We start from the raw sequence: 72,089 nt of genomic DNA on the forward strand, positions 1-72,089 counted from the left end.
CGGGTATACCATATGGCTGCCGGTTCTAACCCTGGCAGCATCACTTCCCATCCAGCTCCCTGCTTGTGGCCTTGGAAAGCAGTTGAGGACGGCCCAAAGCCTTGAGACCCTGAACCTGCATGCAGGACTCACAGGAAGCTCCTGGCTCCCGGCTTCAGATTGCCTCAGCTGCAGCCGTTGTGGACGCTTAGGGAGTAAATCATCGCATGGAAGAAGTTTCCTCCCTTCTCCCCTCCTCTGTGTATATCTGCCTTTCCAATAAAAATAAATAAATCTTTTTTTTTAAAAAAAAAGGAATATTCCCATAATCAATTGAACACTCGGTGAATTGTAACTTGTGACCATTGCCATAGATCTTTCTAGACTTGAACAGGAACATGAAGCAGAGAGGGTAGGAGAGGCCAGAAGGTGGACTTACGAGAGGTGACAGCGGCTCTGCTGTTGGAAGGCTCAAGCTGCAACAGAGTCCGCTTCTGACCTGAGGTGAAGCCCCGCCCCTTACTCCCCCTCCCTCCAGAATCCTACCTGACTGCCCTTCTGCCCTTTGTGATTCTGATTGGCTGCGCATTGTGACATCATGCGTAGTCAAGGCCTCTGCCAGCGGTCCAATCACACGCGCCCAGGAAGCGCTGTGGAAGCAGGCAGGAGGTTCTTGTCTGGCGTCGCGTTGCTGGTTCTGGTCCCCAGAAGGCCCAGGTGGCTAAGCCTGTGCTGCCCTGTGAGCTCCCTCCCCGCAGGAGCCTCTGCAGGACCCCCGACTCCTCGGGCTGAGCGGTGAGTGTGCGAACATCTCCTCAGGTCCCTGAGTGGTGAGTGTGCGAGCATCTCCTCAGGTCCCTGAGTGGTGAGTGTGCGAGCATCTCCTCAGGTCCCTGAGTGGTGAGTGTGAGCATCTCCTGAGGCCCCTGAGTGGTGAGTGTGAGCATCTCCTCAGGCCCCTGAGTGGTGAGTGTGTGAGCATCTCCTGAGGCCCCTGAGTGGTGAGTGTGAGCATCTCCTCAGGCCCCTGACCGGCAGGGGACAGAAGGGGGACCTTGGGGGTCCTCACTCTGCAGTGCTGACCTTGAACACTGGGACTCACAGTTGAACACATGGTGCAGTGAGGAGGGGGGAGTGGCCAGAGACAGTTCAACCTTCATGTTGGGCCTGATTTTCTTTCTTTTTCTTTCTAAATGAAATTTCTAATTTATTTGGCTCTGATTTTCTTGAGAAACAGCGTCTCAAGCACAGAGCGCGCTCCTCGGTATACCTTCTCCTAAGCGTCTGTGGCAGTTTTTCTGTTGTTGATAGTGGATGAGCAAAGACTCCATTTAAAAGTCTTGTTTAACTCACGGTTTTGCTCATGGTTGAGGGGCAGCATCTGGTGATGGCATTCTGCTTGGCAGAGGCCTCGTGGGGTACAGCGACCTTGTAGACAAGCAAAGGGAGTGCAGCAGGGACTAACAAAAGGGGCTTCCATGGAAGAACTCGAGCAGTAAACCATTAAGACACCAGTTGCCTGAACTGATTTAACCTAATGGCTTTTATATGGTGCCGCCTATCCCCGCTGCTTAAATTCTCTTAATTGCGATTAGATATCCCTGTGAATTTTAGAACGATAAATCAGGTTCAACAGATTCCTCATCCAGAACTCTTCCCACAGTACCAAGGGCTGTCATCTGCCCTGAAAAATCACAACACTGGCCACTATTTTCCCCCATATACAATTAATTCAACTTCAGTTTTCTTCTTTAGCTCTTTAAAAAGGACTGTTTTCTGTGAACAGTAGGTATGGGAGAAAAGCAGTGAATGCCCACCTGACATAACACAGGAAGAAATCACTGCCTTGTGTAGGTGTATGTTAAAGTGGTTAAGATAACATAGGGACTGCGGTGTCTATCAGAATGTCTAGGTTTCAGTTGTGATCAAATGCAGTGTGCACTAGTGGCCAAGCTAGGAGGCAGCCGACTGTGGCTTGGGTTTTGAGTACCTGTGTAAAAAACCTGATGTACTTTCAGTCTTGTGACTTCAGCCTTGCCCAGCCTTGTCTGCTGCAGGCATGCGGGAAGTGAGACAGTGGATGAAAAGGGCTGCCTTTCTATCTCTGCGCAATAAATATACAAAACTAAATGAAACTTTAAAAGTCTTAGTATATCTTCTTTCTCCTAATTTAAGTGCAGACATTTTATCAGAATGTCCTCAATTTGTGATCCCCCTTGGAAAACTGACATGGTTCTGAATATACTCTTCCCATTTTGTTTTGCTGAGTTCCAAAATTCTTTGCAACAAACAAAAATGACCAATTTATCCTGGCCCACTCATTCCCCTTGGAACACAGGAGAACATTGAGGGTTGCCATTCAGAGTGGCAGCTGATGCCCAAAACCTGGAGGTCATCTGTTCTGTTTCCTCTATTTTATTTAGCTAATCCCATGAAGCATTAATATTTCTTTACCCATCCACAGTTCCATTTCTTGGTGAGATATTAGTATCGACTCATTAAAAGCTGCTATTTAAGGAGCAATGCAGAAAGGATTGGTGCACTGTGAGTTCTCTCAGCCTTGCCTGCCTAGGGAGAAAAACCTTTGCAAAGGCCTAAGTGAATGTAAGAATGTATTCAGGGAACACAGCAGTATCATCTTGCATTCATAAGTTGGTTAAGCCAGAGGAGAGTTTGTGTCAACCACAAATCTTGGTGGTGATAAAATTCTGGTGACCCAGCATATAAGTGGTTTAATAATAAGTTATTATTTCTTTGCTCTATGTCTGGTCCAAGGATCTCAAGACAATGGAAATTTACTGAGGCAACAAAGCATTCCTGATTCTATATAACATGCTCCTCCAGACTGTAGATAAGCTTATTCTGGGGAGATAGGTCTGGGTGGAGTTTCTAGAAACTTCTTAAAGGGGACAAAAACTAGAAAGAGCTAATACCTGCTATCCACTAACATTAACCTGCACCTGTATATAGAGTTTAAACCTTGACTCTGAGGCCTCTAACAACTCTGCATAATGAAAGAATTGAATTGTTTTGTAATTAGTTGTTGGTGGTAAATTTATATTTAGGGACATAACTAATCTGTTGTTACAAATGATAAAAAAAAAGAACAATCCCAATGGTCAAAATCTTACCTTGGGTTTGAGTGTGTGGTTGCAGAAGAGAACTAGGTTGCTGGAGGAGATAGTCCAGGCTGTGTGGGGTTCCCAGGTCAATACTGTCACAATTCTGCCAGCTTAGGATTCCGTCAATGAATGACGTGAGCCAGCGGGCACTGTATCCTCAGTGAGAGTTCACAAGGCCTGGGAACATGGGGAAGCTGCTGAGGGTGGATCTCCCTGTGAAGTGTAAGCAGACTGCTTTCCAGAGCTCATGCTCTGTCATGTCCTGATGCTTTGATTTACAGTTTGCTCACTTAGGTAGAATGATGTGCCCTGATGTGAATGTTACATTTTTGTTCTCTTACATGGAATCTGAGTTTATTCAGTGGTCTCAGGGAAAGAAAAGAGAATTCTTGAAAACTGTTTTCTGCCAAGTTTCAGTAAGACTGTAAGCAATATAAATTGAATGCCTAGGTGAGAAAAAAAATCCTTTGTCAGTTCAGGTTCTTGGTCTCTTACCTCTGTCCCCAAAGGTGACTGAGTCCTGGTTCTGTCTGATGTTTGATGCTTTTGATTGCTTAAAATTTGTTTCTTTGGTAATGTGGTAGCTCAGGAAATCAAGCTGCTACCTGCATATGGGTGCCAGTTCAAGATCTGGCTGCTTCACCTACAATTCTGCTCCTCATTAATACATCTGGGAAAGCAGCCTAGTTTGTTCTGAGTGCTGGGATTCCTGTTCCCTTTGGGGTACTCAGAGGAAGCTCTAATTTTCTTATTTTGCCCTGGCCCAGCAAGTGCTGCAATATATGGAGTCAATGAGCAGATGAAAGATCTCTCTTTGTCTTTCAAACAAATAAAAGAACCTTAAAATATGTACATTTTTAGTTTTCTTTCTTTCAAAAAAAAAAAGATTTATTTATTTTTATTACAAACTCAGGTATATAGAGAGGAGGAGAGATAGAGAGGAAGATCTTCCATCCGATGATTCACTCCCCAAGTGACCGCAACAACTGGTGCTGCGCCGATCCAAAGCTGGGAACCTGGAGCCCCTTCCAGGTCTCCCACGCGGGTGCAGGGTCCCAAAGCATTGGGCCGTCCTTGACTGCTTTCCCAGGCCACAAGCAGGGAGCTGGATGGGAAGTGGAGCTGCCGAGATTAGAACCGGTACCCATCTGGGATCCCAGTGTGATCAAGGCGAGGACTTTAGCCACTAGGCCATGCCGCTGGGCCCACATTTTTTTTTTTTTTATTTTCAAAGGAGAGTTACAAAATAAAAAAGACAGATCTTTAGTCCACTGGCTTACTCCTCAATGATCAAAATGACCAGACCTAGACTAGTCTGAATCCAGGTACCTGCAGCTACTTCCATGTTTTCCATGTTGGTGATCAGGGCCTAGGCATTTAGATGAACTTCCACTGCTTTTCCCAGGTGATTAACATAGAGCTGGATTGAAAGTGGAACAGCTGGTACCCGGAGCAGTCGCCTAGCGGCTAAAGTCTTCACCTTGAATGCACTGGAATACCGTGTGAGCATTGGTTCTAATCCCAGCAGTGCCACTTCCCATCTGGCTCCCTGCTTGTGGCCTTGGAAAGCAGTCAAGGACAGCCCAAACTTTGGGACCCCGCATCCGCATGGTAGACCCAGAAGGAACTCTTGGCTCCTGACTTCAGATTGGTGTAGCATGGGCCATTGTGCTCACTTGGGAAGAGAATCATCAAATGGAAGATCATCCTCCCTGTCTCTCCTCCTCTGTGTATATCTGACTTTGCAATAAAAATATAATAAATTCTTTAAATAAACAAATCTTTAAAAATTGAAAAGAAAGTGGAACAGTTGATTGCATATGGGGTATTGGCATTGGCAACTTGACACATTATGCTGTGATGCTGAACTTTTATTTTTTTTTATACTGATGGCAGTAAGTTTCTTGTTTTTTGCTTCTCGTATGCTAATTCATAGCAAGTGTTTTACATATGGGACACTATTTTTTAATATTTATTTTATTTTTATTGGAAAGTCAGATATACAGAGAGAAGGAGAGGCAGAGAGGTTAATTTCTATCCATTGATTAGCCCCAAGTGGTTGTAACAGCTGGAGCTGCATCAAAGTGAAGCTGGGAGCAAGGAGCCTCTTTTGGGTCTTTCACATGGATACAGAGTCAAAGGCTTTGGACTATCCTCAACTCTTTTCCCAGTAGGGAGCTGGATGGGAAGCTTTACTCTCAGGATTAGGACCAGTGTCCATATGGGATACCAGGAAATGCAAGGTAAGAACTTTAACCACTAAGTTACCATGCCGGGCCCACATAAGGGACAATATTCTTATGTTACAAACTATGGTTAAATTCTGATGCTATGTGCTCTCTTCGGCATCACATATACTAAAATTCTGATGCTATGTGAAGTATTAGTAGGGTAGAAAGATTGGAGTAGGTAAGGTAGAAGGATTGGAGTCTAACATTTCCTTTGTGTGCACTTGTTTATTTTGTGACTCTCTAGGACTTGACTTCATTTTCTTCATCTAGCATTAACAGATATCTCTGTGTGATAGCGATAACATTGCTAAGTAGTCGCCACCTTAGGGTCACTGGAAAGATGCATGTGGTCCTCAGAATTGTGTGAGAATAGCTGCGTAATCTATGCCAATTTTTGTTTTCAAATTGTTTCTTTTTATCATTTTTTTAAAGTTGTGTTTGTGTATTTCATGCATAAAAGTCATGGAGACAAAGCGATCTACCATATGCTGGTTCACTCTTTAAATTCCTACAAGATGGTGACAAGGCCTGGCCAAAAGCAGGAGCAGGAGCTAAATCTGTGTGCATGACATCAGTTGCAAAGACTCACAGGCATGAGAAATTTCCTGCCTGTTTCCAGGGCGTATATTGGCAGCAAGATAAAACTTGTTGTGGAGCCCTAACACAAACACAGCAGGTCCAGTGTAGAGGGAGAGTCTCCTAAACAGTTTCTCAACCACTCCACCAGATGCCCACACCTCCTCATTTCAATTCAGTATCTCATAGGATTGTGTTTTCTTTCCTTTATTAAGATATCAAGGCTACTAAATTTTTGTTTGTATAGTTTCCCTAAGGTCTGCAGTGCACAGTTGCGAATAGTCTAAACCCAATTTTAAATAACATTGTACTATTTCTTGAGAAGTTCAGGTATGTTATGGTCCCATTTTATTCACATTTACTGTATATAATTTCTGTCACTCCTGTTAGTCATTGTAAGTTGCCACAATTTTGTTCATTGTTGGTAATATCAATTTTTCGTAATATTTTTAATATAGGTTTAACTATTACATTATATGAGAGTAAAGAAAGTGTTTTTTTACCAGCACTTGATGTCAGATGCTCTTTTCTTTTGATAACTGACATCAAAAATAATGTACTTTTTGTCTGATTATTTCTCTACTATTTGTTTAAGAGAATGTGAGAGAAATCAGAATTTCAATTCACTGGTTACCTCCCAAATGCCCAAACTGCAAAGTATGAATCAGGGCTGAAGCTGGAAGCCCAAAGCTCAATGCACATTTTTCCTGTGGGTAGCAGAACCCTAGTGCCCTAAGCCATCACCACTGCTGCCCAAGGTCTGCAGTAACAGGAAGCTGGAATCCAGATCAGAACTAGGAATGGAACCCAGATATTGGAGTGTAAGACAGAAGTTCCTTACCTGCTACACTAATTTTGTGTTTGTTCTCATCATTGTTAACTGAGATACATTGATTCAATTTTGAATACCTTGTCAGTAGTTTTACAGCGATGTTAAAATAAATAAAGCAGTATAAGGAAGGGTGGGCATGGTGGAATGAATGTTTTCAAATGTTTACAATGATTCTAGAAACTTTTATGTTAATTTGGTAGAAATTAGTAGTAAAGACACTTGGTGTCGACCTTTTGTTTGTAGAGTTTGTGATTCAATGTTGTTACTAGTGATTTTGCCAGTTTTTTTTTTAATGTCTTTCCTATTCAGTTTGGTAGGATAATAAGTATCCAGAAATTGCCCATATCTAGGAATTTTTTGTTTATAATTACTGCTGGTAGTCCTTAGTGATCCACTGCATTTCTTCTTCTGCTTCTTCTTCCTCAATTTTTTTTTTTTTTGTCAGGGAAATTTATTTCATCTATATGGAAGGCAGAGTTATAGAGAAAGAGGGAGAGTTAGAAAGAGATTTTCCATCACATCCTTCCATCTGACCACAATGGCTAAAAGAGGACCAGGTTGAAGCCAGGAATAAGTAGCTTCTTTCAGTGCCCACATCAGTACAGGGACTCAGCACTTGGAACATTGTTTGAATTCTCACGTGCATTAGCAGGGAGCTGGATCAGAAATGAAGCAGCAGGATTTGAAGTGGCCTCCACATGGGATGGTCACATCACACGCACTGGCAGAACCCACTTTGTCACAGACAACCCTGGTCCATTGTACTTCTGTGATAGCAATTTCTGTATTTTACTTTATTATTATTATTTTTTAAAGATTTATTATTATTGGAAAGCCAGATATACAGAGAGGAGGAGAGACAGAGAGGAAGATCTTCCATCCGATGATTCACTCCCCAAGTGAGCTGCAACGGGCCGGTGCTGCGCTGATCCGAAGCCGGGAACCTGGAACCTCTTCCAGGTCTCCCACATGGGTGCAGGGTCCCAATGCATTGGGCCATCCTCGACTGCTTTCCCAGGCCACAAGCAGGGAGCTGGATGGGAAGTGGAGCTGCCAGGATTAGAACCGGTGCCCATCTGGGATCCCGGTGCATTCGAGGCGAGGATTTTAGCCACTAGGCCATGCCGCCGGGCCCGAGTACATGTCTTTAAGAGCTGGATAATAATATGCTTGTGTCTCCTGAGGTCACTTCCTAACCAACTCAGAGCCTGAATCTTCCTGTACTCTCACATGGTGCTTCCTCTGTCCCTGTGAATTCTTTTCTAAAGGAACCTAAGTCGATTTGAACCATGGCTTCACAGTTATGATATCATTTTCTGGTAATAACTTTCTTATAATTGTTCTCTCTTTCTTAAAGATTTTATTGTTATTGGAAAGCCAGATATTCAGAGAGGAGGAGAGACAGAGAGGAAGATCTTCCGTCCGATGTTTCACTCCCCAAGTGAGCTGCAACGGGCCGGTACACGCCGATCCAAAGCTGGGACCAGGAACCTCTTCCGGGTCTCCCACGCGGGTGCAGGGTCACAATGCATTAGGCCGTCCTCCACTGCTTTCCAGGCCAGAAGCAGGGAACTGGATGGGAAGTGGAGCTGCCAGGATTAGAACCTGTGCCCATCTGGGATCCCGGTGCATTCGAGGCGAGGATTTTAGTCACCAGGCCATGCCGCCGGGCCCGAGTACATATCTTTAAGAGCTGGATAATAATATGCTTGTGTCTCCTGAGGTCACTCCCTAACCAACTCAGAGCCTGAATCTTCCTGTACTCTCACATGGTGCTTCCTCTGTCCCTGTGAATTCTTTTCTAAAGGAACCTAAGTCGATTTGAACCACGGCTTCACAGTTATGATATCATTTTCTGGTAATAACTTTCTTATAATTGTTTTCTCTTTTTTAAAGATTTTATTGTTATTTGAAAGCCAGATATTCAGAGAGGAGGAGAGACAGAGAGGAAGATCTTCCATCCGATGTTTCACTCCCCAAGTGAGCCACAACGGGCCGGTACGCGGTGATCCAAAGCTGGGACCAGGAACCTCTTCCGGGTCTCCCACGCGGGTGCAGGGTCACAATGCATTAGGCCGTCCTCCACTGCTTTCCAGGCCACAAGCAGGGAGCTGGATGGGAAGTGCAGCTGCCAGGATTAGAACCGGCGCCCATATGGGATCCCAGGGCATTCAAGGCGAGGACTTTAGCCACTAGGCCACGCTGCCGGGCCCTATAATTGTTCTCTTAAAGTAGAGTCACATTGTTGGTCCACCATTCACACTATAAAATTTAGGGAGAACTGTTTCTGTCTATTACAGTTAGAAGGGGCCTACTGAAATGCCCAGAAACAACAGTCTTTGAAGTAGATTTTTAAAATTAAGGTTTTCACTGGAAAGTCAGACATACACAGAGGACGAGAGACAGAGAGGATATGCTTCATTCCCCAAGTGGCTGTAATGGCCGGAGTTGAGCTGACCAGAGACCAGGAGTCAGGAGTTTCTTTTGGGTCTCCTATACTGGTGCAGGGTTTCAAGGTTTTGAGTCATCCTTGACTGCTTTCCCAGGATATAATCAGGGAGGCAGATTGGAAATGGAACCGCTGGGGCAAGAACCTACACTCATATGGGGTTCTACCTCATGCAAAGCGAGGTCTTTAGCCACTAGACTCCCGTGCTAGGTCTATGGATTTGGTTTTTGAAATTAGTGTTATGTTTATTCATAGTATCTCTGTAAGCATTGGTTCATGCATACCCGTGGCCACACATATCCAGAACACCTGTATATGCAAATGTTCAGCAGCGTGAAAATGCTTGATGATCATATGCAGATAATATGGTAATTCACAAAACATCTGAAGAGAAAGAATGATGAAAATGGCCATGTATGTTATCCAAAACTTACAATTTCTAAAATTTAAAAATTCAAGAAATGCCAAACCCATGCATTACAATCTTACTCAACAGTCATCATGAAGGATGTTTTCCTATGTCTGTATATACTTTAAATCACTGTCACTGAAAAGTAGTACTTGGGACTAAATGAACCATGGAATGATGCATTTTCAAAAGCATAAACCCAATAATGTTGTAGCACAATTTTTGCTAATGCTGCTTATTTTCTTACATGATCTACTAGATTAATCCAATGATAAATCAAAGCAGGTTTTCTGCTCCTTGATAAGTAATTATAATACTCATGTTTTCAAATGTATAATAGATGTTTTTCAACACATGCACTATATTACCAGTTTAGTGAGCTAGGGATGACATTTAAAATGTTAGAGAGAAAATTTACATTGTAGTTATAAGATTAAAAATTGTATTAATGTATTCAAGCCACCAAAGCACAAGATAATATGGGCCACATATCATTGAATTTAATCTTTTTTTTTTTTTTTTTTTTTTTTTGAGCTAGTTCGTCCTATTTATGTGGCAATTAGAGATATGTAAATTCAGAGTATGCAAGCACTCATGACAGAGTGGAAAGGTGAAAAAGACACTCCACTCACCAGTTCATTCCCACACTGACCCCAGGGTCTCCAGCTCCAGGCTTGGCCATGTCCAATCCAGGAGCAAAAATAGCATTGTGGTCTCCCGTGTAGGTATGCGGTTTCCAATGCCTGGCATCTTCTGCTGCCATGTTGGGTGTATTGTCATATAGCTGATCAGAGGTAGAGTGGCTGGTACTGGAACTGGTGCTCTGAAGACAGTATGCCAGCATTACAAGTAGTGGCTCTGACAACCCTGATAAAACCTATTTCAAAGAAAAGAGAGAAAATTCTGATGAAGTTTCTAAAGACACAGAAAATGAAGACATAGCTGAAGAAAAGTCAAGTTTGATAAAGGCAGGGAGACTCAGTGTTATTTGAACCTAGAACTAGTTCCTTCCTCTCACATGATGACCACGCCACACAGGAACTACACTCCAGGAAATTGTAACCGAGAACACAGACCTCCACCTCCAGCTGACTTCCAGCAGAAGATGACATCACTCCTTTTTCCGGCCTCAGTTGCCTGTTGCAAGAACCATGCACTGGTTAAGTGAGGCTGAGAGGTGTGGTCCAGGGCCTGCTTGAGGATGACTCTTTGTTGAGCATGAGAACACTTGGATCCCATCTTCTACCATTTGCAGTGTGTGCCACGGTCGGTGAATCTGTATAGAAGCAACACAATTGCGGTGACTTTTGAGTAGAAGTGTTAAAAATATTAGGGAGAATTCCGGAGTACTGAGTTTTTTTTTAAAGATTTATTCATTTTATTACAGCCAGATATACACAGAGGAGGAGAGAGAGAGAGGAAGATCTTCCTTCCGATGATTCACTCCCCAAGTGACTGCAACGGGCTGGTGCTGCGCCGATCCGAAGCCGGGAACCTGGAACCTCTTCTGGGTCTCCCACGCGGGTGCAGGGTCCCAAAGCATTGGGCCGTCCTTGACTGCTTTCCCAGGCCACAAGCAGGGAGCTGGATGGGAAGTGGAGCTGCCGAGATTAGAACCGGTACCCATCTGGGATCCCAGTGTGATCAAGGTGAGGACTTTAGCTGCTAGGCCATGCCGCCAGGCCCTGAGTTTTTTTTTTTAATGATTATTCTTTTATAGTCAATTTTGTTTTGTAAGGCAGCATAACCAAGAAAGAAGCAAGGACAGAGAAGGATCTTCCATCTGCTGGTTTGCTCTTCAAATGTCCTTGGTAGGTGAAGTTAGGCTGGTCCTAGTTAGTTGCTTGGAGCTTCTGGCCCTCCCACATGGGTAAAGGGACCCAAACACTTGGAACATCCTTTATTGCTTTTCCAGGATGTTGGCAGGGGACTGGAGTGTAAGTGGAGCAGCCAAAACTCAAACCACATGAGATTCTAGCACTAAAGGTATACACTTAGCCACAGGATGCAGTACCATCATTTTACATGTATTTTGTTTTAGAAGTAAGGACAGAAAATATGGAGAGAGAATACTCTTATAAACTGGTTCACTACCCAGATTGTAGTGATACGTTAGACTAAGTTAAACCCAAGAGCTAATAAGGCAGGTGTGGTAGCACATCAGATTAGCAAATGATTTGCATACTGTAATATTTTTCAATAATGCCAGTTCAAAATTTGACTACTTCTATTCTAATTCAGTTTCCTGCTAATAATCCTGGATAAGTGGCAAAAATAGCACACCTACTTGGGTTCTAGACATCCAGAAAGGAACATGGATAGAATTCCTGATTTCCAGCTATGGCTTTGCTCAACATGGCTCTTGTAGGTGTGCAGGGATCATGAGCCACCAGATATGCTTGCATTGCAAGTAAATAACTCCTATTAGTTGGAATTTTGTGTTAAATCTAAGTATTCAACACACTGAAAATGTCTAGTAGAACTTCACATTTCAGTAATGTCCCAGCGAGGACTTGTACAGAAACACATAATTGAGTTAGGCATGCGAACTGCATTCAAATCTACACACCCAAGCAGAAACTTAACCACTTAACTCTAACAGTTTTTAGAAGATTAAAGAAATTGAAAATTGATGGTAGTGATGATCATAACTGAAAAACAAAAATTTCTGGTGAGTTCTACTCACATCTCAGTTATCCTATTTAACAAAGCTAGGGGCCTAGCGCGATAGTCCAGTGGCTAAAGTCCTTGGCTTACATGAACTGGGATCACTCTGAGCGCTGGTTCATATCCTGGCTGCTCCACTTACCATCCAGCTCCCTGCTTGTGGCCTAGAAAAGCAGCTGAAGATGGCTCAAAACCTGGGGACTCTGCACCCATGTGGTAGACCCAGAAGAAGCTCCTGACTTCAGATTGGCTCAGCTACAGCCATTGTGGTCACTTTGGAAAAAATCCAGCAGATGGAAGATCTTTCTCACTGTCTCTCTTCCTCTCTGTAACTCTGATTTTCCAATAAAAATAAGTAAATCTTAAAAAAAAATAGTTACATGATTTTTGATAAGTTGTAAAAAGATGCAATGAGTTATTTCAAAATTTACAAGTAATATACTTTACTGTCTCAAACTCCAGTTCACAATAAACATGATTTTACTCTGCAGGCTATGTTATATGGTTACGTGTTGACATTAATATAAATGTAACACTAAGAGGTAGCCACCCAAAAATTATACGAATTACAATGTGTTTTTCAGGCCAAAGAGCTTTTGGGGAAAGATGACTTTAATGTATTTATCTTTTTAAGAATTGAATTATAAAATGAGTTGATTTTTTAAAACATGATTGCATAGCAAAGGTATATGAGAATATTTTTAGTAGTAATGAATCAAAAAGACTAATGTTGGGGACTTGCATTTTGGTGCCGTTTGCTAGACGCTGCTGATTGTACTTCATAGAGTACTGCAGTGCCAGATTGACTCATGGCTACTCCTGATTCAGATTCCTGCTAACATGCCTGGGAAGGCAGTGGAATTTGGTCCAGAAACTTGGATCTCTGCCACCCATGTTGGAGAAGTAGATAGAATTACCTGCTGCTGTTTCCTGGCCCATTGATCTGGGCTGTTTCTGTACCAATACTTGGCTGTATTGATTACCCTTTAGTATGTCTTGAGGCCTGGGATTATGATTGCCTCAACTTTTATTATTCAGGATAGCATTGTCCTTTCATGGATTTTTTTTTATCTCCAGATGAATTTTTCTATAATGTTTTCTAGCTATGATGAGAATGTTATTGGGAATTTGATTGGATCACCTTCGGTTTGTATATTACTTTCAGTAATATTGACATTTTATGATCTTGCTCTTGCCGGTCTGGGAAAATAATAAATTTCTCATTCTTTTAATGTCTCCTTCAAAACATTATGTTTTTAATGTTTTGTAATTTTCATCATAGAGGTCTTCCACATCTTTAGCTAGATTAATTCCGAGGTATAAAGATTATTCTGTGCTGTTTTAAAGGGGACTGTACTTACAAGTTCATTCTCAACCATGCAGGTTTTGGTATATATTATAATTGATTCATGTTCATTCATTTTGTATCCTGTTACCTTGTGAAGTTCTCTAATGAGATCCAATAGTCTCTTCATTGAGACTTTTGGTTCTCCTATGTAGAGAACCTTATTGTCTGCAATTAGGAATAATTTTAATTCCTTCTTTCCAATTTAAATTCCTATAATTTCATTTTCCTGCCTAACAGCTCTAGAGAGGACTTCCAGTACTGTATTGAATACCATTGCTGAAAGTGCACATCCTTGGCTAGTTTAGATCTGAAAGGAAAACCTTCTAGGCTTTCCCAATTTGGTGTGATGCTGGCATTGTGTTTTTCATAAATTTCTTTGATTGTGTTGTAGAATGTCCCTCCTATGCCTAAGTTTTCTAGTGCTTTTAGCATGAAGTGGCGTTGGATTTTATCAAATGTCTTCTCTGCCTCTAGTGAGATGGATCATATGTTTTAATTCTTTAATTTGTTGTTGTAGTGTGTCGTGTTTGTTGATTGAAACATGACTTACTCATCAGGAATTTCTTTTTGTATTTGTTTCTCTGTTGTATATCTGGTTTGGGTGTTAAAATGATATTGGATGCATAGGAAGAGTTTAAAAGAATTGCCTGCCTTTGTATTGTTTTGAATGATTTTTGGAGGATTGGAATAATTTCTTCTTGCAATTACTGGTAGAATTTTAGCAGTAAAGCCATATGGTCCAGGACATGATTTGGCTGGGAGGGATTTAACTACTGTTTTAATCTCCAGCTTTGTTATAGGTTTATCTATCATTAATTGTATCATGATTCAACTTTTGGTAGATTGTAGTATGTGTCCAAAAATCTGTCCATTTCTTCTAAGTCTTCCAGTTTGTTGGTGTGTAGTTGTTTGTAATAGTTCTGTATTATTCCAGGCATGTCTATAGTATTCATTGTTTTGTATATATATATATAATTTCATTTCATTTCATGACACAGTTTCATAGGCTCTGGGATTCCCACAACCCCTCCAAAAAGCCCTCCCTCCATATTGTTACAGTAGTACAGTTCATATCCAGTCATGATTCCTTTATTGCAGGCATGGACCATGCAGAGAGTCCAGCATCTTATTGTCCAGATAAATTCAAGAGTTTCATTAAGAGACCATTCTTGGTCTGAAATTAGAGCTGGCAGAATATTATCCCCTCCAATCAAAAGCCACTACACATCTTCAACAACAATTTACAACATTGTGAAGTTAATTGACATGGTGTTGAGGGACCAATGTGTTAGAAAACGCAAGTTCTTAACCACATCCTGTAACTACTTCATTGGCATTTCAATTTTAGTTTATACACAACCAGCTGCTATAAACCTTAAAATATTATGGGGTAGTATTCAGCTGTCTTGTGTCTATTTTTGTTTTTATACTTAGCAGCTTTTAGTATTCAAGCATGATTTTTACTGAACTTTAGGATAGTCCAACCAGGCTTATAACCCTTCCAAGCCATATGTTAACAATTGAGGAGCAGAACATTTTTAGGAGGGATGTGTAGAGAAATCTTCAATAACTTAGTGAGGAGTAACTAATCTTTGTGTCCCACCAAGTAAGGTATATGGGAGTCCAAGGTGACATTTTTTCTGTCTGTTCTAAGCTTTCCTTATTGGACTCTGTCTATCTGTTCTAATTTGGGGGTGGGGGGCTCTGGAGTGACCCTGATGGTCATTGCAAGAGAGAGTGGGAATCCAAAGTTGGAGCTAAGTAAGGACCAGAGAGAGCTCCTTTCCCGAGTTTTGAATTAAGTTTACTGTTCTTCTGTTTCTGAAGACCACTCAGGGCTCCTGGCTGTTGTTCTGACATTAGATCCTCTGAGGAAGGATCTGGGCTTATTCCATCCCATGAGAGAGATCCAATGTGGAGTGGCTGACCTCAAAATTCTTGGCCTCCAAAGGCACTCCAATTCCCCATGGTCTCCTTGATAAATGGGATATAGTCCTTGGTGCCCATACTGATAGTGCTTGATGAGGATCTGGGAGTCTCTGGGGTTAGGATACAAGCCTCTTCCTGTCTTCCTGTTCCATTCTTTGGTCCCCCTCCCCCACTCTGTGCATTTGACCTCCTGTTAAGAGGCTATCAGAATCTCTCTTGGATCCCACTGTATGCCTTTTGTCTTTAGTTTTTGCTAATGTCTACTGCAGATTCAAGTCTGCTGTCTGTAAGTTACCTGTTATAATCTTGATAAGTTATGCTTAACATATTCCTCACATACTATAAGAAGTTGGAAGAGTTCTCTGCTCTCCCAACCCATTACGGAATAACATGGGGTATTAAAATCTATCAGACTTTTCAGTTCTTTGATGTAGATCATAAGCAGTTTGTCTCTCATTGATTATTAGTTCATTGGTTACATCACAATATCTTATTTCATGTGATACAGGCTGTTTGAGCATGTAATAATATTACAATTTACAGGTACTATTTTATCCATTGATTTATATAGTATTCTTTTGGTCTTTGGTTTATTTCCTCCCTTATTTTGGTTATTTTTCTTCACTTGCTAACCTTGGGATTGTTTTTGCTTTTGGTTTTCTGTTTTTTTTTTTTTCCCTAGATGCTTCAAAAGCAGGATTAACTCTAACTCATTTACTTGGTGTTTTTCTAATTCCTTGACATAAACATTGAATGAAGGAAACTTCTGTGTTAGCACTGCTTTATTTGTGTCCCATATGTTTTGATATTCTGTGTTGATGCCTTCATTCATTTCACAATTTTTTTTTTATTTTTCTTAAAAAAATATTTTATTTGATAATCTTTGCATAGTTGATTAGGGCACAGAGGGTCAAGGATTACAGGAAAGTTGGTGAGACCATTGTTTCCATATCTCTTTCTCTCTCTTTTTTTTTTCACCTGTATCTGGGATTATGGAGGAGATAAAGGGAGAAGCCCCATCCAGCCTCCCACACATCCCATGTCCCCAATGTAGGACATGCTCCAAGGGTCCTGCTCAAGTGGTTTTGTTAGTTTAACAGTTCTGAATTGCTGCCAATCTTGCCATTCCAAGCATGACGAAATCTCTCCAGAGTCCACTGGCTGACATAGTTCACCTTAGAGTCTCTGCCCAGATTTTCACTGCCAACACATGGCTGGGCTAGTTGACTTATTTGTTCTATCCTTTGTCCTCTATCATGGTACCAGGTGTCCTCTGCAAGCTCCAATGGACTGCCATATCCTCCATGTGCACCTGAATATGCTGTCCACTGCTCCATCTGAGGAGGTCATGTGAACTGGTTCAGCCCGATTCTCCCCCGATCTGTGCTAAGTGTATGCCAGTGGGTACCATTGCCTGGCCTGGTCCAGACTGCTCCCTATTGTGGTTCTTGTGCTCACCTGTAGGGACTGTGTCCTAACATAGGAGTTTCCCATGCTGTTCCATCAGAACCTCTCCCTATGTCAGATCTTGTGCGTACTGGTGGGTCCATGGTCCAGCCCTATTTAGTTCATCTCCTGTCCTGGTAGGAACAGTGGCCTTTCCTGACTGGCCTTTAACCCATTGTAGTTATTATTGTTGGATGTTTCAGCCCAGCCAAGGCTCCTCCATACCCGGACACAGCTCACACATGGTTCAGTAGGGGAGGAGACCTACCCTAGTCCATCCTACATCTACACTGGTCTTCCAGAGCACCAGATGGTGCTGGAGTCTAGCCCAATTCGCTGCATTCAGCCCCAGTTCATACTTGTGCCAAGGGACACTGCAGCCATATCCAGACCAGAACACAGCCCCCACTGTGGCCCGCACACTCACCAGTGAGAACCCCGACCCAGCCAGGGTGTCCTCTTAGCTCCCCAACCAGGCCTGTTCCCAGCCACAGATCGCACGCATGCCAATGGTTGGTCTGACCCAGTTGGCATAGCCCCTCATCTGTCTTGGCCTTTGCATTAGGTACTGTAGCCTGACATCACTGGCTCATGCAAACCATTCAGTGTAAGAGACTAGCTTGGCAGGACCTGTGCTCCAGCCGGATTTCTGTTCTTGCTGGTGAGCAAAGGTTTGCTTGGCCTTGCCTGGCCCATCCTCTTCTATAACCAACCCACACATTAGCCAACAGTTGGAGCTACTTTGCCTAGCTTGCCCGATCCCCAGCCTGGACTATGAGATTGTCAGTGAGAGTTATGACCCACTAGGGGAGTTTCCCAAGTTCTCCACTTGACCCATTCCCATACCCAAATGTCATACATGCCAGTGGGTGTTACGCCAGTGCCTGACATAGTCTACTCTTCCATCTTGGTCTTATATGATCTGATTAACATTGCAGCTTGGCCCACCCCACATCCTGTTTTAGGATACACATTTGGATGCTGCTGCCTTGACTGCCCAGACTGTTGTTGGTTCCTTTATCCGAGAGTGATGGCAGGTTCCATGAATCATCACCCCAACTCTTAAGCTAACCAGTGAGACTTGTATTTCCACAGGGTTGGTCCCATTTATAGCCAGCAGAATCTATTCCTGGACCTGGTTCTCTTGCATGCTGGTTGGTGTCATGACCCTTCCTAATGTGACCCATCCTGTGTTCCAACACCCAGTCAGGTACTGGGATATAGCCCTGCCAGACATGCCCTAAGTCATAGCTTTTGTGTGGTCTGGCATATGGAAATCAGTGACGTTGTGCCCTTCTGAGGACTCACATTTGGGCTGGTGAATCAGCCTGGCCCAAACATATCTTATGAACTCTCCAAACCACCAGGTTGCAGTCCCCATGCATGCCAGCGAACCACCATTGCTGGGAGTCACACTGGATTCATCCCTCACCTACACTCACATTGACCTTATCCATGGTTGTCTCTAGGCAGCAGTTACATACCCAAAACTCTAGAGCTCCCTGCCAAGTGGCCAGCAGGCAGAGCCTCATTCCCATTGGGAATACTGGCTGTGCAACAGCCATGCAAAGTACATTGTAAGCTTATAAAATTATGCTGAATTTATGCTGTACTTATGCCATTGTTTATACCTACAATTGGTTCATATCCTGGCTGCTCTACTTCCCGTCCAGCTCCATGATTGTGGTCTGTAAAAGCAATAGAAGAAAGCCCATCGATTTGGGACAATGCTCCCTCATGGGTGGTGTGGAAAAAGCTTTTGGCATCTGACTTGGGATCAAGTCATCTTCAGCCATTGAAGCTGCTTGGAGAGTATACCAGCAGATGAAAAAATCTTTCTTTCCTTCTCTCTGTAGATCTGACTTTCCAATTTAAATAAATAAATAAATAAATTTTTAAACAACAGCAAATTTATGTACTTGGGTGTTTGACCATGTGGCTTGAGTCAAAGGAGTCCTCAACAATGTAGTAGCTGCGTAGGGTACCCAAGCCAGGTCGGGTCCAATACTTGGGACTTGTGATGAGCAAGTCATTTCACAACTTAAAAAAATATATTTATTTATAACATATTGTTCATTCGGGAGCGTATTATTCAGCCTCCAAGTATTTGCATATTTTCTAGTGTGTTTTGACTTGTTCTAAGTTTCACTCCATGATGGTCTGAGAAGATGCATGGTATGGATTTGATTTTTTAAAATCTGCTGAAATTTCTTTGTGGCATATAATATGGTCAATCCCAAAGACGTTTCCATGTATTAATTTTTTTAAAAAGTGTATTCTGCATCTTTGGGATGAAAGAATCTGTAATTATCAATTAAATCCATTTATTCTATTGTCCGAATGAGCTCTGTTGCTTCCTTCCTGAATTTTTCCTCATTGATCTGCCCATTGAAGTGAATTGGGTGTTATAGCTACCCATTATTATTGTATTGGAGTCTATTTCTCCGTTTATATCCACTAATATTTGTTTCACATAATATATTGCCCTGGCATGTGGTACATATACTTATTGTCTTGATTTTTTTCTTACTGAATGCTGAATGAATCCTTTGATGTGATGTCCCTCTTCATCTCTAAATTTTTTCATGTCTAAGTATTTATTGTCAGATGTAAGAATGGCAACACCAGCTCATCGTCATTTCCACTCACCTAGAATATCATTTTCCTTCATTTCACTTTCAGTTTCTGCATGTATTTGTTGGTGAGCTACGTCTCCAGGAGGTAACAGATAGATGAGTTTTTTATTTTACCCATTCCAAGAATCTATGACATTTGATTGTTGGGTTTAAGCCATTTACATGTAGCACTAATATTGATAGTGTTTTGCTCCTGTCATTTTAGCAATGAGTTCTCATTGTGTGATTTAGGTTTCTTTTGTCATTAGTTTGCCTTTGTTTTGGTAGGTGCTGTTCCTTTTCTCTGTCAGTAGGACAACTTTAAGTATCATCTGTAGAGCAGGTGTGGTAGAGGTGAATTCTCTATTTTTTTTTTTTTTACTGTGAAAAACATTTATTATGAAAGACACAGGATAGCTCTGGTCTGAGAGGTTTTTTACTTTTAGAATCTGGAATGTGTCACCTCATTCTCTTGAGTTCTGTAGAGTTTCTTCTGAGAGAATAGCTGGGAGACCAACTGGGTTTTCTCTATAAGATAATTTTTTCATATGTAGATTTATCTTTTCCTTAATTCAACTGAAGAGAGCTTGATTATGATGTGTCATTGTGAAGATCACATTTAGTTGACACTATTTGGAGTACTGTGCCCTCCTGCAATTTCCCCCCCCCCCCCAATTTAATCTTTATATTATGGAAGTTCACAAATATTATTGCATTGATTATCCCTTCTCACTGAATATCTCTTTTTGAAATTCTGACAGTACTATAAATCTTACATTTAGCCTTTTTAATGGTGTTTCTTAAGCTTTAATGTTTTTCTTACAGTGACTGTGTTTCTCTTCTAGCTTTTACACTTTAGTTATTTTAGATGTTCACTTCTGAAATTGTTTCTTATGCTTACTCAATCTGTTATTAAAGATTTCCTTTGAATTTTTTTTAATTTTAATTTTGATGATGTCTACCTAGTTAATTAGGGTGGGAAGTGTTGAGGTCAGGGGCAAAGTAGGTGGGACCATTGTTTTCACAGTTTGTTTTTCTTCCTCCATTCAGGGGAAGAAGAGAGATAAAAGGGGAAGCAACACCCATCCTCCTAACTGCCTCAGTACCTGAGGATGGGGAGCAGCTACCAATGTCATCCCAGTGTCTGCTGTGTGGAGCATGCTCCGAGGGTTCTGCTCACACAGTATCAGTGGTTTGATTGTTCTGAAATGCTGTTGATTTTGATGTTCCAAGGTTGAGGAAATACATCCTAGGTCATTGGCTGAGGCAGTCCACCTAAGAATCTCTATTCACCCAGATATTTGCTGTCAACACTTGGCTGGGAGAGTTGAACAACTTGTTCTAGCCTCCTTCCTCTGTTATGTTATCAGATGTCCTTTGCAGGCCACAATGGACTAACATATCCTCCATGTGCATCTTGGTATGCTGTCTGCTTTATCCAATCCACTGAGGAGGCCACACTCTGAAAAATGTATTCCCTTTTCAGACCACAGATCTTATGATTTCACCCATTTCTTGGAGTTTTGAATATAGTGGATCAATTTGTGGAGGGTCCCTAAAGAAGTAATCCTGTTTGTTTGCCAGTACAGAATCTGATTCTGTCCCTCTCCCACATCTAATAGTTGCCATTGTTGGGTCAGTTCTGTCAGAAGCTGCATCTCTTACATAAATCAGTGGATGCTGTGGTCCAGCCCAACCCTACCACACTTGGCATTCACATATACCAGCAAGATCTGTAGCCTACTCAGAGCAACCGCCAAACGCTACACTGCCCTTCCCCCGCATGGTTCCTGTGCTTCCCAGTATGTGCAGCAGACTGACCAGTCTGTCCCGCAAACCATTCATCTCTCATACATGTCAATGGGCACTGGAGCCTAGCTCAACCGTACCAACCCCACTATCCAACCCTCATTGTGGCAGCTGGTGTTGCCACCTGTATAGCCATAACCTCCCCCAGTCCTGGTTCTCATGCTTGTCAATGAGAATCATCAGAGAGTTGCCCAGTCTCCCTACATGGCCCAATCTGAGCCTCAGATCTTACACTTTGCAGGTGGTTCTGCAGTCTAGCCTCCAGTCTTGGCACTTTTCAGCTGAGGCTGCAGCAAAGCCCAACCAGCTTGCACTAACTCTGGCTGATACATGCACCAATGGGTATAGTCAGTCATCCCTGGATTTTGCCCTAGCCCAATCCACATGTTAGCCAACAGATGTTGTTGCCTTTCCCAGCGTGCTGTGTCTCCATCCCAGCCCTCACACTCATCCCAGCCCTCAAACTCACACTCCATCCCAGCCCTCACACTCACACTCCATCCCAGCCCTCACACTCATGGTAGCAGTGTCCTTGCAATGGAACACCCCACAGCCGCAATACTAGGCTCACATCTCAACTCCCACACCCTGCTTCACATGTTCTGATTCAGTCTGCAGTCCAGTCTGGCATGGCCCACCTCACCTTAGCATCAGCCAGTGGGTGTTGTAGGCTGTTCATGCCTGAACCCAACTCCAGTTCATGCTGGTGGGTGCTGCAGCCTAGCCCAGTCCAACCAGCTCCAAGACTGGCCCTAATGTGAACTGGCTGGTCCTGAGGCCTGTCCTGCAAAATGGCTTGGTTTCCAGATCTGCTTTTGAATGATTATGAACTGGCCCAGTCCCATACCTGACCCCATGTATGCCAGCAGGTAGCCTAATCTGGATGATCTTCCCTGCCCCCAAACTCAGTTCTTGTTGCTCACCTGCAAGGACTGGATCCCGAAGAAGGAGTTTACCAAGCTCCACTATCAGGCCTGCTCTCAGTGGCAGATCTCATGGACACCTGTGGATCTTTGGCACACCCTGACTTAATTGACCTGCTATTGTGGCAGGAACAGTTGCGCTGCTCAACCATCCCATTCTTGTTCTTACCCTGCTTTAGTTGGTCACTATAGCACAGCCTTACCGGGAGTATTACCTTGTTTCACCACTCTGCCAACCCTTGAAAGTCCTTTATTAGTAGGTAGTTGAGGCAAGGGTCTTCCCAGAACTCTTATTTGTTTGTTTATTCATTTTGGTGATGGTTACATGGTTTTCCAGGATGGCAAGGATTAAGATTTAGAGAAAAGTGGGTTAAATCATTGTTTCCAAATTCTTTATTTATTCTTGTCCCTGGGGGGAGGGGAGAGATAAAGGGAGAAGCCACACCCAGTCTCCCAAATATCCCAGTGCACAGGGATGGGGAACTGCCACCCCATATCTACTCAGGGCCCCATGTGGTGCATGTTGCTGGCATTCTGACCAAGTGGTTTGGATGGTTCTGAAATGCTATCAATTTTGTGAATCCGAGGGTGTTGAGACCTTCCTAGTACCCATTGGCTGAGATAGGTGACCTCAAGTCTCATTCACCGATTTTTGCTGTTAGTTTTCCAATTTTCTCTGTTCCCTTTGCTCTGTGATGGTACCAAATGGGCTGCCTTGTTTTCCATGTGCATTCATGTCTATGTTCACTGCTCCACTTTTTTTACTCATGAGCAGATTGAAAGACCAGAGTCAGGCTACATGAGCCCTGCCAGATTCCCCCACCCCTGAGGCTAATGAACCCAGCACCCACCTTGCAGGAAGGCCCCCAGGACCTGGGCCAGGTGAACCAAACCCCACCAGATCCCCTGTACTTGGGGCTCATTAACCTTTCTCCCACCTCGCAGTGGGCTCCAGGACCTGAGCCAGGTGACTTGAGTGCTGCTGGCTCCCCAACTCCTGAGGCTCACAAACATGGCTGCCACCTTGCAGGCCATCCCCAAGATGTGGGCCAGCTGAACCTAACCTTGGAGGATACCTCACCTTGGGGCTCACAAACCTGGCACCCACCTAGCAGGCAGGTGATCCAGGCCAAGTGACACAAGCCCCACCCGATTCCCCTTTCCTTGGGTTCAAAAATCCAGAAATCACTGATGCCAGGCTTGTATGGTTTATATCAGCTCACCATCCACTGTCAGGTTGTGCAGCCTGGCTCAGTTAGCTCCTGTTGGTGTGTGCTGCAGCCTATCCCAGTTTATCCAGACTCCTTTCAAATACCCAGTATGAACTGGCCTGACCTAGCCCCTCCTGCACCCTGTCCTGGTTCTCAGATCTGTGGGTAGATGTTATTAACTGGCCTAGGCTGGTCTGTCCCCAGATCTGACCAACATATATGCTGCTGATTGCTGTAACCTGGCATTGTCAGGGCTGCTCTCTAACTTGGTTCTTGTGCTCTCCAGAATGGACCGTGTCCCTACAAAGAAGTTTGCCAAGATCCTCAAATGAATCTTCTCCCAGTGGCAGATTTCTTACACACCAGTGGGTTCTTGCCCTGATTGGCTTTGTCCATTACTTGTCCTTGGAGGAACACTAGCCTTGTTCAACTAGCCCACATCCATTCTGGTTCCTACCATTTGGTGTTGCAGCCCAGCCACACCTGGTGTGTGTCCAGTTGCAGCTTTCATGTGGTTCATCAGGAGTCAATACCTAGCCCGAGCCCATTCTACAACCAACCTGGCCCTCACAAGTATCAATGGGTGCTGGAGTCTAGCCCAGTCTGTTGTTCCCTAGATTCAGTCCACATCCACACTGAGAAAGGTTATAGCCATGTTTAGCCCAGACTGCTGCCCTCATTCTGGCTCTTGGGCTCACCAGTGGGAACAACATTCCAGCTACAGCATCAACTTAGCTCCCCAGTCAGGCCTATTCCCATCCATATTCTTGGACATGCCAGTGGAGATTGCAGGGGTTTTTTTAGTTTTTACTTGTGAAGATTTTGACACAAATGATGAAAGTGCAAAGGGTCAGGAGCTACAGAAAAGTGTATGAGACCATTGATTGCTTCCAACACCTCCTTTCTTTCTTCTTGCCTCTGGGTGAAAGAGTCCTTGCCTTGCACACACCGGGATCCCATATGGGCATGAGTTCGGGTCTTGGTGGCCCTACTTCCCATCCAGCTCCCTGTCAGCCACTTGGGGAGTGAATCAGTGGACGAAAGATCTTTCTCTCTCTTTCCTCCTATCAGTACATCTGACTTTCCAATAAAAATAAATAAAAATGTTTAAAAAAAGAGTTATGGGATTTCCAGAAGGTGCAGAAAGAGAAGCTGGGCTTAAAAATGTATTTAAAGAAATAATATGGGAAAAGTTCCCTAATCTAGAGTAAGAATTGGGAAACTATATCCAGGAAGGGCACAGAACTCCCAACAGGATTTACCAAAAGTGGTCTTCACACAACACATGATAATCCAGCTCTCCTCAACTGAACATAAAGAAAAGTTCCTAAAGTGTGCTTGTGAAAAAAAAAAAAATCAATTGACCTATAGCGGAATGGTAATTAAATTCACATGAGACCTCTCACAGGAATCTTTACAGGCCAAAAGAGAATGCAGCTATATATTCCAGATTCTAAAAGGGAAAAGTTGTAGGCCCAGAATGACGTAGTCAGCAAAACTTTGCATTGTCTTTGAAAAATGAAATACAATTCTTCCATAGTAAAGAAAATTAAGAGTATGCCTCTCCCAAACCTGTCCACCTCTTCCAGACCTGCCCTACCAATAATGTGTGATGATGTTCTCTTGACAGAGAAGAGGAATAGCACCCAGCAAAATCAAAGGCAAATGTGAAGAACATGCTAGTAAAACAACAAAAGACTAAATCAAACAAGGAACAATTCATTGTTAAAATGACAGGACCAAATTACACCTATTCATATTAACCCTGAATGTAAAAGCTTAAACCTATCAATCAAACATCATAGATCAGTAGTCAGGATTAAAAACAAAACCTATCTATTTGTTGCCTATAGAAGACACGTCTCGCCAACAAAGATAAGCAGAAACTATATCTCATGGATTTTGATGTTTTTGTTTTTATTTTCATTTCTTCAAAACATTTTTTTCTCAGATTCTTCACCGACTCGTAAGTCATACAATGACATCATTTTCTTCAAGAATGTTCTTGATTTTTTTTTTGCATTTCTTTAGTGACATATCAGTCTTTCAGTAGCATGTTGTTTAACTTTTGACGTTGTGAATTTCTATTTTTCTTTTTGTGATTGAATTTGTGTTTTTTTTTTAAGATTCATTAGTATTGGAAAGCCGGATATACAGAGAGGAGGAGAGACAGAGAGGAGGGTCTTCCGTCCGATGTTTCACTCCCCAAGTGAACCACAACAGGCTGGTGCACGCCAATCTGATGCCAGGAACCTGGAATCTCTTCCAGGTCTCCCACGAGGGTGCAGGGTCCCAAAGCTTTGGGCTGTCCTCATCTGCTTTCCCAGGCCACAAGCAGGGAGCTGGATGGGAAGTGGAGCTGGCGGGATTAGAACCGGTGCCCATATGGGATCCCAGGGCGTTCAGGGTGAGGACTTTAGCCGCTAGGCCACGCCACCAGGCCCGAGGAGTGTTTGTGAAGAACTATGCTATGGAATAATTTAAGAGAAATCACTGGGATGGGGGAAAGGAGTTTGGGAGGGAGTAAGGGAAATCCCAGAACCTATGGAACTGTATCATAAAATATTAATAATAAAAATGGGGGGAAAAGCTCATTGAGCAAATTTTAGTCTTCTAGGGGACTTTTATTTACCTCCTGGTTTTCCTAAATTAGAATAAGAATTCTGGAGTTGTCTGAATAATTTTTTATATATAAGAATTTATTTTGGGTGGTTACTTTCATGGTTATTTTTTAGTTTGGTTATAGCAGTTGAAAATAACCAGGCATGATTTTCTTTGTACTGATAGAGCTTACAGTTCACTGAACTACTTCAGTAATGCAGATATTTACTAAATTTAGGAAAGTTTTATTACTTTAAGTACATTTTTGACACTTTTTTGTCTCAGCTAGATTTCCAATTATATGTATGTATATATGTATATATATATGTGTATATATATTGGGCCTTTAAAATGTTGTTGAATAGTTTTCAATCGTATTTTTTTGGTAGACACATACTCTCTTTCTCTATCTTCAAGTTCATGGACCCCTCATTTTTATCTCCATTCTGTGATTGTATAAGTGCACTGACTATTTTATTTCGTGTATTGTATGGTTCAGTTCTTGGGTGCTTGATTCTTTTATACATCCTCTTCAACCACTCAGGTTTCCTATGTTTTTTTACAATTCTGATTGTGTTTTATTTTACTGCCTCAAGAATGGTTATATAATCTGAATTAAACTTCTTGTCTCTTAAAAAAAAAAAGAGTGAGCCAAACAATACCCAACCTCCCAAATGCCTCTGTACCCCATGAGAGAGGACACCTGACACCATCCTAGAGTCCCAGATGTGCTGTGAGTTCCAAGGGTTCTTCTCAAAAGATTTTGATAGTTCCACAGTTCTGAATTACTGCTGATCTCACCACTCCAAGAATGATGACATTTTTGCAGAATCCATTAGTTGACATAGTTCATCTTAGAGTCTGTTTGCCCAGATATTTACTACCAGCACTTGATTGCAGTAGTTAATCAATTTGTTCTGTACTCTGCAGGATTCAATGTACTGCCATATTCCTACCTGAATGTACCGTCAACTGTTCTTTGTGAGTCAATGAAAGGGCCCAGCTCTGGTACTGCACTCCAAGTCAAACTATGGAACCTGCAATTCTCTCCCTGTTTGGGGTTCTGAGTCCAGCAGTTTAGTTTGGAATCCCCAAAGAAACCTTATCTGAGGTCATCCCAGACCTGATTCTTGTGTGGTTTGCCAGTAGGTGTCTAGGAAAATCCACTGGACACACTGTTAGTTGCATTTACTGAGTCAGTTATGTCTCTAGCCCTGTCTTTTATGAAAATCAAATAGTGTTGGATCCCATCCCAATCCTGTCCACTGCACACTTGGCCCTCAAGCAAACCAGTTGGAGCCACAGCCTAGTTAAAATGACCTGCAATAGGCCCTACCATGCCTGTCCCCTGCCCTGGTTCCTGTGCTCACCAGTACTTACAATAGACTGGTCCAGTCTGCCCCCCATCACATCTCATACATGTCAGTAGGCATTGAAGCCCTGTTTAACCCAACCAACCCCACTATCTACCCTACACACCTGCCAGTGGTTGCCATTTTCTGTCTAGCCATGACTGCCCCAGTCTTGGTTCTCATGCTCACCAGTTGGAGTGGTAACCAAGACAGAGGTGCCACTCTTTCCCTAATGGGCCGACTCCCACTCCTGAATCTTGCACTCTCCAAGTGGTTCTGCAGTTTAACTGGACAGTTTAACTGCTTTATGCCAGCATCAGCCAGCTGATGATTGCTGTGGCAAAATCCAACCAACCCACACTCACTCTGGCTTGTGTATACACCAATAGAAACAACCAACCTAGCCTGGCTTTTGCTTGATGAATCTAACATGCAGACCAATAGGTGTTGTGGCCCTGCCTGGACTGGTCTGCTCTGATCTCAGCTCTCATACTCTCCAGTGGGAGTGGTGGTCCAGCAGGGGAGCCTTCCATAATGCCCCTTTGCCCAAGACTCTCACATGTACTGGTTGGGTTCTGTATCCCAATATGGCATGGCCCTCCTTACCTCACACTTGCCTGTGGGTGCTATAGTCTCTCTGGGCATGCCCTGTCCCCAATTTCAGCTCACATTGATGGAGCTACAGCCTAGCCCAGCCTATCTAGCTTCATGTGAGCTGGCTTGTATTGTGACCTGACACTGCCCAACCCACATTCCATTCTGGTTCTTTGATTTACCAGTGAATGATATGAACTGCCCTATCCTGGTTTGCCCCCAAACTGTGCCAGATGTGTGCCAGTGGATACCATTACCTAGTGTGGTTTGGGCTATTTCCTATCTTAGTTCTTTTCTGTCATCTGCAGCAACTAATTTTTGATGGAAGATTTTCCCAAGCTCCTCCATCAGAACATCTCCTAGTGCCATACCTCACACACACTAGTGGGTCCATGGACCAGCCCTACTTAGTCCACCTTTGTCCTAACAAGAACAGTGGCCTTTCCCTACTAGCCCTTCCCCATTCCAGTTTTCACTTTTGGATGTTACAGCCAGGCCTAGCCTGGAACACATCCAGACAACCAACGCATAGTTCATTAGAGGCAGAAGTCTAGCCTAACCTGTCCTATACCTACCTTGGTTCTCACAAGCACCACTGAGTTTTGTAGTCTGGCCCAGCCTGATATACCCCCGATCCAGTCCACAGTTGTGCCAAGGGACATGTCAGCCCTGTACAGACCAGAGAGCAGCCCTCTACCCAATGTGGGCCACACTCAGCCATGGTGTTCCCTTAGCTCCCCAACCTGACCTGTTCCCATAGATCTTGCACATGTCAGAGATTGCTCTGATCCAGCTTGTTGCAGTTCCTCTCTTCTCTTGGCCTTTTCCTTGGACATTGTGCCTGATCTTTCCTGGCCTGTCCCTGGTCCCAACTCTCGCTGACAGATGCTGGCACATGGCTCTACTCAGTCTGTTCAAATCCTTTGCTCAAGCAAACTGGCAGTTGTGACAATATTTTTTTTTATTTATTTACTTAGTTTTATTGGAAAGTCAGATATACAGAGAGAAGTAGAGACAGAGAGGAAAAACTTCCATCCATTGATTCCCTCGCTAAGTGGCTTCAATGTCTGGAGCTAAACCAATCTGAAGCCAGGAGCCAGGGATTCTCGCCAGGTTTCCCACAAGTAGTTAGACCATCCTCAATTCCTTTTCCAGGCCACAGGCAGGAAGCTGGATGGGAAATGCAGCCAGAAGGACACAAACTAATGACCATATGTGATCCTGATCCATTCAAGATGAGGCCTTTAGGCACTAGGCTAACGTGCTTGGCCGCTGTAATATAAGTTTTAGTGACAATATGAGTGTTCTTTCTATGGTATGTTGTAACTTGAAATCTATTTTGTTGAAAAGATGAGTTAGTACCTAGCAGTGATATCTTTTAAGGAAGTAGTAAATGTTTGCATTAGCCTAATAATATGTTGAATTTAATCACTGCCAACTATTGAAATTCTAACTGTTTCAAGGAATCATTTCTGGCACTTGCAAAGCACTATTTTGCCCAGGTTTTGCTTCTCCAGCCTTTGTGTCTGATTCCTATCTTGACATTACTTAGCACAGTAGAAACTACAAAGGAGACTAGGGACAAGGAAGACCAATTCATAACAATTTCTCTGCACCTTCTCTTCCAGGGGTAGCCCTGCAGCCCGCTACATGCTTCCCAGGCTGGAGAACACAAACTCACCTTCAGTAAGTTCTTTGTTCATTTCTTAGCTTGTTTTACATTGTGTTTTAGGAGCTTTATCATGGCTTTGAAAAAAAGTTGTCACAACTAACACATTAGAGCTGTCAAACTTGTTGAAAAATTTCTTTGCATGTTTTTTATGCCATAACCAAGACATATTTATTACACGATTCAAATTGAAACTATGAATTCATTCATTGTGGGATACCAAGTTTGAAATGGTGTTTATTGATCTTACACGTGATATAATGAAAATCATTTAACCCACCTGAAAAAAAACTAAACGTTCTGCAGCAGTAAAAGTTATCAAATATTTAAAAATGAATATATTGGGCCCAGCGGCATGGCCTAGCGGCTAAAGTCCTCGCCTTGAATGACCCGGGATCCTATATGAACGCCAGTTCTAATCCCGGCAGCTCCACTTCCCATCCAGCTCCCTGCTTGTGGCCTGGGAAAGCAGTCGAGGACAGCCCAATGCTTTGGGACCCTGCACCCGCGTGGGAGACCTGGAAGAGGTTCCAGGTTCCCGGCATCGGATCTGCACGCACTGGCCCATTGTGGCTCACTTGGGGAGTGAATCATCGGACAGAAGATCTTCCTCTCTGTCTCTCCTCCTCTCTGTATATCTGACTTTGTAATAAAAAAATAAATCTTAATATATATATATTTTTTTTCAACTTTGCTTTTTTTGGGATTTCTGAAATAGTGTGGTGCTTAGTAGCATTTGGAGACTGTAGTATGTTGATGAACTACCAAATGAATGTGTGAAGAATGGCATATGCTACACGTGGTTTTGTGTATTCATGTGAATCTCATCTGTTTGTTTCTTGGTTTTAAAGACTGAGTTGCAGAAACAGGAGAGAGACAGAGACACACATGTCTGCTATCTGCTGAGTGAGTCTCCCAATGCTCACAATGGTCAGGGCTGGTCCATGTCACAGATGAAGCACTGAGTCTCCCATAAGAGCCTTCCACCCAAATACTTGAGCCATTTTTCACTGTTTCCCATGAAGAAATGGATTGCAAGTGAGGCAGGTCATAGCTTAACTGGCTGTGCCACAATTACATTTTGTACTGCTGGGTGTTTTCCTTCTTTGATTCTCTTTGTTTCTTTTTTCTTTCTTCCTTCTTTTTCTTTCCTTTTTACTTTGCTTTTGAGATTAATTTCAAAGTCAGATTCACTGAAAGAGAGAGAAATCTCCCATCTGCTAGTTCACTCCCCAAATAACCAGAATAGCCAGAGATGAGCAAATTTAAAACCATGAGCCAGGAATTTTGTTCAGTTCTCAGGCTTGGTTACAGGAACCCAAATGCTTGAGCCATTCTCCTCCACTTCCTTACCAAGCCTGTTACCAGGGAGCCAGATAAGAAGTGAAGCATTCAAGACATAAACCAGTGCCCATGTGGGATGCCAGTGGCTTTTTCTGCTGAACCACAGGGCTGGCTCATATTGCATTGTTTCTGATTTTTATTTGAAAGGCAGAGTTTCAGAGAAAGAGGGAGAGAGATCTCATGTCTCTGAGTAACTTTACTCTGCAATTGGGCGCAATGGCAAGAGCTAAGCTAATGAAAATCCAGGAGCAAGAATATTCTTTCAGGTCTCCAAAATTAGCACAGGTGCCCAAGGACTTGAGCCATCCTCTGTTGCTTTCCCAGTACAAAAGCAGGCAACTGGGATTGAAGTGGAATATCCAATAACCAAATGGATCCATATGGGAGATTCAGCTCATCATACATAGTTCAGTTCGCAGATGCTGACAAATTTAAAAGAAAGAGAGTCTTTTGGCTGGTGTTGGGAAGCAGAACCTAGCGTCCTGGGCCAGGAATTGTACTGTGCTTGCTTCTTAAATGTGGCTGGCACTGTGTTGGCTCAGGCTGGGCATGTGAACGGGACGTTCCAACACCCTGGCTGTTTTTGGCTGGTGGGGGGCTAGTGCACCCTAATCTACTGGTCTGGGAATGTGTACATCAGCTGCGTAAATGTGGCTGGTGCAGCTGGAGTTCCTTCCTGTGGGACTAGGTCACAGTACCTGACTGTCAGAACAGGGGACGGGTCATTAGGAAGTTCTGTGTCACTAACGAGAGAACCACATTTGTGGGTAGATTCTGTGGGGGGTTACAGGCTCAGCCCTGTGGTTATGTAATTCCTACTGGTTAGCTTAAGAGTTGGTATGGTGATGGGCTGAGCTAGGCATGATCATGGAATCTGCCATCACTCATGGGTAATGGGGCTGAGAATAGGCTGGGTATGTCCAGCACCCTCATGCACATCCCCAAACAGGGTTGTGGGCAGGTTGGGGCACAGCATACACCAACTTATACAAAGACATGGATTGAGAGCCAAGGTATTACAAGGTAAGGGCCTAGCACTCGATGGCATGCATGAAATCAGGGCCTTGGAGTGTGGTAAGTGGAAGAATCTGGGAAAGTTCCCTCTGTGGGTTATAGCTTTCACTGGTGAGCTGGGGGCAGTCCAGACCTGGGATTTGGACAGGCTAGGCAAGGTAGCTCCATGCATTTGCAAGTGTGTGAGTTCACTTTGGAAAGTGGAGGGGAGACTAGGAGTGCTGAGCGAATATTTGCTCACTACCAAGTGCAGAAACCAGGCTGGATTACAGGTCATGCTGTGCTAGGCTATCATATCTGCTGGTTTGAATGATCCAGAGATGGCAGCAGATTGACCAGGGTCGGGTTGGAGCACCCAACAGTGAGAACTGGGACTGAGGATAGGCTGGGTCAAGCCTCTTACAGCATCCAATGGTAAACTGCAAATCAGGTGAGGGTCTTTGCCAACCTGGGTCAGAGCAACCACTGGCATTCCCAAAATCTGTGCCTGGGACCTCCCTGGTTAGTGAACTAAGGATACGCCCTGGCTGGGATGTAATTTCCACTGGTGAGCAAGAGGGTCGATGTGAGCATTATAGTCTGGTTTGGACATGGCTGATGTGTCCCTTGAAATAGATGTGGACTGGGTTTAGGTTGAGCCAGATTGAGCTTGACTCCATCACCTGCTGGTGCTCATGAAAACGAAGGTGGGTGTAGGTCAAGCTGGGCTCTGTCTCTGCCCCTGATGAGCCAAGAGTTACCTGTGTCTGGATGTGGAGTAGACCTAGCTGGGCTTTTGCACCAAAGAACAAGAACCGGAATTGGTGAGGGCTGGTCAGGAAAGGCCACTGTTTCTGTTAAAACAGGAGGTGGAATAAGGACTGGCATGAGTGTGCCACTAATCTGGCATGTAGAGAGGTTCTGATGGAGGAGATTGAGAAACTGCTTTGTTAGGACACAGTCCATGTAAGTGAGTGCAAGGATCACGATAGGGAGCAGCCCAGACCAGGACAGATATCAGTACCCAGCAGCATACATTTGATTCAGATCAGGGAAGTGCAAGGCTGGTCCAGTTTGTATCACCCACTGGCAAATCCGAGCACCAGAATGAAGTGTGGATCATGTCACGTCAGGCCCACAATACCAGCCAGTTCACATTAGGACTGCTAGTGGGAGCCGGCTGGGCTGGACTAGCCTGTAATCTTCACCAGGGTGAGCTAGAATTGGGTGGGGCCAGGCCAGATCAAGATATAACACCCATTGGGAAATGTCAAGGTGAGTCAGGCCATGCCAGACTGGGTTGCAGTGCCCAACTTGCAAATGAGATACCTGGCTGGTGGTGAGTGAAACCAGTAGGGTGTTGTGGGGGCCATCTGCTGGATCACTACTCTCACTGGTGAGCATGAGAGCTGAGAGGGGTTAGACCAGGGCACGCAAAATGCCTGCTGTTATCCATGTGAGTTGGATCGGAAGGAAGCCAGGCAGGATTGACTGTTCTAATAATGTAGGGAAAGACAGGTTGGACTTTGTTGCAGCATCAGCAGGCAGATGCCACCACAGGGGACCAATTATGTCTAAAACTGCATAATCGCACGGAAAGTACAAGATCTGGGAGTGGGAATGGGTTCATTAATGCAAGATTGGGCACCTCCCTCTTGGGTTGCCACTCCGTCTGATGAGCATGAGAACTAGTACTGGGAGTATGCATGCCTAGACAGAGGCTAGCACCCACCAGCAACAGTAGGGGTTGGATGGTGGGAGTGTTTGAATTGAACTAGACTTGAGTGCCCATTGAGATGTGTGAGAGAGAAAACAGGGCTGGAGCCAGAACTGGCCCAGCAATTGAAACCGCTAGCTTATGCATAGGCTGTTTTGGGTGACAGACTATGCTGGACCCTATAACAAGAAACACATCTGGGATCATCTCAGATGATGGTTTTTTGTGGATCTCCACAACTGAAAAAAAAAAAATGAACTGCTGGACTTAGAACTCCAGCCATGGACGGAATTGAAATTCCATGGTCTGACTGTGGAGTGCATGTGTCAAAGCTGGGCCTTCTTAGAGGTTTAGATGAAACTATGGATAGCATCTCCAGGTGCACTTGGATGATATGTCTGTACATTGGAACCTGTATTGGAGTTCTACCATAACGGAATGGAGGACAGAATATATTGATCAACTACCCCAGCCAAGTGTTGGCAGTGAGTATCTGTGAAAACAGAGTTTGTAAGGTGGACTAAGTTAGCCAGTGACTTCTGAAACAATTTCATCATGCTAGGAGTGGTGAGATATGCAGCAATTCAGAATTGTTGAACTATCAAAATCTCTTGAGCAGAACCCTCAAAGTATATACCACACTGGGAACCTTGGGATGGTATTGGCTGGCTCTCCCCATCCCAGGTACAGGAGCTGTTTGAGACTGGGTGTGGCTTCTCCCCTATTTTCCCCCAATTCCCCCAGATACCGGAAGGAAAAAAGAGAATGTGGAAATAATGCTTTCACCCATCTTCCTGTAGCCCTTGACCCTTATCACCTAATCAACTATGTAAAAATCATCACAGTTAAAATTAAATAAACAAATAAAAGGAAACAGACGCAGACCATGACAACACTTACATACTCCATGCTTCCTCTAGTTGATACTCAGTGCTAGTTATAAAATGTGTGAGAAGGTTAACAACGTAAGTTGTCTTTGAAGAACATTTTCTGTATTAGTTATCGTTTTACACTTAGACCAGTGATGCCTAATTTGTTAAATGTATTTTCTGATTTCCCTTTTGATTCTTCACTAATCATATTTAAAATCGCTTTGTAAAATGATTTATAACTTAATTCCATACAATCCTTTTAATTACTACTATTTTGGGTTTTATATCATGTAGTCTTCACATGTCTTAAAATATTTTTAAACATCCATTTATTTACTTGAAAGTGTTAAATAGATGGATAGAGAAAGTGCTTCAAACCACAAGTTCACTTTCCAGTCATGTGCGAGGACTGCAGCTGATCTAGGCTGAATGCAGGAGCTAGAATCCTCTTGTTGGTCTCCCACATAGGTAACAGGGACCCAAACACTTGGTACGTCTTTGGCTGCTTTTTCTACAAACTTGGCAGGAACCATGATCAAAGTGAGGCAATTGAACATGAACTAATGCCCATATAGGATGCTACCGTATAGCCAGTGGCTTTATTCATTATGCCACCATATCGGACTCTTGATTTTTCTTCTTAGTTTTTTTTTAACCTACGGGCATATTTTAAAGAGAGAGAAGGAGAGGAGAAGAAGAAATCTTCCATCACATATTTTATAGAGAGAAGGAGAGAAGAAGAAATCTTCCATCCGCTGCTTCACTCCTCATATGGCTATAATTGTCAAAGCTTAGGTGATCTGAAGCCAGGAACCAGTACTTTCTGCAGATTTCCCACATGGGTGCCAGGTCTGAGGATTTGAGCTAATCTCTGCTGATTTCCCTGGTCATAAGCAGAGTGCTGTGTCAGAAGTGGAGAAGTCAGAGCATGAGCTACTGCCTTTATGGGATGCTTGCACCACCAGTGCAGGATTAGCCTACCATCATGCTGACTGTAATGATTGCATTTTTGAATTGTGGTTCAGCATATAAACACATGTAGTGGTTCCACAGAGTGATGTATAAGTATTGTCATTTATGTTTGCTTTTGCTTTTATATCATCTTATTTTTTCAATTACTATAAAATGAATATAGATAGTCTAACATTATTCATAATTGTTTTAATCTTGCGTGTTCTTTGTTTCATCTCTTTTACCTTGGATTTTGGATACCTTTACTTCATAATTATATCATTTTAAAGTGTTGTCTATTTGTTATGATGTAATGTCTCTAGTGTAAGTATATACATACACTTATATATATTTATATCTAGTGAATAAGTTTTACATGTATCCCAACATATTTTAATTTAGTTATATTTTCTTCTACCCTTGCTCCTACCTGTCTTACCTACTAATCTTCCTTTTTTTCTTTTTAGTTTTATTATTATAATAGCATGCTTTGACTTCATTTCACAATCACAGATTTAACACTCAACTTGATAAATATATTCACACATGGAAGTAGATAATAATAATACTAACAAAGAGCAAAAATGTACTATTTCTCAAGAGCATACAGAGAGGGTATACAGAATAATTAAATTCCAGAATGTCATTCTCACACATGCATGTAGGTTACATTTTATTGGTATTACTGTATTAGTTATCACAGATTAGGTAAAATACAATACATGTCTTTTTTCTTAAAGAATATATATATGTATACAGCTGCCAAGTATGATATCCAGTTTAACTTTTTATGACAAGCATTTGTGTTTTTTGTTTGTTTGTTTGTTTTAAAGATTGAATTTATTTTTATTGGAAAGGCAGATATACAGACAGGAGTAGAGACAGAGAGGAAGATATTCTATCAGATGATTTATTACCCTAGTGGCTGGAGTTGAGCCAATCTGAAGCCACGAGCCAGGAAGTTCTTCCAGGTCTCCCAGGTGGGTGCAGGGTCCCAAGGCTTCAGGCCATCTTTGACTGCTTTTCCAGGCCACAAGCAGTGAGCTAGATGGGAAGCAAGGCCGCCAGGATTAGAACCAGTGCCCATATGGGATCCCAGCGTGTGCAAGGCCAGGACTTAAACCACTACACTATTGCGCTGGGCCCTATGACAAGCATTTGTAAAGCACATGAGTTTTTATTTTGGAGGCAGAGAGAGGGTTATGGGTTATTGGCATATTTTCTAAATATCTGTAACTATTGTGCTAGACTGAAGCCAAGATTCATAAATTGAATTAATTCTTTTTTTTTTTTAAGATTTTATTGTTATTGGAAAGCCGGGTATACAGAGAGGAGGAGAGACAGAAAGGAAGATCTTCCATCCGGTGTTTCCCTCCCCAAGTGAGCCGCAGCGGGCCAGTATGTGCCAATCTGATGCTGGGACCAGGAACCTCTTCCGGGTCTCCCACGCGGGTGCAGGGTCCCAAAGCTTTGGGCTGTCCTCGACTGCTTTCCCAGGCCACAAGCAGGGAGTTGGATGGGAAGTGGAGCTGCCAGGATTAGAACCGGTGCCCATATGGGATCCCGGGACTTTCAAGGCAAGGACTTTAGCCACTAGGCCATGCCGCCGGGCCCGAATTAATTCTTTTTTTAATTAATTTAGTTTTTAAATGATCTTACTTAATTGATTAGGGTACAAAGGTCCAAGTGCTACAGGAAAATGGGTAATACCATTGTTTCCACACAAATATCATTTTTTTCCCTGTATCTGGGGTCTAGGGAGAAATAAAGGAAAAAGTCCCACCCAGCCTCCCACCCATCCCAGGTCACCGATGTGAGGCATGCTCTCGGGTCCTGCTCAAGCAGTTTTAATAGTTCAAAAGGTCTGAATTGCTGCCAATCTCACTGTTCCAATTGCAATGAAATCTGTTCAAAATCCACTGGCTGACATAGTCTCTTCAAGGTTGGGGTTCTGAGATCAGCAGTTTAGTTGCAGGGAGCTCCAAAGAAACTTCATCTGAGATGATCCCAAACCAGATTCTTGTGTGAATTTGCAGTACAGGGTCTGGCACAGTCTGTCACCCCAATCAGCTTATGCACATGCTGGTAGTTGCAATTGCTGGTTAGTTCTGTTTCCAGCCCTGTCATCCACTTGAACCAATGGGTGTTGTAGTCCAGCTCAGTTCTACCTACTTCATACTCGGTCCTCATGCAAACCAGTGGGAGTTGCTGCCTAGTTGGGGTGACACCACACAACCCCATCCCTCGGCCTGATCCCTACCCTGGTTCCATGCATGCCAGTATGTACCACAGACTTGTTCAGTCTGTCCCACATCCCATTTAGCTCTGGTACTTGTCAGTGGGCATTGAAGCCTAGTGCAACCCAAACAACCTACTGTCCAACCTACACACAAACTGGCAGGTGCCATTCTGTCTATCCACTCCTGCCCCTGTCCCAGTTTTCATGCTCTCAGTAGGAGTGGTTACCCATGAGGGAGGTGCCCACTCTCTCCCTTCTAGGACATTCAAACTCGTGGATTGTGTACTCTCCAGGTGGTTCTGGCGTTTAACTTAACTGAATTGGTCCACCACTGCCAGGCTCTGCTAGCTGATGATATGGCAAAGCCCAACCAAGCCTCACCCACTCTAATTTTTGCTTGCACGAGTCGAAACAGTCAGCGCAATCTGGCCCCTCCCCAATCTAGCTCATATGAGGCCCACAGGTGTTGTAGCCCTGCTTGATCTGGTTTGCCCCCATCCCAATTCATGCTCTCCAGTGGGAGTGGTTATCCAGTAGGGAAGCCCACATTCCACATCCGGCTTTGTCTCCTCCCCCCCCCCCCCCCCCCCGGTTCTCACATGTGCTGTTTGGGCGCTGCAACAACATCTGGTATGGCTCACCTCACCTTGGCATTCCTTAATGTGCACTGGTATGTGTTGCAACCAAAACTGGCCTGACCCACATTCTGTGCTGGTGCTCAGATTCGCCAGAGGTTGATGTGAACCAGTTCAGCCTGGTCTGCCCCCTACCTATGCAATATGTATGATGGTGGGTATCTTCTTCTGGGCTGGTCTGGGTTGCTACATATTGTGGTTCTTGAGCTCATCTGTAGGGGCTGTGTTCCAACAGAGGAGTTTCGTAAGCTCCTCCTTCAGAACCTCTCCCTATGCCAGGTTTTGTGTGTGCTGGTGGTTCCATGGGCCAGCCCTCATTGCTGGCCTTCAATCCATTCCAGTTCTTGGTGTTGGCTGTTTGACCCCAGCCAAGTCTTGTCCATACCCAGACACTGCTCATACATGGCTCAGTAGGGGGCAGAGACCTGGCCTAGTCCGTCCTACATCTACCCACTTTCTCCAGAGTGCCAGATGGTGAAGGCGTCTAGCCCAGCTTGGTGCGGCCAGCCTCAGTCCACAAATGTGCTTAGGGAAATTGCAGCCATATCCAGACCAGAATGCAGCCCTCACTCCAGCTCCCCAGCACCCTCCCGTGGGAATCCCAACCCAGCAAGGGTATTCTCTCACAGCTCCCTAACCAACTCTATTCCCAGCCCTAGATTGTTCGCGTGTCAGTGGGTGCTCTGACCCAGTTGGCTTAGCCCCTCAAATGTCTCAGCATTTGCCTTCAGTGCTGTGGCATAGTGTCCCTGCTTCATACAGATCAGTTAGTATAAGAGCCTAGTCAGAATGGCATGTGCTCCATCCTGATTTCTGTTCTTTTGTGTGAGTTGAAGTTTGCTTGGCCCTGCCTGGTCTGCCCCCTTCCAGTTGCAGCTCGACCCACCCCACATCCTATTTCAGGATGCACATTCAGGTGGTGCTGCCTTGACCTGCCCAGATTGCCATCAGTTCCTTTACCTGTAAGTGATGGCAGGTACCATGGTCACTCCTAGCTTAGCCCATTGCCACCCCAGCTCATGAGCTAACTTGTAGGACTTGTATTTCCACAGGGTTGGGTGCACACTTCCCCCACAGAATTTACTCCCAGACCAAGATCTCTCACATGCTGGTTAGTGTCTTGACCCTGCCAAATGTGGTCAGTCCACTATTCCACCACCCAATTAATGATACCTAGGCCCCCATCCACTGGTGTGTGACAATCAGTGATGTTTTATGCTAAGAGCCCATCTCAGAATTCCTAATTTGGCTGGTGAATCAGTCTGGCCCAAATAGATCTTATGGAGACTCCCCTCCAAACCATTAGGTCTCAGTCCCCATGCTCACCTGAAAGTTTCATGACCCTGCTACTGGGAATCACCCAGAATCCATCTCTCACCTACACTAAAACTGGCCTTATTCATGTGTGCCCTAAGCAGCAATTTCATATCCTAAAAGCCCCAGAGATTGCCACTGGGCAGAGCCTGGCACCATTTGGTGCACTGGTTGCCCAAAGCCAGGGACTCAGTCACTGCCTTTCAGCAGTGTCTTTGGCCTGAATCTCCAGCCTTGGATCTGGCTTGGCAGGGGCATCCTTCACAACCGCCACACTGTGGGGAGCTGCAAGCCACCCCCAACCCCAAGGCCTGGACCCTCCCAGACTCATCCTGCCACAAGGGTTTGGCAGCAGGGCAGAGCCTAGGACATTCATTAATCCAGTTCCCACGATTCCCTCATGGTGTACTCACCCTGAGGGAAGAGGTCTGTTGGTCCTGGAGAGAGCCAGGGACTCAGTCACTGCCTTTTTTGCAGTGACTTTGGCCTGAGTCCCCAGCCTTGGATCTGGCCTGACATGGGAACCCCCCACAGTCACCACACTGTGGGGAACTGCAAGCTGCCCTCAACCCCAAGGCCTGGACCCCTCCCAGACCCATCCTGCCACAAATAGAATTAATTCTAATTAGTCATTTAACTTGTTGAAAGATGGAATATATTATTCTCTATGTTTTTCTCCAACCTCTCTTTCTCCCTTTCTCTCTCTCTCACTTATTCCTCTGTTCCTTCTTCCCCCTGTCTTCCTATCCCTTCTCCTCTCTTTCTCTTTCTCTGGCTTTTAAATAAGTAACTTTTTTAAAAACAGGGAGAGAGAAAACCTCCAAATCTGAATAAATGTGAACTTTCATCAGGAAATATTGATTTTTTTTTCTATAGAGCTTGTGATTTGTAGTATGGGCTTTTTGGATTATTTGGTTTATAGTTTTTACTAAATTTGGGAAGCATTTTAGATTTCATGTTCCCAAGTATCTACTGAAATCTGTATTATAGGTGTTTAATGCTGCTGGCTATCATCCCACATGCCCACGAATCTCCTTTGCTTTCATCAGAGTGGCTCATATTAATGCAGTTCTTTCCAACAACACATGTTCACATTCTCAGCAAGATAAAATCAAATCTCATGCTAGTTTTCAACATTTTATTTTTTCTATTTTTATTTATTTTTAATAATACATTTTACTTTGACTATTACATAATTAAGAGGGGTGAACGCTTATTTGGACCACCAGTTAGATTGGTGAGAGTCAAGGAATTGGGGAAAATGGATGAGACAACTGCCTCCAATCTCCTTTTTATGTTCTGATATCTGGAGAAACTGGAAAGAGAAGGGGAGAGGGCTGCTTCCAGCAACCCATACTCAGCATTACCCAGGAATAGGGGAAGGCAACCCAATTTCATCCCAGGGTTTCTGATACGGAATATGTTCCAAGGATACTGCCTAAGTGGTTTTGATAGTTAAGTCATACTATTGATTTCATTTCTTCAAGGTTGAGGAAGTCCTTCCAATGAGTCTGTTCTCTATTGAAAAACAGAATCTGTATCCCTTGATGTCTCATGTTCACTTTTTTATGAGGTAAACCTATAAGTCAGTGATCTGGAAAAATTTCCCCTTCTTCAAAGATGAGAAATCAGAGTGGCTCAAAACATACCGTTTTAATTAGATAAATTTCTATAGGAAGAGAATATGGGGGAAAGCATGGCAGTTGTGAAATACTCAGCTTACTATTATAAGCATTGAGTTAACATTTTAACCCAGTTTTAAAATACCTATTCTAATTTAGTTGCAATAACATGGCACAAACTGAGAGTGATCTATTGCACATGGAAGAGTATTCTGACAGTGCCTCTGACAGTTAATTATTGTCAGAAACACTAGAGAAAACCATTTGTTACAGAAAAATAAGGGACATTCTATTGTAGTTTTGGAATTGCAAATGTTATACAGGATAAGGTTTTTTCATTTTGTTTTTACTCTCTGATACTATTTAGATTGTAAATTAAGTTGTATCCATAGTAGTTGCAAATTAAATATACATGGAATGCTCTGTCAGTATTTCTGTGTTGTGATCCAGAACTGAAGAGACATGTGCTGTTACAGGTGCTGGTGTCATTTGAAGATGTGGCTGTGGATTTTACCCAAGAGGAATGGCAGTATATGGACAGTACTCAGAGGGCCCTATACAGGGATGTGATGTTTGAGACATATAGTAATCTGCTGTCATTAGGTGAGTGAAATTCTATCATGCCCAAGCTGAATACCTTTGTAGAAGTTGACAAAGTAAAAAAAAAAAGAAATAGTTTGCACAGTTTAGTAGTTAATGGAACTAGTATTTCAGGCTTTAAAGAATATATACGTGCCACAGAATAATTCATATTAGCCATTCTATGACAGATCCTGGAACCTAGCTTTTATCCTTACAGTCCCCAAGTTAGTGATTGCACAAAATCTATCATTTCCCATTAACAGGGTACAGCATTATAAAGCCTGATGTGATCTTCAAGCTGGAGCAAGAATCAAAATGTGTAAACCAGCAAATTCCAGGTAATTCAGCAGGATGCTGAAACATAGCACAGTAAATGTTGATTGGCATTCTAATTTTATTTTTTTATGTTTGTTCTCAAACGACAGCTGATGTCATGCTTCAGCAAGGTATTGTACAGCCTCCATATGCAGCTTTATTCTGACATTGCCTTCAGCAGTTAAAATTTACCAGCCAGAAGCTAAATATCTAGAACTACATCTTGATCTTTTACATGATCCCAAGCACTTCAATCATCATCTCACATCTCCCTAGTTACATTTTCATGAAGTTGTAATGGAGGCAGAGTAGCCAAGATAAGATAAAGTGATCCTGTTATGGGATATAAGACATCCCAAGACTTACTTTGAATTTAGGCACCTCATTTTCTGTCCTACCACCATCAAATTAAAATATACAATTCTAAGTAATTGAAATTTTGTTTTAAAAATTATTTATTACATTAATGCACTAATCAAAGCATAGTATTAATAAACAGTGTTCAATAATGTCCGCAATTTACTAATATTAAAATCTGATGAATCAAGATTGGCAAGGAGCTTCACTGACTTTCCTTGAGCATTTGAAAAGATATGCTAAGAAGTGATTCATGAATATGGTTACTGTTTTTCCTTCTTTCAGATCCCATAAAAAATAATGGTCTTCTTGGAGATAATCAGGAAAGTCAAGAAGTAATCTTCAGGCAAGTTGTAATCAAAAAACATATCATGAGAATAAAGAGGTGCATTGTGAAAATTATTTAATTGAAGCTTTGGCCATAATTGAAACTGATGATATGAAAGGGAAATTATACAAAAAAGAAATGAAAAATATAATGTATTTCCTTTCTTTCTTTGCATACAGAGTTTTGTTTAGAGTGAGGTTAGAATAGAAAGCAGAGATAATGGAAAAGCAGCTTTTGTAATACAGCCAGGAGATGGGTTGCTTCTTCAAAGAAGAGAGGGAGAGACTTCAAAATTTTTCAAAAGGATCTTGGGTTTTTAATTATTGTCTGACCTTTCCTTGTCTGGGTGGGGACCTGTGGGGAAGACATTTACCATTGCTGATCTCTCAAGCACTCTGGGAATAGCTCCTACGGTGCAGCTAAATGTGCCCTCAGATCTCAGAGGTCTGAAGCCACATGGGTGATAGGGCTGAGACAAGAGACAAGTGTCTGATCTTTTTAAAGTTAATCTGGGGAGTGTAAATGGGGTTAACCAAATATTTCACATGAGTCACATCAAAAGATCAAACCCAGTAGAATATTGTGGGGGTGCCATGAGTCTAACCCATCCTTCACTGAGGATAAACCAACCTAAAAAAAATGAAAAAAAGGAGTTTGACACTTGGGTAATCTAACAGGTGGCTGGGATTTAGAATTGACTTTGGAAGTTTCAAGTCATGTAGAAAAGTAGCTCCTTCAGAGACTCTCAGTCTCCCTCCAATTTTCTTCCAGATGCAGACATCCACTGCTTTGCTCCCAAAGGACAGACAGAAGTGATAGGAAAGAACAAATAGGCAATTGATGGTTGAAACATTGAATGTCCTAAACAGCTGTGTTTCCTATCTCCATCCATCAATTCCCAATGAAAATAAAATTTGTCTGGAGGTTCAGTCTAAGCTAGACAGTCTCTGGGGCTGGAGGTGCTGCATATTTGTGGAGTCATGAGGTGCTGAGAGTGATTTACATAGGTTCATTTCTACTCAAGAAAAGGCATACTAACCTTCATAATTTTTTTTCTGTTGAGTCAAGCCACATGACTCTGGGTCTAAGAACCAGAAATCTTCAAGGTCCATGTTAGTTACCAAGGTAAATGTTAACAGGAAAGCTCAGTGGTTCTTTCCTCAGCTTAATATAGGAACTTGGAATCAATTGCAGATAGGAAAGTTTTACTTGTAAAGTAACTGGGTGAACTTAGAAGCGGGGAGGGGAAAGCACCTTCCATAAGAGAGCTCAAAGAGGGGTACCTCTTGAAAGGTAAGAGGGAAAACACCATAATTTATTTCAAAATGCATTTTTTCTAGGAAGCTTGATGAAATGCCATTTGGGAAAAAACATGCGTCTAATGTACCTGAGAACCAACTCCAAAGTGGGGAAAATCTCAGTCAGCATGACAAGATGCACACTTGTCAGCAATCTTTGGAACACAGAGACAACAAGAAAGCTTTCGGCAGCAGGAAGAATATATTCTTTACACATGAGAAAGTTTATATCAGAGACTCAGGTGATAAGCCACCTGACATTATGACAGAACCAATTCTGATTGAGAAGAACATGTTCTACAATCCTTACTTTGGCAAGCATCAGCAAACATGCTTAAGAGAGAAACTCCATGAGCATTTCAATAGTGACAAATCTCTTATATACAAAACCAATCTCAAAGTAAATCAGATAAACCATACAGCACAGTGTCACTATACGTGTGTGTACTGTAAAAAAACTTTCAGCTGTAAATCTTGCCTTACAGTCACACAGACAACTGAAACAGGAGACAATTTGTATATGTGCAATGAATGCAAATCAGAATTGGATAGAGATCAGATCCTCCACACTGCAGAGAAACCATATGAAAGTAATGAGCATGGGAAAACAGATGATAGGATGTCAGTACTCCATACACATCAGCAAATTCACAAAGAAAAGGAATCTTATGAACACAATGTGTTTGATAAAGCCTTTTCCAGTGAGTCCAACCTCATAATGTATCAGAAAATTCGTTCCAGAAGGCTGTATGAGTGTAATGAATGTAACAAAACCTTTTCGCAGAAGTCAGCTTTCATTAGACATAGAATAAATCACAGATGGAAAAAACCTCATGAATGCAGTGAATGTGGAAAAGCCTTTGACCGGGAACCAGCTATCATTAAGCATCAGAGAACCCACATAAGGAAAAAATTGTGTGAACGCTATGAGTGTGGAATAGCTTTTTCCCATCAGTTATCTCTGATTAAACATCAGCGAATTCACAAGAGGGAGAAACGTTATGAATGTAGAGAGTGTGGGATATCATTTTACAGATCATCAGCCCTCATTGCACATCAGAGAATTCATACAGGGGAAAGGTTTTATGAATGTAGCAAGTGCAAAAAAGTGTTTTCCCACAAGTCTGTTCTCATTAGACATCAGAGAATTCATACAGGAGAAAAGCCTTATGAATGTAGTGAGTGCAGAAAAGCATTTTGCCGGAAGGCACAACTAAGCGCACACCAGAGAATTCACACAGGGGAAAAGCCTTATGAATGTAGCGAGTGCAGAAAAGCCTTTTCCCACAAGTCTGTCCTCATTAGACATCAGAGAATTCATACAGGAGAAAAGCCTTATGAATGTAGTGAGTGCAGAAAAGCATTTTGCTGGAAGGCACAGCTAATCACACACCAGAGAATTCACACAGGGGAAAAGCTTTATAAATGTAGCAAGTGCAAAAAAGCCTTTTCCCACAAGTCTGGCCTCATTAGACATCAGAGAATTCATACAGGAGAAAAGCCTTATGAATGTAGTGAGTGCAGAAAAGCATTTTGCCGGAAGGCACAACTAAGCGCACACCAGAGAATTCACACAGGGGAAAAGCCTTATGAATGTAGCGAGTGCAGAAAAGCCTTTTCCCACAAGTCTGTCCTCATTAGACATCAGAGAATTCATACAGGAGAAAAGCCTTATGAATGTAGTGAGTGCAGAAAAGCATTTTGCTGGAAGGCACAGCTAATCACACACCAGAGAATTCACACAGGGGAAAAGCTTTATAAATGTAGCGAGTGCAAAAAAGCCTTTTCCCACAAGTCTGGCCTCATTAGACATCAGAGAATTCATACAGGAGAAAAGCCTTATGAATGTAGTGAGTGCAGAAAAGCATTTTGCTGGAAGGCACAACTAAGCACACACCAGAGGATTCATACAGGGGAAAAGCTTTATGAATGTAGCGAGTGCAAAAAAGTGTTTTCCCACAAGTCTGTCCTCATTAGACATCAGAGAATTCATACAGGAGAAAAGCCTTATGAATGTAGTGAGTGCAGAAAAGCATTTTGCTGGAAGGCACAACTAATCACACACCAGAGAATTCACACAGGGGAAAAGCCTTACAAATGTAGCGAGTGCAAAAAAGCATTTTCCCACAAGTCTGGCCTCATTAGACATCAGAGAATTCATACAGGAGAAAAGGCTTATGAATGTAGTGAGTGCAGAAAAGCATTTTGCTGGAAGGCACAACTAAGCGCACACCAGAGAACTCACACAGGGGAAAAGCCTTATGAATGTAGTGAGTGCAAAAAAGCCTTTTTCCACAAGTCTGGCCTCATTAGACATCAGAGAATTCATACAGGAGAAAAGGCTTATGAATGTAGTGAGTGCAGAAAAGCATTTTGCTGGAAGGCACAACTAAGCGCACACCAGAGAATTCACACAGGGGAAAAGCCTTATGAATGTAGTGAGTGCAAAAAAGCATTTTCCCACAAGTCTGGCCTCATTAGACATCAGAGAATTCATACAGGAGAAAAACCTTATGAATGTAGCAAGTGCAAAAAAGCATTTTGCTGGAAGGCACAGCTAAGCACACACCAGAGAATTCACACAGGGGAAAAGCCTTATGAATGTAGGGAGTGCAAAAAAGCGTTTTGCCGGAAAGCACAACTAAGCACACACCAAAGGATTCATACAGGAGAAAAGCCTTATGAATGTAGGGAGTGCAAAAAAGCCTTTTCCCACAAGTCTGTCCTCATTACACACCAGAGAATTCACACAGGGGAAAAGCCTTATGAATGTAGTGAGTGCAGAAAAGCATTTTGCCGGAAGGCACAACTAAGCGCACACCAGAGAATTCACACAGGGGAAAAGCCTTATGAATGTAGTGAGTGCAAAAAAGCCTTTTCCCACAAGTCTGTCCTCATTAGACACCAGAGAATTCATACAGGGGAAAAGCCTTATGAATGTACCGAGTGCAGAAAAGCCTTCTGCCAGAAATCGGCACTCACTACACATCAGCGGATCCACAAAAACTAAAGTTTATGAATGAAGCAATCATGGAAATGCATTTTACTGGCTGTCAGCCCTCGGGATTCAACTCAGAAGCCACACAGGGGAAAAACCTTATGAATATAGAAAATGCGGAGGAGCCTTTGAAAAGCAGTTCTGATTCAACATCAGAGATTTTTTGCACAGGAAAAACCTTATTAGTGTAGCTAATGTGCAAGAATGTTTTATCAGCAGTCAGCTCTCAATACACATCAGAATTCACAAAGGGAAAATATCATATAAAGTGATTGCTAAAGAACTTTTTGATAAACATCACTGCTAATCAAATATCAGAGAATCCACACATGGCAAAAACTTTATAAAGGATGAGAGCAAAAAGGTTTTACATGCAGTCATTAGAAATCAGAAAATTCAGTGAGAATCCTTAAGAATGCAGCAAGTGTCAAAAAGATTTTCTTCAAAACACAGAATTCATTATACTTAAGCTAATTATTAAAAATGAAATCCATAGAATAATGAGTGTAAATAAGACATTTTCACAGAAATCCTGTGTTAACAGGTGTGGAGAAATTAATGCAGAAAAGACCATTTGAATGCACGAGGACGCAAAACATTTTGACAAAATTCACAGTTCAATACTCAATATAGTTCAAATAACACTGTTAACTTATTTTTGTAAATTTTTTTTAGTATTTTAAATTCAGAATCTGCTTTTTCAAAAGAATGAAATCATACTAGGGCATGTCATTTGTGTGTGTGTTCAATTTAATAATGCCTATTCAACTTGTAGTACATTTATGTGTGATTCCTTACCTCTGGTTTCTCTTAAAATATTTAAATTGTTCCAAGTAAGGGGCTTTCACGTGTTAAGCATTTTATGCATGGTTTTCTTAGTTTGTGTAACTAGTCAATTAAACAGTGAATTTATGCAACCTCTGTTTAAATTGATCCACAGAATAAAAACAATGTAAGTGAATTCAATTCTTCAATGTATTTTGTTGAAAAGTTCCCCAAAGATGAAAAACAATCCTGTTCATAGTAGAAAGTATTTTTTTTAGTTTTATTTTTTAAGGATAGTTACTAAATACAAAGGGCATACTCCTAAAACCGCTCAGGTGATAACTCAAAGAATGACTTAGAGCTTGACTAAATTTTGCAAGGCTTATTTAAAATGTGAGAAACTATCACAAATATATTTCAAGGGTAGAGTAGGCAGAGAGAGGAAAGATATTTCTGCTTTCTTCCCCACCCCCTTGGCAATAACCAATTTCTTGTTAAGATCCATTTTTTAAAATTTTTAAAATTATTATTTTATGATATGGTTCCATATATCCTAGGATTGCTGTTACCACCTCTACCACATATGAGTTCCCCTATATTATTATTATATTATAGATCTTCATAAATAGTCATATGTCCATCATAGCATTCATGGTCAATGGCAAAAGCTGCAGAATACTATTGTCAAGATATAGCTAGAAGTCAAGATGGTGGAATAAGGTAAGCACAAGTTTAAACAGAAGGAGAAACCTTGTGCAGTGTGAGCAGAAAGGGTACATTCCAGGAAATAGGAGAGGACAGAGGGACAGCAAATGGATACCTGCAGATTGACAGACACAGCAAAGCAGTGGGTACAAGGGTGTGTTGTTGCGGTGATTTATACACAGCAGCATTCAGCAAATGGTAATCTGAACTGTACCAGCAGCCAGAAATACAGCAGCGTCCTGGTTGGAAGGTATGTTTACAGGGGATCCTAGGAGGTGAACCCACACAAAGAACTGCTCATCTGGTTGATCTGTTTGATTTGACTAGGAGCAGAAACAGAGCTGCAGGGCCCAACGGACAGTATGGGAATAGGATGGATTTAACTGCCCAGTTCACCTCCTAGAGCTGAATTAGGCACTATTATGATTAAGGAGGCAAGGGAAAGGACTGAGCATACACTGAGCTGGGAGTGAACTCATTTCTGACTTAGTGAACTGCTTCAACATGGCATTCTACAAGTTCCACCCAAGACAAGTCAAGGTAGCCCTCAGACCTGATGGCCAGCAGACAAGAACTCGAATAGTGGTACATCAGGCACCATTTTGTATGGTGTGGCAAAGGCGTTAAGATAGTAGAGACAACAGTGAACTACACATGAACTGAACTCAGCGAGACCTCACTGTGCTCAGTGGATTGCCCTGGTCCCATAGGAAAATATTACCGACTATAGAATTGTAAGGGTCAAAATAGGCCGTGTGGCCCTAAGACCTGACAGTAAGCAGGTTCCAACAAGTTCAGCACCACCAACAATATAGCTATTTAGGACACCTGGTATCTCCCTAATCCTAGGAACTGCTCTAACCAGAAGTTTGAGAAAGATTGTACAAACAATGGTGCAGCCTCAGCATGGTAGCACAGGAGGTGGAGACGGGGGAACCAAGAGCTGGGACTACAGAGACCATGGTGGAAATACAATGTAAGAACCCAGACCTGGAACTCGCTGGAGGGAGTGGCACAAGTGACTGCGAACAAAGAGTCATGTACCTATCAACTGCAATAAATAAATGTGAACTGTAGACCTGTGGGTGACAGAGCTTCGAAAGCCACCCCAAGAAGAATCTGATATCCAGAAGTACAATGACTAAGAGAAAAGGAGAGACAGGTGCAATGAATATATATATAAAAAAAAAGACTGTCCTGCAGAGTAGTAAAACCATTTGCCACCCTCAGAGTTAACTGGGGAGGACATGGAGAAAATGGGTGATATAGAACTCAAAACATTTGTTACAAAGCTTTTTATCAATGATAAGCACATAAAGCAGGGAATCAAGGAATATGTCACACTGGAAATGAATGAAATGAAAACTGATACACCAGAAATGAAGAATACAGTGAAGCAAATTAAAAGTACCCTAGAGATTCTCCCAATGGTGGACCCCCAATAAAACTGTTAACTATATCTTGACAATAGGATGTTGGAACTCTCCACCATTGTCCATATCTGCAATAATGGGCATATTACAGTGTATGAAGAAGTATACTATAGTAATGATATAGGAAAACTCAGTGAGTAGGAGGGATTTGTGGAGGAGAGAAGGAAAATTCCAGATCCTGGGGAACTGTATCATAAAATTATAGTAATAAAAAGAAGTAAAATTAAAAAAAAGATACAGCTAACAGTTTCATTGGGAGTCCATCATTCCATCATTTATCTGGAAGTAGAGATGCATATTGCATTGCATCCTCACATGTGGATATGATAGTCTTCATTACACAGTTACTCTACATCCCCTTAAATGGAAAGCCACAATACTAAATCAAAAACATGCTATTAGTTATAAAAGTCTTTATTATACAGTTGTTATACATCTCCTTAAATGAAAAGCTACCAAAAAAATCAACATTAGGAAGAAAAGAAGGAATTTAAAATGTAATGAAGTTAAAAAACATGTTACTGAATGACTAATGTGGCAGTGAAAAAATGTAAAAGAAAATCAAGAAGCTTCTTGAAAAATAATGCTAACTATGAGACTATGAATCAGTGAAGAATTTAATGAGAAAGTGTTTTGAAGAGATGAAACTAAATGTAAATGAATAAATCAAAATCTATTAGACATAGGGATATGGTTTACGCTAATCTTTGTTGGTGAGATATTTCTCCTGTAGACAACAAATAGATGGGTTTTGTTTTTCAAAATCAGTGTATCTTTCCATGATATTTCATTGATGAGTTTAAGCCATTTACATTCAGGGTTAGTATGAATGGGTGGTAATTTTAGCAATGGGTTGCTCATGATCTAGTATTCTGTTGTTATTTTACTGGGATGTTCTTCACATTTTCCTTTGGTTTTCGTGGGCATTATTCCTCTGTCAAGCGAACATCTTTAAGTTTCATTTGTAGGGTAGGTTTGGAAGAGTGATATTCTTTTAACTTTTCTTTACTGTGGAAGAATTTTATTTCATTTTCAACGGCAAATGAAAGCTTTGCTTGGTACATTATCCTGGGCTGACATTTTTTTTTTCTTTTAGAATCTGAACTATGCTGTTCCGTGCTTTTCTGGTCTGTAGAGTTTCCTGTGAGAGGTTTCCTGTGAGTTCAATCTGCATTTCTTTATATGTCAATTGATTTTTTTCACGTGCACATTTAAGGATCTTTTCCTTATGTTAAATTGAATAGAGCTTGATAATCATCTCTCATGGTGAAGATCACTTTTGTCCAATACTGTTGTGATTCTCTACCACACCTAGATTTTTCCCCAAATTCTTTCTGTAGAGTAGGGAAATTTTTCCTTATTATTTCATTAAATACACTTGCAAACCCAGCTTCTCTTTCTGCACCTTCTGGAACTCCCATAACTCTTAAATTTGGCCTTTTAATACTGTCTTCCAATTCTTGAATATTTTCTTTAGCCTGACCAAGCTCAGCTTCCAGCTTTTCTTTTTTTAAGATTTATTTATATTTTTATTGCAAATTCAGATATATAGGGATTAGAGACATAGAGAAATATCTTCTCTATGATGATTCACTCCCCAAGTGACCACAATGGCCAGTGCTGCACTGATTCGTAGCCAAGAGCCAGGAGTTCATCCGGGTCTCCTACACAGGTGCCGGATTCCAAAGCTAAAGACCATCCTTGAATGCTTTCCCAGGCAACACACAGAAAACTGGATGGGAAGTGGGGCTGCCAGATTATGAACTAGCATCCATATGGGATCCTGGTGCTTTCAAGGTGAGGACCTTAGCTGCTAGACCATGTTGCTGGGCCCCCAACTTTTTCTTTGTTTCCCCTTGGTGATAGGAAATATCTTTCAAATCTGATATTTATTCTTCTGTTTCATTCATTCTGTATTGGAGACTCTCCATTGTACTTTTAATTTACTCCACTGTATTCTTAGTTTCAGATATATTAGCTTTCATTTGGCTCATTTTTGTGTGATATAATCATAATTTCCTTGCACTCCTGTAGTATATGTTTCACATTGTTGATAAAAGGCTTTATAACAAGTATTTTGAATAGTGTATCCCCATTTTCTTGATGTCTTCCTCAGTTAACTCTGAGGATGGCACATGGTTTTGCTGCTTCTTGGGGGAGTTTTCAGTAATATTCACTGTGCCTTTGTTTTCTTTTTTTGCTTTTGGTCATTGTACTTCTTGTTATCAGATTCTTCTCCTTGGGGCAGATTTCTAAGCTGTGTCACTGAGAGGTTAAACGTTTACAATGTGATTTTACTTTTTATTGCTGGTGCACAACTCTTTTTCTGCATTTACTTCTGCCATTCTCTCCAGGAAGTTTCATATCTGAGTTCTTATGTTAAACTTCCACCATGGTCTCTGTAGCCCCAGCTCTTGGTTCCCCCGTCTCCACCTCCTGTGCTACCATGCTGAGGCTGCACCATTGTTTGTACAATCTTTCTCAAACTTCTGGTTAGAGCAGTTCCCAGGATTAGGGAGATACCAGGTGTCCTAAATAGCTATATTGTTGTTGGTGGTGCTGAACTTGTTGGAACCTGCTTACTGTCAGGTCTTAGGGCCACATGACCTATTTTGACCCTTACAATTCTATAGTCGGTAATATTTTCCTATGGGACCAGAGCAATCCACTGAGCACAGTGAGTTTTTTTCACAACTCAGTGAATGGAACTGTTGTCACTTAAGTATAGAGTTTTGCCTGATGTACCACTATTCGAGTTCTTGTCTGCTAGCCATCAGGTCTGAGGACTACCTTGACTTGTCTTGGGTCAAACCTGTAGGATGCCACATTGTTGCAGCTCACTGAGCCAGAAGTAAGTTCATTCCCAGCTCAGTGCAAGTGCAGAAAGGTCCATAGCCCTTGCATTAGTATGCCAAATGGCAGCAGATTTGGCTGTAGGGGAAAAACCATGTGAAATCCATCCTGTTCCATTACCAACTCTCTGGGACCTACCTTTCTGTCTCTGCTCCTGGTCTACTCAAACAGACCCACAGGATGGTCAGTTCTTTGTCTGCGTTCACCTCCTAGGCTCCCATGAAGGTTCTTTCAAACTAGGTTGCTGATGTCGTTCTGGCTGCTCCTACAGTTCAGATTGCCATTCGCTGAATGTCGCTGGTGTATCAGTCACTGCAACAGTACACCATTGTGGCCACTGGTTTCCTGTGTTTGTCTCCAGATGCCCCTCTGCTTCCATTCTGCTTTCTCCTATTTCCTACAATGGCGCCACCAGCAGAGACGGCTCACACTGACTAACATTTCTCCATCTGTTTAAAAGTGTACTTATACTGGGTCCGGCGGTGTGGCCTAGCAGCTAAAGTCCTCGCCTCGAACGTCCTGGGATCCTATTTGAACGCCAGTTCTAATCCCGGCAGCTCCACTTCCCATCCAGCTCCCTGCTTGTGGTCTGGGAAAGCAGTTGAGGATGGCCCAATGCATTGGGACCCTGCACCCGCGTGGGATACCCGGAACAAGTTCCTGGTTCCCGGCTTCTGATCGGTGCGCACCAGCCCATTGTGGCTCACTTGGGGAGTGAAAACATCGGATGGAAGATTTTCCTCTCTGCCTCTCCTCCTCTCTGTATATCCAGCTTTCCAATAATAAAAATAAAATCTTAAAAAAAAAGTGTCCTTATACTATTCTGGCATCTTGATGGTGATATATCTGCTCTCATCCTGTGTACACAGGGAAAGGAAAAGAGCAACTTCTTGGCTGCTTTTGATCTTTGGAAGGGGATAGTTTGCATGACACCATCTTCCAATCCCAGGTGACCAGACGTAAAACTTGGGGAAAGGTATTTGACTAATAGGTAGAATGCATTATACACTGAGGTCTTTTGAAATGCCTGTCTGATTCCTTTCCCTCCTGAGATTTTCAATCACTATTGTTAAAAGTTGCTCAAGGTTGGGGCTTGGCACGTGGCCTAGTGGCTAAGGTCCTTGCCTTGATCCCATATGGCCGCTGGTTCTAATCTTGGCAGCTCCACTTCCTCTCTGTCTCTCCTCCTCTCAGTACATCTGACTTTGTAATAAAAAAGTAAAATAAATCTTAATTTAAAAAAAAAAGTTGCTCAAGGTTGTAGTTTCATTTGATCTTTTGCAGCTACTTCTGCCTTATTGGAGATTTAGGCCTTACATGTCCCAGGTGCAGACGGCTCTTCATATCAAATGAATTTATGTCATGAAGCATACAAAGTGTCACTGTTACAGCTGTCTATGAACTCCAATATCATCTTAGCCACTCTAAGACATTACTGGCCTGAGAATCAAGATGGCGGAATAGGGTAAGGACATGTTTAAATGGATGGAAAAACATTTAATCAGGATGAAGCAAAGAGGATGTATTTCAGGAAATAGAAAAGGGCAGAACAACAGCAGAGGGGTACCTGGAGACTGATAGAAACAGGAAAGCAGTGAACACAACAGTGTGATATTGCAGAGACTGATACTCCATCACAGCGATCTAAACTCCAGCAGCAGCCTGAACTCCACCAGCAACCCGGTGAGAAGGCACTTTCACTGGGAGATTGGGAGGTGAGCCAAGACAAAGACCTGTCCATCCTGTTGGCCCGTTTGATTTGACCAGGAGCTGAGACAGAGCAGCAGATCTCAGATGGGCAATGTGAGAACAAAGTGGATTTCACAGCCCAGTCAGCCCCCTAGAGCTGAATTGGGCGCCATTTTGCATAAGGCGGAAAGGGCAAGGGAAAGGAATGAGCATATGCTGAGCTGGGAGTGAGCTCATTTCTGACACAGTGAACTGAAACGATGTGGCATTCTACAGGTTCCACCCGGGACAGGTTGGATAGCCCTCGGATCTGACAGCCAGCAAATCAAGAAATGTAGTGGTAGTATATCAGGTGCCATTTTGCACACTGTGGCAATAGCTTTGGGACTACAAGGGACAACAGTGAACTGCACATGTGCTGAGATCACGAGAACTTGCTGAGGTTCATGGATTGCCCTGGTCCCACAGGAAAATAATACCTACTGTGGCATTGTATGGGTTAAAATAGGTCCTTGTGTCACCAAGACCTAATGTCCAACAGGTTTTGGCAAGAGCAGAATGACCAACAACCTAATTATATAGGATGTTGTGTCTCTCTAATCCTGGTACCTGCTCCAATCAGAAGTGGGATAAATGTTGCAGAGACAACAGTGCCGCCTCAGTATGGTATTACAGCAGGTGAAGATTGGTGAGCCAAGAACTGGGGTTGTGGAGACCACGGTGGACATCTGACATAAGAACCCAGACCTGGAACTCACTGGAGGTTGTGGCACAACTGGCTGCAAGCAAAGAGTTGTGTGCCAACTGCAGCAAATAAAATCGCATTGTATACCTGTGGGTGACACAGCTTAGAAATTTGCCCCAAGGAATTCAAGATTCTGCTAGCCAGAACTACAATGAACAAGAGCAAAAGAAGAGACAAAGGCACAATGAATATTACTGAAGACTCCCCTGCAAAGGAGCAAAACCCTATGCCAACCTCAGAGTTAACAGAGGAAGACATTAAGAAAATGGGGGACACAGAATCCATAAGACTCATTTTAAAGATTCTGATCAACAATGAGAAGCTCATGCAAGAGTTCAAATAATTTAAGGAAGCAATAAAGCAAATCAAGACTGATATATCAGAAATTAAGAACACAGTAGAGCAAATTAAAAGTACAGTGGAGAGTCTCCAACATGGAATGAAGAGAGCAGAAGAAAGAATCTCAGAATTGTCAGATATTTCCTGTCATTAGGGAGAAACAAAAAGCTGGAGGCAGAGCTGGATCAGGCCAAAAAGGATTCAAGAATGGAAAGACACTATTAAGAGGCCAAATCTAAGAGTTATGGGAGTCCCAGAAGGTGCAGAAGGAGAAGCTGAGTTTGCAAATGTATTTAATTAAATAAGAAAGGAAAATTTCCCTAATCTAGAGAAAGAATTGGGAAACAAGATCTAGGACGGGCACAGAACTCCCAACAGGCTTGATCAAAAGCAATCTTCACCATGGCATATGATAATCAAGATCTTTTCAATTGAACATAAGGAAAAGATCCTTAAATGTGCACGTGAAAAAAATCAATTGACATATAAAGGAATGCCAACTAAACTTATAGGAGATCTCTCACAGGAAACTCTACAGGCAAGAAGAGAATGGGGTGACATATTCCAGATTCTTTTTTTTTTTAAGATTTATTTATTTTATTACAAAGTCGGATATACAGAGAGGAGGAGAGACATAGAGGAAGATCTTCCATCCAATGATTCATTCCCCAAGTGAGCCACAACGGCCAGTGTGCGCAGATCTGAAGCCGGAAACCTGGAACCTCTTCCAGGTCTCCCACGTGGGTGAAGGGTCCCAATGCATTGGGCCATCCTCGACTGCCTTCCCAGCCACAAGCAGGGAGCTGGATGGGAAGCGGAGCTCCCGGGATTAGAATCGACTGCCATATGGGATCCCGGGGCGTTCAAGGCGAGGACTTTAGCTGCTAGGCCACACCGGGCCCATATTCCAGATTCTAAAAGAAAAAAATTGTCGGCCTAGGATAACATATCCAGCAAAGCTTTCTTTCGTCTTAGAAAATGAAATAAAATTCTTCCACAGTAAAGAAAAGCTAAAAGAATTTGCCTCTTCCAAGCCTGCCCTACAAATGATACTTCAAGATGTTCTCTTCACAGAGAAGAGAAATAGCACCTACCAAAACCAAAGGCAAATGTGAACAACATCCCAGTAAAATGACAACAGAAGACTAAACCAATGAACAACCCATTCCTAAAATGACAGGACCAAAGTAACACCCATGTATATTAAACTCTGAATGTAAATGGCTTAACCTCAATCAAACGGCATAGATTTGTAGACTGGATTAAAAAACAAAACCCATCTGTTTATTGTCTAAAGGAGACACACCTCACCAACAAAGATCAGCGGAAACTATGTCGCATGGGTTGCTGTTTTTTGTTGCTTTCATCTCTTCAAAACACTTTCTTCTGATTAAATCATTCAATGGCTCGTAGATCATGTAGTGGCATCATTTTCTTCAAGAAGATTCTTGGTTTTCATTTCTTCAGCTACACATTAGTCAATTAATAGCATGTCATTTAACTTCTTTTGTTGTTAATTTCTTTTTCCTCCCGGATGTTGATTTTGTTTTGTGGCTCTTCATGTATAGTAGCTGTATCATGGAGACTATCATATCTAGTAACATGTCATTTAACTTCAGGGCATTGTAAATTTCTAGTTTCCTTTCTATTGTTGATTTTGTATCATGACTTTTCATTTAAGGGGATGTACAGTAGTTTTGTAATGGAGACTGTCATATCTAGCAACATGTCATTTAACTTCAGGGCATTGTAAATTTCTAGTTTCCTTTCTATTGTTGATTTTCTATCATGACTTTTCATTTAAGCGGATGTACAGTAGCTGTGAAATGGAGACTAACATCCAGATGTGAGTATACAATGTAATAAGCATTTCTGCATCCAGACAAAGATGGACTTACAATGAAACTGCTTAGCATTGGAACTGTTGACAATAGGATTCTGGACTTTCTGCAATTGTCTATGCCCGCAATGATGGACATATGACTGAGTATGAAGAACTATACTTTAGTAATGATATAGAGGAACTAGATGGGGGGGCGGGAATTGGGGAGGGGATAAGGGAATATGGAACTGCATCATCAAATGATAACAATAATAATAAATGTATTAAAGAAAAGAAATTCCTGGCCGTACTCTGTCATTTAAAGTGGCATCAGAAACAATTGGTTTGCAAGAGCACCAGGGCATGATTCTCTCCATTGCACAGGTATGAACATAGAGAGTAGCACAATGTGTACTGTGTGTTCCAGTGCCAAGACACATTCCACATTCTTTAACTATTGAGATTAGAGTTTCTATTGCTTCTTTAACATGAAAAACCATGCTTCTCTTTGATGCTGGGTAGGCCATCAGTGGGGGTTGCCACATCCATGCTCTATCCTCTGGCTTTTCTCCTAGCTGACTTGTGACCAGCTAGAATCCATCTGATTCCTGCCTTACCCTGTACAAATCAATTAAATCACATGATGAGCACAGCCGACCTAAACTTGCCTAATATCTGGCCTGCAAAAGCCATCAGTACTCCTCCCCTCCCCCAAGTCTCAGACTAAGCTCAGTGGTGCACAATAGGTGCAACTTACCAGGAGGCCCCAGAATTAAGACTTGAATCTGTCACTCCAAAATCTGCATTTTGGAACATTGTGGTACAACTTGCCAAGAATTCACAAGACTCTTGAACTCTTTCATATGAGTGCTTTGTCATGCTGCAGGTACAGTTTGCCTCGGATCCTTGAGGCCTCCACACTACACATTTAAGTTACCACTATATGACTGACCTAGGACCTCAGCCTAAGGCATTCAGCCTGCCTGCGCTTGACTGGTTCTTTGGTGTGCCATGAGTTCGGCCTGCCTAGGCCCAAGCAACAAGTAATGATAAGCCCACTCTCATAATTTTGGCATGCTCTGTACACCATCTTTCTATTACCCATGAGGTTTTGGCCTGCCAACTCAGGTTGTCGTGTTGCCTTGCTACAGGTCCAAGCTTTTCTTAGGCTCCTGGCAGGCATCTCTCAAATTAACATGGTATCACACCATATGTACAGCCTGCCTAAGCAACAGAAGTCAGGCCCCTAGCTGGCCAGTCTGGTAAATACATATTAAGTCTGTCAGCTATCCATGACTAATTTAGATAGAATATCTACAGACTTGAAGACTTGCTGTAGAGGCTGTCCTTAAGTGTAGAAGAAAATACCTAAAGCCACAGTAGTCTTTTTTTTTTTTTTTTCTATTTGTCTCTTAGTTGTTTTAGATTTTTGTCAGCTTTCAGATAGAATCAAGAGGTCAGTAAATTATGCCTGCCTTAAAGTGCCTTGGCCTTGATATAGAAAAATCAATGGACTCGCAAGATGGCCGACATAGGAGGAAGACTGTGAGAGAGCTCACAGACAGAGAGGGCTAGAACGCGACAAAAGCGTAAGTGGAGCAGCATAGAACTACAGGGAGAAGAACGTGAAGTTCCCTGGACAGTGTGGAGCCAAAAAAATCCACACAACTCGGAAGAGCAACCAGGGAAAAACAAAGCAAAGGACAGGGAAGACGACTTTCCGCTCCTGACCTGCTGAGTCACCTCTGAGGGCAGACGCTGAAAGCCGCCGAACCCACCCAAAGACCGACCTGAAGACGCTGTGGCCGTGAGGACCGGAGGTGATTGGGACCCGCTGGCATCTGCTCACCCTGGTCACCAGGACTCGCCAGGACCTGCCCCGCTGCGGACACCAGGACCCTGAATCACCGGGACCCGCCGGCATCTGCCCACCCTGGTCGCCAACCCCCGGGACCTGCACCAGCCGCAGCCTCCAGGCTCCATCGCGACCCGCGCGGAGACCAGCAACGGACGCAGCAGTCGGGAGACGCACTGGCGGCCAGGATTCCCACCAGAGGAAGAGGCAGACTGCAAGAACCTGAGGTTTGAGTGAGTTGGGTGGGGACAGTGGTGGGTTGGAGGCTTCGGGAGTTGGCCCCCCAGGGGCACGGACAGAGCCTGAACACAATTGGCCTCCCCGCCCCTCCCCCCCCCCCAGGCTCCAGCCTCTAGAGACACAGGGCAAGTGCCTTGAGACTGCCAAAACTGTGTCTGGGAGAAAGGCAAAAGGCACACTGGATACTCCCCTGTGCCTTTGCGGTGTGGCACTCAGCTGGGCGGTGCTATCCCACAGGAACCCAAGCACGCCTCTGGGCTGGGCAGTTCCCTGCTAGCGCAGGGGCGGTCGGTCCCCTGCAAGTGCTGGGGTGGGCGGACCTGCGCAGGAGGCGTTTCCAGAGAGCACCTGGAACACGCCCTATAGTCCCTTGCTCCGAGCCCTGTGATCCAGTAAACAGGGTGCGCGCACAGAGAGTGCCTTCACTCCCCCACGCCCTGTGGTAGCATACCTGTAGGGGACGAGCTGAGAGTGTGCTTTGAATCCGCTGGGCCCTGGAAGAGGCGCCCTGAGGTCCAGTGTTCTGGAGACGCACCAAAAGTGCCTTGAAAATTCCCACACCCTGCTACTCCACGCCTGCAGACTCCGATCTCTACAGGATAGTGCTTGGAGACCCCTCAGCACACTGGTGCCTAGGTCTCTCAAAAAAGAAACACTAACACAATGGGAAGAAATACCAGAAAAGGTAATGATCCAGATGAGAGTGCCAACACCCTACCAATAAAGGATCGAAAGCCAATGTCTATTTCGGAGATGCGAGATGAAGACATAGAAGATCTACCAGACAAGGAATTCAAAAAAATAATGTTAAAATATGTCAGAGACAATGAGAAGAATTGGGAGGACTTCAAGGAATTCAAGAACCACATAGCCTCAGAAATACAACAAATGAAAAGTAAAATCCTTGACTTAGAGCACAAAATTGAGAGCCTAACCAACAGAACAAATACAGCAGAAGAGAGGATCTCTGAAACGGAAGACACACAAAACGAACACACCCAGTTCATGAAACAGCTGGAGACAAGTCTGAACAAAGCCAATAAGACCATACAAGAAATGAAAGACAACCTCAGAAAATCAAATATTAGGATTATTGGCCTTCCTGAAGGAGCGGAAAAAGAATCAGGAATGCAAATGGTGCTCGACGAAATTATACAGGAAAACTTTCAAAACACTTGGAACATGAATCCAGCTCAAATCCAGGACGGTCAGAGGACTCCCAGCAGATATGACCCAAAGCGATCTTCACCCAGACATATGGTGCTCAAGTTCCACTCCAACGAAGACAAAGAAAGAATCCTGAGACAAGTACGAAGCAGAGAAAAGATCACATACCGGGGAAAACCAATCAGGATCACGGCTGACTTTTCTGAAGAGACCTTACAAGCAAGAAGAGAATGGACAAAGATCTTCCAAATCCTGAATCAGAACAACTGTCAACCAAGAATATTGTACCCAGCAAAGATCTCATTCGTATTTGAGAACGAAATCAAATACTTCCACAGCAAAGAGAAATTAGAAGAATATGCCAGCACAAAACCAGCTCTACAAAATCTCCTTAGAAATGCACTAATTCCAGAAAAAAAGGAGGTGAATCATAAGCAAAGATGGCAAACAGGAAGGTCTCCCCACTAAAGTCCACACAAGGAAGGGCAATAACACAGATATCAACACCCACAAAAACAAGTATGGCAGGGCAAAATCACAACCTCTCAATTTTAACTCTCAACACAAATGGCCTGAACTCACCAATCAAAAGGCATAGATTAACAGAATGGATTATCAAACAGCACCCAACTATCTGTTGCCTACAAGAGACACATCTAACCAGAAGAGATTCAAAGAAGCTGAAACTGAAAGGTTGGAAACAGATATTTCATGCCAATGGACGAGAAAAAAAGGCTGGGGTAGCTGTCTTAATTTCAGATGATGTGGACTTCAATCTGACACACATCAAAAAGGACAGGGAAGGACATTATATATTGGTGAAGGGACTGATCCATCAGGAAGTAATTACCATTGTGAACATATATGCACCAAATTCAAACGCACCTAGCTACGTGAAGCAATTACTCACGGACTTAAGGGGAGACATAGATATGCACACAATAATAGTGGGTGATCTTAACACCCCACTAACAACTATAGACAGATCAACAAAACAAAAACTCAACAAAGAAACAACAGAACTCATACAAACAATAGAACAACTGGACTTGGTTGACATTTATAGAATTTTTTACCCTAAGGCCACAGATTATACATTTTTTTTCAGCAGTACATGGCACCTTCTCCAGGATCGACCACATGATAGGACACAAAGCAAACCTAAATAACTTCAAAAAGATAGGAATCATACCATGTACCCTCTCAGACCACCACGGAATGAAGCTGGAAATCAGCAATTCAAAATGCCCCAGGAAATACAGAAACTCTTGGAGGCTGAACAATATGCTACTAAACGAACAATGGATCAGAGAAGAAATTAAAGATGAGATCAAAAAATTTATGGAAACCAATGAAAACTCTGACACAACATTCCAAAATTTGTGGGACACTGCCAAAGCAGTGCTACGGGGTAAACTCATCGCAATTGGAGCTCATGTCAAGGCCCAAGAGAGGCGCCAAATACAGGAACTAAACACACACCTCCAGGAACTGGAAAAACAACAGCAGAAGAGCCCCACACACAATAGGAAACAAGAAATCATCAAAACAAGGGAGGAAATCAACCAGATAGAAATAAAAAAAACCATACACAAAATCAATGAATCAAAAAGCTGGTTTTTTGAGAAGATAAACAAGATAGACACTCCACTGGCCCGACTGACAAAGAAAAAACAAGAGAAGGCAAGAATTAACAGCATCAAAGATGAAAAAGGCAACATAACAACAGACACCGCATCCATTAAGGCCATAATCAGAAATTACTACAAAGCACTGTACTCCAACAAATCAGAAGATCACCAAGAAATGGAAAAGTTCTTAGACTTCTACCACTTGCCAAAACTTAGCCCAGAGGCAACAAACGACCTGAACAAACCCATAACTGAAGTAGAGATTGAATCAGTGATTAAAGACCTCCCAACAAGGAAAAGCCCAGGCCCAGACGGCTTCACTCCAGAATTCTACAAAACATTCCGAACAGAGCTGACCCCAATCCTCTACAAACTCTTCAAAACAATAGAAAAAGAGGCAACCCTTCCAAACTCATTCTATGAAGCCAACATTACCTTAATCCCAAAACCAGACAGAGAACTAACAGAGAAGGAAAACTACAGACCTATCTCTTTGATGAACATTGATGCTAAGATTCTCAACAAAATCCTAGCCAACAGAATTCAAAAACACATCAGACAGATCATTCATCCAGATCAAGTAGGATTCATCCCTGGAATGCAGGGATGGTTCAACATTCGAAAATCTATAAATGTGATACACCACATCCAAAAACTGAAAAACAAGAATCACATGATAGTATCAATAGATGCGGAAAAAGCTTTCGACAAAATCCAACATCACTTCCTACTAAAAACCCTAACCAAGGTAGGCATAGATGGAAAAATCCACAACATAATTAAAGCAATATATGAAAAACCCAACGCCAGCATCATACTGAATGGAGAAAAGCTGGAACCCTTCCCACTGAGATCTGGAACAAGACAGGGATGTCCACTTTCTCCACTACTATTCAACATAGTCCTAGAGGTACTCGCTGAGGCCATAAGACAAGAAAAAGAAATCAGAGGAATCCAAATGGGAAACGAAGAAGTCAAGCTCTCACTATACGCAGATGATATGATTCTTTATGTAGAAGAGCCAAGAGACTCAATACAGAGACTGCTAGAACTTGTACGAGAGTTTGGTAGAGTGGCAGGGTACAAAATTAATGAACAAAAATCAACAGCCATAGTGTATGCGAACAGCCCCAAGATGGAAAAAGACTTAACCAGCAAGATACCATTCAAAATAACAGAGAAAAGTATGAAATATCTGGGAATAAATCTAACCAAAAATGTAGAAGACTTATTTGAAGAAAACTACAATCTGCTTAAAAAAGAAATTGAACAAGACCTCAAAAGATGGAGTAATATCCCATGCTCCTGGATAGGTAAAATCAATATCATTAAAATGTCTATACTGCCAAAAGCAATATATACATTCAACGCAATCCCAATCAAATTGCCCAAAACATTCTTCACAGATCTGGAAACAATGATCCAAAGGTTCATCTGGAAGCACAAAAAACCACGGATAGCTAGAACTATCCTGAAGAACAGGAAGTTAGCAGGGGGAATCACAGTTCCGGACCTCTGGACATACTATAGGGCAGTGGTTATCAAAACAGCCTGGTACTGGCACAAAGATAGAGAGGAAGATCAATGGAGCAGAATAGAAACGCCAGAAGGAAACCCACACAGATACAGCCAAATAATCTTTGACAAAAAGACAAACGACAACCCAGGCAAATGGGAAGGTCTGTTCAATAAATGCTGCTGGGACAACTGGTTGATAGCCTGCAGAAACAAAAAAATAGATCCACATCTCTCACCATACACTAAGATCAGATCTAAATGGATAACAGATCTAAACCTACATCCAGAAACCTTCAAACTTTTGGAAGAAAATGTTGGAAACACACTGGAACACTTAGGGGTAGGCCCTCACTTCCTAAAAAAGACTCCAGATGCAGTAGAAATCAAGACCAAAATAAACAATTGGGACCTCATCAAACTAAGAAGCTTCTGTACAGCTAGAGAAACAATCAACAAAGTAAAAAGGCAACCCACAGAATGGGAGAAGATCTTCGCACACGACATAGGTGATAGAGGGCTAATATCCAGAATATACAAAGAGCTACAAAACAACCAAAATGTCAAAACAAACAAGCCACTCAAGAAATGGGCACGGGAAATGGGCAGACACTTCACAAAGGAACAAACCCAAATGGCAAATAAACATATGAGAAAATGCTCAAGTTCCCTGGCAATAAGGGAAATCCAAATTAAAACATCAATGAGGTACCACCTAACGCCAGTAAGACTGGCCCACATGAATAAAAGCACCAACGACACTTGTTGGCGAGGTTGCGGGGAAAAGGGAACCCTACTCCACTGCTGGTGGGGCTGCAGGCTGGTACAGCCTCTATGGAAATCAGTATGGAGAATATTCAAACAACTCAAATTCAACATACCGTATGATCCAGCAATAGCACTCCTAGGAATATATCCAGAACACTTGTTCTATGAGAAACCAACATGTACTTCTATGTTCATAGCAGCACAATCAGTAATTGCAAAAACATGGAAACAACCAAAATGCCCATCAACAGAGGATTGGATAAGAAAGCTATGGTTCATCTACTCCATGGAATACTACTCAGCTATTAAAAAAAACAAAATGCAGTTCTTTGTGGCCAAATGGGCCAAACTGGAAACCATAATGCTAAGGGAAATGAGCCAATCACAAAAGGTTAAATACCACATGTTTGCCTTAATTTAAGATGATATGATGTTATGTATAACATGTTATGTTTTGAATGTTATATGTTGTGTATAAACTAAAATTGAAGTATAGGTGAGGTGGTCACAGAAGGTGGCTGGGAACCCGCATTTACTTTTAACATATTGGTTACTCATTACTATGTCAATTAATTCCATAATGATGTAAATTTTTGCTGATGGTATGTTGGAGCTTTCAATTGACTGGGATGATACTCTGCTGGCTCTGTCATCAGACCAGAGAGGGTATACCTAAGAAACCGTTGAACTTGACGGGACAATAAGATGCTGGACTCTATGTTTGGTATACGCTTGCAATGGGGAAATCTCAACTGAACTTGAGCTGTGGTTATGCAATAAGGTGGAGGAATCCACCATGGTGGGAGGGTTTGGGGAGGGGTGGGGAGAACCCAAGTATCTATGTAACTGTGTCACATAATACAATGTAATTAATGAAGTTAAATAATAAATAATTAAAAAAAAAAAAAAGAAAAAAAGAAAAATCAATGGCTTCCATTATCTTTTTGCCTTTTCAAGAGAAGTTTGAGGTCTTCAACTGGTTTGTTTGAGTAAGCTGACTTCTGTTTTATGTGTTCCTGGTTCCAGATGGCACACCTCCAGCTTCAATTGCCCTCACTGCAGACATGGGCAAACATTTCACCCCATGGGGCTCTGGTCTTAAGCCTCCTCCTTGAACCCTGACAACGCTCAGGCTCTAAGCTATTATTCACTCCCTCAACTGAAAAAAAAATTAAGAAAGGAGACAGAAAGAAAGAAGGGAAAACAAAACATTAGATTTTTAAATTATTATTTTATTTTGATAATCTTTGTTGATTATGACAGAAGGGATCAAAGGCTACAGTAATGTGGGTAAGAACATTGTTTCAATATTCTCTGTTCTCTCTCACTTTTTTTTTTTTTTCTGTATCCTGGGTAAAGGGGAGATAATGAGAGAAGCCCCACCCATGCTCCTACCCATCCCAGGGTCCCTGATGTGGAGCAAGTTCTGAGGGCACTGCTCAAGTGGCTTTGAGAGTTCAATAGTGCTGAATTTCTGCAAGACTCACCATTACAAGCATGATGAAATCTCTCCAGAATCCACTGGCTGACATAATTCACTTTAGAGTCTCCGTTTGCCAAGATTTCCACTGCTAACCCATGACTGGGGTAGATGATCAAATTGTTCTGTCTTTTGTTTTCTCTTGTAGGCTCCTCTGCAGGTTCTTGTGGACTTTCATATCCTCCATGTACACCATGTACACCTTCATCTGAGCCTCTGTGGATGCTCAGCTTTGACACATGTACTCCATGGTCGGACCACAGAACCTGCACTTCTGTTCATGGTTGTGGTTCTGAGATCAGCACTTCAGTTGAAGGGAATCCCAAACAAACTTTGTCAAAGGTGATCCCAGATCTGATTTTTGTGTGTGAATGTCTGTACAGGTTCCGGCACAGTCCATCACCCCAATCAACTTATACACATGCTGTTGGTTCAAACTGTTGAGTCAGTTCTGTTTCCATCCCTGTCTTCCACACAAACCAATGTGTTTTGGACTCCAATCTGACCCTGACCACCACATATTCGGCCCTCAGGCAAATCAGTGGGAGGTACACCCTAGTCAGAGGAACCCAAAATAACAACCCACCAATCCCAACCCTTGCCCTGATTCCCGCGATTGCCAGTAAGTACAGCTGACTGGTTCAGTCTATCCCACATCCCATTCAGCTCTCATAAATGTCGATGGGCACTGAAGACTAATTCAATCCAACCAGCCCCGATATGCAGTTCATGCACATGTTGGTGAGTGTCATTCTGTTCAGCCACACATGCCCCATTTTTGGTTTTCATGCTCTCCAGTGGAAATGGTAACCCACGACGGAGGTGCCAACTTATTGCGTACTGGGTCATTCCTACCCCTGGGACATGCATTCTCCAGGTGGTTTTGCAGTTTAACATGATAGAATTAACCCTCATTGCCAGCTTCTGCCAGTTGATGCTGCAGCAAAGCCAGACCAATCCTCACACACTGATTTATGTTTGTAAAAGTACAGTTAGCCCAGTCTGACTTTTCCATGTTCTAGCTCACATGAGGCCCACGGGTGTGGTAGCTCTGCCCTGCATGGTCTACCCCCATACCAACTCACTCTCTAGTAGGAGTGGTAATTCATCAGGTGAGTGCTCCACAGTGCCCCATCAGCTTTGCCCACTGACCCTGTGTTTCTCATGTTTGCTGAGTGGGCGTTGTGGCCCAAATGCCTTGGCATTTTCCAGTGGGTTCTGTATCATGGCCTGGCTTGGCCCAGCACAGCCAACCCCCAATTCCAGATCTTGCTGGTGGGGGTTACAGCCTTGTGCAGCCCAGCTGGCACCCAGTCCCAGTAGTAATGTGGACTGGAAATGTTGCAAACAAGTCTGGCTCAACCCACACTGTATTCTGGTATTCAGATTTGCCAGCGATTGACATAAACTAGTTAAGCCTGGTCCACCCCCAACCTGTGCTTAATGTATGCCTGTGGATACCATTTCCTGGCCTGATATGGTCGGCTCTACCATGGTTCTTGTGCTCACCTGCACGGACTATGTCCCAACAGATGAGATTCCCAAGCTTCTCCATCAGAACCTCTCCTAATGTCAGATCATGTGCACATTTGTGAGTCCTTGGGTCTACCTATTTAGTCCACCTCCTGTCATGGCAGCAACAGTGGCCTTTCCTGATTGGTCTTCAACCAATTTCAGTTCTTACTGTTGAATGTTTAAGCCCACTCAGAAACAGCTCACACATGACTCACTAGGGGCAGAGGCCTAGCCTAGCCCAACCAAGCCTATTTCCATCTGTAAATCGTGTGCATGCCAGTGGTTGCTCTGCTTCAGCTTGGCATATCCTCTCACCTGTTTTGGCCTTTGCCTTAGATACTGTAACCTGGCTTGGTCTGGCCTGCCCCCTGTCCCAATTTTCATTGGCAGTGTTGGAACCTGGTCCTGCTCAGTCTATTCCTATCCCTGGCTCATGCAAATCAGTACTTTAAGAACTTAATACGGCTTTACCAGCCTGATTTCTGTTCTTGCTTGTGAGTTAAGGTTTGCTTGGCTCTCTCCAGTGTGCTCCCTTCCATAACCAACCCACACATTAGCCAGCCATTGGAAGTACTTTGCCCAACTTGCCTGGTAACCAGGCCTGGACCAGGTTTTCATCAGTGAGTTATGGCCCACTAGGGAAGCTTTCCAAGTCCCTCACTTGACGCATTCCCACACCCAGATCTCACAGATGCCAATGGGTGTTACACTGCTGCCCAACATAGTCTGACCTTCCATCTTGGCCTTGTATAAGCTGGGGAACATTACAGCCAGCCCTGCCCACACCGCATTTTGTGATGCACATGTGGGTGCTGTAGGCTGGATCTGTCCAGACTGTTGTTGGTCCCTTTGACTGACTGTGAGCTATGGCAGGTTGCATGGTCACACCTAGCTCAACCAATCACCACCCCAACTCCTGAGCTAAACAATGGGACTTGTATTTCCATTGGTTTGGGTCCATACATCCCCCACAGAATCTACCTTTGCCCTGGTTTTCTTGCATGTTGGTTAGTGTCATGGCCCTCCCCCTGTCCCCTGAGCCAACATTCTGTCAAGTACTAGGATTTAGCCTTGCTGGACATGTCCACAGCCTTGGCTTTCACATGGACTGACATTTGGTGGTCAGCATTGTTCAGTGGAAACAAGTCCTACACAGGACTCCCATGTAAGCAGGTGTATCAGTCTGAGCCAAACAGATCATCCAGTCTCTCCCCTCCAAACCACCAGGTTATCCTCGCTTACCTTCATTTGATGCTCTGCTGTCACTGGGAATCCCTCAGGATTCATTCCTTAACAACACACATAGTGGCCCCATTTATGGACCCCCAAGACCCCAGAGCTCGCCACCATGCAACGAGCAGGTGAAGCCTCATGCCAGTTGGCAAAACTGGACACCCAAAATTCCAGGACATGTTCACTGTGTCAAAGCAGTGGCTGTGGCCATAGAATCAAGCATTGAATTCAACATGACTTGAGTACCACCCAAGCCTTGAGGTCGAACTTCCCTGGGTGACTCCCACCACACAATGGTGGTGGCGTGGGAGCTCAAGGCCTGCGTTTGTTCCCAAGAGATCCACCCCCCCCCCCAGTGTTCTCTTCAGGAATGGATAAGCCTCTTGGACCCAAAAGCCCTGGACTCACTTAATACGTGGCAATGGTGAATGTGACCAGGGCCCCAAGCATTGAGTTCGATCTGTGTTGGGTACACCCAGCAGCGACTAGGCTGCTGTAAGCTGTCTGCGCCCAGGCCCTGAGGTTAAACCAAAAGCATTAGTGTTAATTTAAAACATTTTAAATAGAGAAAAATTATAATGGATAAGGAATTAAATGTATGAAGATTATATAAGAATTTCAAGTGTCTATGTTTCTGCCAACCTCATTGAACCACTTGTAAAGCCTGCAATATAACCAAGCATACATATTTCAAAGACAGACACAGTAAACTCTTTATGATGTTGACAGAGACAGATTATAAATAAATATAAGGTGCAAAGGAAATAAAAATAATAAGTGGGTATGAAAAATTTTCCATTACTAGCACATTCACAACAAAGTGCTCCTATCACTCATCACTGGTTTCATTGATTTTTTTTTCTTCTAAGCCTGGAAAGCGGTCTAAAAGCATAGCAATTATCTTCCAATGTAGTATTTAATTCCATGTTAGAGAAATACATGAGGGAGGTGGGAGGAAAGTGATGGAAAACAATGCTTAAAATTCCAGGACAGTGCCACATTGGAAGAGAAAACTTTGCTTGTAATCCCTCCCCCCAAATGGACCCAGAGTTTGGGGATAGTCATAGAGGTAAGTTTCTTATGGACATTTCCAACCCACCCCCTATCCCACTGCACAATGCATGAAAATATGAGTTCCTCTCTGAATTATACCCTGCTACTGTTTCCTAATTTATGAAATGCAGTAAGTGCTAACGCATGCTGATGGTGTGTGTGTGTGTGTGAGTGTGTGTGTGTGTGTGTGTGTGTGTTCATCTATCTTTGCTTCCTTGTGTGATATTTCTTTTCGTCAGGGTTTGCTTTGAATCTGGGTAGAGTTGGGATCCCAAGCTGGAGAGTTGACCTTTCTTGTGTGCTTTTTCAGCTAGCACAGGCTACTCAGAGTGTACAAGAACACAAACTTTTCAAAGCAGAATCAGTCTGGGGTTCATGTTATTTGCTTCAGCGTTTAGGGAGATATGAAATGAGCCTGAATAATATTATGCAAGGGAAATGGCACATTCATTCACTTCTCTAGTTTTTTCTTTTTGGTCATCCACGTGCTCGTCTAGTAATACTACTGGGGCCAAGCTGTGGAGCATTGAGGGCTGGCACCCAGGGTTGGCTGGAGAAGAGGTCTGGGATGAAGCTGATGGGGTCCTTTTGCATGGTAAGACTTTGAAAGACTTCATTAGGGGCCTTTGTGTTGGAGAGCTCAGGGATGAACTAATGCCGTCTCATAGATAGGAAGGTGAGAACTTACTGGGGGCTGCAGGTGTATGAGCCATGTGCTCCCATTCCCCACTGCTGACTTTGCTCCACCATGAAACTGATGGAAGGAAGAAATGACATTAGTAGTCAGAAAGACAGGTACAGATTCTGCTTCTCTAATAAAGTGTGGTGTTATAGAAGACTGACACAAACAGCATGTGAGATGAAGAACAGTTATTTAACTAGCTCCCATCAAATAAATAAATGGATTTTTAAATTTTCCTTAGCCTCATTTGGTTGAAGGAGTTGCTATATGTTTTAAGAAAATAGAAACCCATTGGCTGGGTCTTATTTCTTGTATTGTTATTTGCTTGAATTAGGGGCGTGCAAGGAGAGGCATTACTTGGAACTCCTTGTCTCCCTGGGGCCTCGGCCAAAAGCTTAGCTAGGACTGAGGGAAGTGATCTTTGCCTCTTCCCTGATATTTACTAGAAAATTCTGTTCAATGAACACAACTCTAACATTTCTCCTTCCATTTCAGCCCATGCCTTGCTTCTGTTTGCAAATTACCTTGCACGTTAAGCACATTTATTTTTTTCTTCTGAAAATGTATTAATGTACAGAGAACAGATTTCATATATTCCATGGAATTCCAAGGAGTCCACCACACTTCCCTCACTGCTCCTTGTGAGCAATTGCCTTACTTCCCTCCCCTCTATTCATTTGACAAATTTGTTTATGAGTTTTAAAGTTATTATTATAATTTTATGATACAATTCCTTAGGCTTCAGGGTTGGTGTTTCCATTACCCTCACACCAAGTCCCTCCCCTCTACTCACTGTTACCCTATATTATTACAATATTATAGTTCTTCATACACAATCATATGCCCATCATTGCAGGCATTGACAGTGGCAGAATCCAGCATCCTTTTGTGAAGATACAGTTAACAGTTTCATTGGGAGTCCATCTTTGATCTGAAAGTACAGAAGCATACTGCATTGTATCATCATATTTGGATATAATTGTCTCAACTATACAGTTACTATAAAACCACTTAAGTGAAAAGTCATAATGCAAAATCAACAACAGGAAGAAAAATAGAAATTAGCAATGTGAAGTTTTCAAAATGGTTTGTTAGTTTAACAGCCCTGAATTGCTGGCTATTCCACCACTCCAAATGCAATGAAATTTCTTCCAAATTCATTACCTGCTATGGTCCAACTTAGAGTCTTTCTCTGCACAGATATTCACTGCCAATGTTTGGTTGGAGTAGTTGATCAATTTCTTCTGTCCTCTGCCCTCTGCCATGACACCA

General features: G+C 42.7%; 1 long non-coding RNA gene across 1 annotated transcript; it reads left to right on the top strand.

Moving 5' to 3' along the window:
• Window positions 1–29,672: 29,672 nt before the first annotated feature.
• Window positions 29,673–44,535, top strand: LOC101525163 (uncharacterized). Its single transcript, XR_009246321.1, has 3 exons — window positions 29,673–29,779; window positions 42,295–42,369; window positions 44,372–44,535. It is a non-coding gene; the product is annotated as an uncharacterized LOC101525163 (long non-coding RNA).
• The last annotated feature ends 27,554 nt before the right edge of the window (window positions 44,536–72,089 follow it).

Source organism: Ochotona princeps, chromosome 11 (assembly GCF_030435755.1).
Source record: "Ochotona princeps isolate mOchPri1 chromosome 11, mOchPri1.hap1, whole genome shotgun sequence".
In the NCBI taxonomy this organism is placed as follows: Eukaryota; Metazoa; Chordata; class Mammalia; order Lagomorpha; family Ochotonidae; genus Ochotona; species Ochotona princeps.